Source organism: Portunus trituberculatus, chromosome 1 (genome assembly GCF_017591435.1).
Source record: "Portunus trituberculatus isolate SZX2019 chromosome 1, ASM1759143v1, whole genome shotgun sequence".
NCBI classification, from domain to species: Eukaryota; Metazoa; Arthropoda; class Malacostraca; order Decapoda; family Portunidae; genus Portunus; species Portunus trituberculatus.
The window spans coordinates 3,330,783-3,388,282 of record NC_059255.1 but is presented as its reverse complement, the minus strand read 5'-3'; the positions used below and the strand labels follow the sequence as shown (position 1 = coordinate 3,388,282).

General features: G+C 39.2%; 4 protein-coding genes and 2 long non-coding RNA genes across 7 annotated transcripts in view; 4 read left to right on the top strand and 2 right to left on the bottom strand.

Annotated features, from left to right (window-relative positions):
* The first annotated feature begins 13,807 nt into the window (after positions 1 to 13,807).
* Positions 13,808 to 16,198, top strand: LOC123501051. Its single transcript, XM_045249633.1, has 2 exons — positions 13,808 to 14,067; positions 14,211 to 16,198. Exons 1-2 carry the CDS (start codon positions 13,826 to 13,828, stop codon positions 15,034 to 15,036), a joined length of 1,068 nt encoding a protein of 355 aa, XP_045105568.1. The 5' UTR covers positions 13,808 to 13,825; the 3' UTR covers positions 15,037 to 16,198.
* Positions 14,340 to 16,556, bottom strand: LOC123501059. Its single transcript, XR_006673547.1, has 3 exons — positions 16,320 to 16,556; positions 15,679 to 15,802; positions 14,340 to 14,408 (listed from the first exon to the last, which is right to left on the bottom strand). It is a non-coding gene; the product is annotated as an uncharacterized LOC123501059 (long non-coding RNA).
* A 3,099-nt stretch (positions 16,557 to 19,655) lies between these two features.
* On the top strand, positions 19,656 to 22,933 carry LOC123507521 (protein max-like). 2 transcript variants are annotated; one of them, XM_045271982.1, is made up of 4 exons: positions 19,656 to 19,764; positions 20,811 to 20,969; positions 21,760 to 21,883; positions 22,463 to 22,933. In XM_045271982.1, exons 1-4 carry the CDS (start codon positions 19,726 to 19,728, stop codon positions 22,630 to 22,632), a joined length of 492 nt encoding a protein of 163 aa, XP_045127917.1. In that variant the 5' UTR covers positions 19,656 to 19,725; the 3' UTR covers positions 22,633 to 22,933. The 2 variants fall into 2 exon arrangements, with proteins under 2 accessions (XP_045127917.1, XP_045120252.1); XM_045264317.1 differs by having other exon boundaries at positions 20,811 to 20,975.
* Positions 22,934 to 25,661: 2,728 nt separating this feature from the next.
* LOC123497979 (protein catecholamines up-like) lies at positions 25,662 to 34,873 on the top strand. The gene is made up of 4 exons (XM_045252665.1): positions 25,662 to 26,559; positions 30,414 to 30,613; positions 30,947 to 31,022; positions 31,153 to 34,873. The coding sequence occupies exons 1-4, from the start codon at positions 25,827 to 25,829 to the stop codon at positions 31,347 to 31,349; spliced, it is 1,206 nt and encodes a 401-aa protein (XP_045108600.1). The 5' UTR covers positions 25,662 to 25,826; the 3' UTR covers positions 31,350 to 34,873.
* A 6,678-nt stretch (positions 34,874 to 41,551) lies between these two features.
* Positions 41,552 to 53,805, bottom strand: LOC123519192. Its single transcript, XM_045280705.1, is given in 11 exon segments — positions 41,552 to 42,027; positions 42,262 to 42,469; positions 43,575 to 43,726; positions 44,452 to 44,626; positions 45,103 to 45,207; positions 46,466 to 46,754; positions 46,757 to 46,810; positions 48,332 to 48,438; positions 48,576 to 48,700; positions 50,336 to 50,554; positions 53,671 to 53,805. Coding segments are annotated over 10 exon segments (1,653 nt in total). The 5' UTR covers positions 50,534 to 50,554; positions 53,671 to 53,805; the 3' UTR covers positions 41,552 to 41,787.
* Positions 53,806 to 56,825: 3,020 nt separating this feature from the next.
* Positions 56,826 to 57,500, top strand: part of LOC123504071 — a 4,287-nt gene continuing 3,612 nt past the window's right edge. Inside the window, exon 1 of the long non-coding RNA XR_006674700.1 lies at positions 56,826 to 57,039. This is a non-coding gene — a long non-coding RNA (uncharacterized LOC123504071). The remainder of the gene's footprint in view (positions 57,040 to 57,500) is intronic.

Sequence of the window (57,500 nt, the reverse complement as noted above, 5' to 3'; positions counted from 1 at the left end):
AGTTCTTTTATTGGCAGATGATCCTGAGTTTTCTTAATTGTAAATAGTCAAATTCATCTTCCTCTTCCCTGTCGGTGGATCACGATGAGTTTTCTTTGTTAATCCCCGCTTTGCATTTTGTCGAGTGAATTTTAGTTTCTTCTCTTTTTTTGTCAGTTCATGTTATCGCAAGTGGCAGGAAGACAGGCAACACGAGGCAGCAAAATTAAATTCCGTCGCACGCGTCACGGACTACACTCAGTTTGTTGCCATCTGTTGCCGGCTACAGGCGCAGTCATCGCAGTCTACATACGAACACTCTTAGCCTGAACAGTAAAGCAACACACTCGCTACTGAAAAGATACCTTGGTGGAATCACAATTTGAGATAGCCTTGTTCAAATCCCGGTTTGATCGAGACGGTTCTCTCACGGCATGTATGTCCAAGACCAGAGATGCCAAAGGGAAGCACTGCAACGAATATACTGACGGAAATTTTCAAAGCATGTCATTGCAATAATGCCAAAAGGCGCCACCAAACGATAAAATACATACAAAAAAGTTATATTCACTACTCACCAACTGTTGTATGTGATAATATTGCTCCCGTCATGCCAGCCTGCTAACCCACCTCTGGCCAGCGCTGTGTAATGTGTATCCCTGCAGTGGTTACCACAGCCACTACACCAGCTGTTAGGGATAAAAAATTTAGATCATTATCCAGCTGTTCTCTTGCACCACCATTACCACCTATCCGCTTCACACCACGCCAGCTGTCACCACACACCACACAAGCCACACCAGCTGTCCCACTCAAGCTAACACTAAAATATTCCTTCCCACACCATTTTTCAGGCAACACAGTCCCTCACTAACACTACAAAATCACGCAACGGAATAAGCAGCTCGGCAACAAAACGCGGCCATGTCACGATAAAAATGTCATCTTTGTCCTTCCTTACCCTCAAGTTTTTAGTTTCCTTGCTTATATCTTAGCCACGCCTGACACTACGCAGTCTTACGATAATTGGATTTTGGTACGAATTATCCTTGCTCTCTCTCTCTCTCTCTCTCTCTCTCTCTCTCTCTCTCATTCACATACGAAAATATTTTAAATACTATTACGATTTACGAACGCACTTGCAATGTGAGTATATGCAATGATTAGTTGGATGGCGGGAAATTATGAAAAGTAATAGACATGTAAGGGTGAATTTATTTCTCTCTCTCTCTCTCTCTCTCTCTCTCTCTCTCTCTCTCTCTCTCTCTCTCTCTCTCTCTCTCTCTCTCTCTCTCTCTCTTTCAAATGACCTTAAAACTTGTCTCTACGCAATTAAATCATGGTAAACCACATACAGTCCAAATTCTTCAACGGAAAAGAGAAGCAGAGTGCATTTCCAAATACCATTCCTCCTTCATTACCTCTTCCTTTCCTCTCTCAATCACATGTTACATTTTTATCTCCTTCAACTTATTCTATCTAATATTCCCCGCTAAATTCCATTCTTACATTCCAATCTTTCCTCACTCCTCCACCCTCTACAATTTCCTGTGCAACTTCCACCATCCACCGCCGTCTCTGACAACATAAACACGCCTCCCTTCAAGCCCTATGCGTTCCCCGCCCCCATTTCTCTTATTTTCAAGTACTACGCTATATATAGCAACAACCATCAGCGCTTGTACCACAAACACAGTGGAGTATGTGACGTTGACAAGACAGCTTTCTCCAGTATCAGCGATTCCTCCCTCACTGTTTTTTTTTTATTCGGCTTTGAGGTTGAGACAAGCGGATTTCATTCGGATACAAACACTTATACACCTCACACACACACACACACACACACACACACACACACATATATATATATATATATATATATATATATATATATATATATATATATATATATATATATATATATATATATATATATATATATATATATATATATATATATATATATATATATATATATATATATATATATATATATATATATATATATATATATATATATATATATATATATATATATATATATATATATATATATATATATATATATATATATATATATTTTTTTTTTTTATGTAGGAAAGAGGACCAGCCAAGGGCAAAATAATATAAATAAGAAAAGATTAAAAAAAAAAAAAAAAAAAAAAGGCCCACATGAGTGCTGGTTCTCCACAAGGGAGCCGCCGTGGTGCAGTGGAACTATGCCTGCTTTGGGGTCCGAGTGATCTCCAAGCGCACGGGTTCGAATCCTGACCAGGGTCTAAGTGTAGGTTGGGCTTCCTCACTCAGGGCAACAGTTTCCTAGCGGGTGGGCTTTGAGATAGGAGGTACCTTAAACAGTATCCCCTTTAAACCATAAATTCCCGTGAAAAGCCTTACATACATGGTATAAAAAAAAAAAAAAAAAAAAAAAAAAAAAGAAAAGCATCAGCCAAAATTAGGGAGCAAATGCCTCGATACCTCACTCTTAAAAGAAGAGAAGTCATAGGAAGTCGGAAATAAAGATGCAGGGAGGGAGTTCCAGAGTTTACCAGTGAAAGATATGAATGATTGAGAGTGGTTAACTCTTGTGTTAGAGAGTTGGACAGAATAGGAATGAGAGGAAGAAAGTTTTACGCAGCGAGACCGCACGAGAATGGGAGGCATGCAGTTAGCAAGATCAGTAGAACAGTTAGCATGAAAATAGCGATAGAATATAGCGAGATGCAACATTTCGGCGGTGAGAAAGAGGCTGAAGACAGTCAGAGGAGGGAGTTGATGAGACGAAAAACTTTTGATTCCACCCTTTCTAGTAAAACTGTGTGACTGGAACCCAAGCATGAGACGAGTACTCCATACAAGAACGGATAAGGCCCTTGTACAGAGTAAGCAGTTGGAGGGGAAAGAAAAACTGGCGGAAACGCCTCAGAACGCCTAATTTCATAGAAGTTGTTTTAGCAAGAGATGAGATGTGAAGTTTCCAGTTAAGATTATGAGTAAAGGACAGATCGAGGATATTCAGAGTTGAAGATGGAGACAGTTGAGTGTCATTGAAGAAGAGGGATAGTTGTCTGGAAGGTTGTGTCGAGTTGATAGATGGAGGAATTGAGTTTTTGAGGCATTGAAAACTACTAGATTTTCTCTGCCCCAATCGGAAATCTTAGAAAGATCGGAAGTCAGGCGTTCTATAGCGTCCCTGCGTGATCTGTTCACTTCCTGAAGGGTTGGTCGTCTCTGAAAGGACGTGGAAAGATGTAGGGTGGTATCATTAGCGTAGGAATGGATAGGGCAAGAAGTTTGGTTAAGAAGTCCATTAATGAATAATAAAAAGAGAGTGGGTGACAGGATAGAACCCTGAGGAACACCACTATTATACATTTAGAAGAACAGTGGCCGTCTACCACAGCAGCAATAGAACGGTCGGAAAGGAAACTTGAGATAAAGAGAGAAGGATAGAAACCATAGGAAAGCAGTTTTGAAATCAAAGCTTTATGCCAGACTCTATTAAAAGCTTTTGATATGTCTAACGCGATAGCAAAAGTTTCACCGAAATCTCTAGAAGAGGATGACCACGACTCAGTAAGGAAAGCCAGAAGACCACCAGTAGAGCGACCTTGACGGAAGCCATACTAGCGATCAGAGAGAAGATTGTGAAGTGACAGATGTTTGAGAATCTTCCTATTCAGGATATTCAAAAACTTTAGACAAGCAAGAGATTCAAGCTATAGGACGGTAGTTTGAGGGATTAGAACGGTCACCCTTTTAGGAACAGGCTGAATGTAGGCAAACTTCCAGCAGGAAGGAAAGGTAGTCGATAGACAAAGTTGGAAGAGTTTGGCCAGGCAAGGTGCAAGCACGGAAGCACAGTTTTTGAGAACAATAGGAGGGACCCCATCAGGTCCATAAGCCTTCCGAGGGTTTAGGCCAGTGAGGGCATGGAAAATATCATTACGACGAACTTTAATTGTAGACATGAAATAGTCAGAGGGAGAAGGAGAAGGAGGGACAAGCCCAGGATCATCTAAGGTGAAGTTATTAGCAAAGGTTTGAGAGAAGAGTTCAGCTTTGGAGACAGAAGAGATGGCAATGGTGCAACAGGATGAAATAAAGGAGGGAAAGATGAAGAAGCGAAGTTATTGGACATGTTTTTGGCTAGATGCCAAAAGTCTCGAGGGAGTTTGAGTTTGAAAGATTTTGACATTTTCTATACATGAAGGAGTGTTTGGCAACTTGAAGAAAAGACTTGGCATGATTCCGGGCAGAGATATAAAGTGCATGAGATTCAGGAGATGGAAGGCTCACGTACCTTTTGTGGACAACCTCTCTATTATATATAGCACGAGAACAGGCTGTGTTAGAAGGTTTAGGTTGAGAAAAAGTGAGGAATGTACGGCTCTATGCTAGACACTATCACCTCTGTTATGCGTTCAGCACAGAGAGATGAGGAAGGAGGAGGAGGAAGGAGCTTCATTATGCATATCTCGCATGAGTTTCATAAGAAGACTTATCATGGCTAGCTGGGTGAGATAGGAATAAACGTGTAAATGTATAGATGTGGACGACAGGTGGACAAAGGTAGGTATGTCACAAGAAGATCTGCTGGCTAATTATTTTATTTTTCTTTACTATATCTTTTTAAAATATTATTATTTACTTATTTACTTATTTATTATTATTGTTTTTATTTATCGTTTATATATTTTTTATTTATTTATTCTATCATTTTATTTATTTATTTATTCTATTTTATTTATTTATTTTTTTACAAATAAGATAGCACATATTGGTGAGCATCTTAAATATTGAAGTTTTACAATGTGACAAATGTTGGTTTCTACTGGCAAACCAAAGTCACAATGCCCTAGGAAGCCCATTGCCACCACAGACACGTTTATTAATCGTCACCATCACCGTTTTTGTTCTTGTACTTATAATGACATTTTTAGCGCCACCACAATCGCTACATTTGTCCTAACACTGACAGAACATGTATGAGCAAGACCCGAGTCAGCTGAAGTTCTGCAGCTACTTACAGGGGGATAATATAACAAACAATTATAGTAATGATCATGTGTATTGATATATGCATGTGGATACGTGCTAACAGCAACTATCACTTATAAACTTTTTTTTCTTACCTAATCATCTAATTTACTTGTACTTATAGACTGATTTATATCATAACGATATAAAGAATCTCTCTCTCTCTCTCTCTCTCTCTCTCTCTCTCTCTCTCTCTCTCTCTCTCTCTCTGTTGATCATCTAGTGAATTATAATGTACGAGTATGTTTAGAAGGTGGAGAAATATCGGGTGTAAGTAAGCTTCTAAATTACTGCTGACGTTCCTTGGATTTTTGGTGACCAATCAGAGGCCAGTGTTAAGTCCTGCAGTAGAGACAGGACACAACGATGGATTAGACTATTAAATGAGTCTATGGAGTGTGGACTGAGAGGAAGGTTGGAGTGACGTCCCAGCTATTGCCTCTGTAACCTGCTCCTCACGGCTGTGCTAAGCTGTTTGCTAAACACAGAGGCGTCACTGAAAGCTGACTTGGTAAGGGTCACCTTCGACCCACGAAAAAATTGAATGAGAGAGAGAGAGAGAGAGAGAGAGAGAGAGAGAGAGAGAGAGAGAGAGAGAGAGAGAGAGAGAGAGAGAGAGAGAGAGAGAGAGAGAGAGAGAGAATGATGATGAAAAAAGCTGTGTTTGTTTATGCAGTAATTCAAACAACGAAAAAGAACAATCGTCGTCAGCTTTGGACTCATCCTATAAACAACAGTAGATTAATTCATGCGGGGTGAATTTTACACCTTGTATGAAGACTTGAAAGCTGACAATGGCAAATTCTTCAACTATTTCAGGATGATATACCCAACCTTTCAGGAACTTTTGGCCAGAGTCACAGATGGTATTAAACAACAGGACACAAACATGAGGCCAGCCATTCCACCTGAAGAAGCAGTGGCTGTAATCATCAGTGCGCGTTCTAGAACGTTCGTGTGAAAACTCTCATTGCCACTAGTAGCCAGCAAGGACGCGTGCGTCAGGAAAAACGGATGCGTTCTTACTGGCTCTGCGTTTGTGCTGCGTTGCATGTCCGCAACTCCATTGAAAGTTAAAACAGGGCGCACCCGAACGCGCGTACAGAAACGCTCGTGTGAAAGCGGCCTAAGGTGCTTCCACCACCTGTACTGCTGTATCTTCACTTTACGGGGCGCTGCGCACAATAACATCCCTAAGCAGCTGCTAAAACACCAAAATTACGGGAGCAAATTTCCGTTATCCAGGAACTAACCGTAGCCTTGCGCTTTTACACCAACAAAATGTACTACGTGTTTCCAACATTCGAAAATTTCCCTTTTCTTTCTTGTTTTATTCTTTTTTCTTCCTCCTCACTTCTATTAATAGTGTTGGTGTTTTTACATTGTTTTTCTAAAAGAGCATCAATATTTCACACTTTTTATATTAGCCTGTTTTATTACTTTTATTCATTTATTTATCTATTCTTTAGTTAGCTGATCTCAATGGCAGATTCATATTATATTTTATTGTCTAACATTACCTGCTTAATGAACATGTCAAACTTTTTATCACAAAAGTTGATATTCTAAAAATGTTCTTTCTTCTTACTAGACATGTCTGTAGTTTTTTTTTTTTTTTTTCATTCTTAAGTATACCACGTTAAAAAGTTCGTAATTCATAACACAGGATATATGTAGTACAAATATGTTACAAGATGTCTATCTTTCAGGTTATCATGCCATGGGAGATATATTAAAGAATAATAATGGTTATCCTTATGAAATAACCTTTATCTTACATACGCTACACGGTATTATAGTAGTGTAAATAATGTGCTAACTCTTACGCGTTTAGTCTAGCAACCTAAATGGAAAACAAAAGATTGATTGTAGGAAAAATTCAAATAAATCAAACATGTTTTCTTTTCTTAAAAATTATTCTTCCACTGTACTTTCTCACTTCCCGCCTTCCTTCTTCCGTCTCCTAATCTTCCCTTTTCCCCTTTCCCTTCTTTCCATTCCTCTAGTGGTAATTAAAATTCATTCATGTTAATATGATTATTTCCTTATTTTGTCACCTAATCTTTCTTTTATTTCTACTGTGTGATTTTGCATTCCAAGTTCTCTACATCCCTGTCATAGTTTTCTTTACTCCTCCTTCACCCTTGTTCCATAATGCATTATGTCATTTTGTTCTAATTTTTTCCTTTATTTTTTCCTCCATCATTTTCCTTACAGATGTGCACAACATCCTCTCACTTAGTTCTCTCCTTCGTTCCTTTTAATAACTCTTTTATCATCCTCCTTTCATCTTTACACCGTCTTTCACTTACTCTATTTACAATCTTCTCCCTCTCTTCTTCCATTAGACTATATATAGCAACAACCACCAGCGCTCGCACCTCAGACACTGCGGAGTAGGTTAAACAGTACCTGCAATTCCTCTCTCCAGGTACTGTTGCCTTCGCTGTTTCTTTGTGGTTAACACTCGCGGCTTCTATTCGGATACAAAACATATTCACAAAAGACTAAGGTATTAATTTCACACACACACACACACACACACACACACACACACACACACTCAGGTACATATACTCACACCTAACACATATGTTCTGGCAGTATGGATCTTAATTTTGATGCCGATTTGTTTTCACACACACACACACACACACACACACACACACACACACACACACACACACACACACACACACACACACACACACACACACACACACTAAAATTTCAAAAACAGTTTAGAATAAACAATAAACAAAGAAAAGACATGAATACAATATCACTGCAGAAACGACAGAACTGCGGCACAAAAATGGTGGAAGCAGCAATGGTGAGGATTATTGTGATGATGATGGCGATAATGGGCGTGATAGAGAGCAACCCCATGCCCAATTCTATGGATCATGGTTTTCCAAACGCCCACACCAACACCACCACCACCACCACTCACGCACGCCACGGCCATCTCCTGCACGGGATGTTAGGCAATGTGGATTCATATGTGTTTGATGATGTGGTGGAGTTCTTGTTCCAGCAGCTGGGAGAGGAGCTGCCCCAAGCCAGGTGAGTGTGGGAGAGTTAGATGTGGAAGTAGTACTGGTGGTGAAGGTGGAAGTAAAAAAATAATAACTAAACTAGTAATATCACATTTTTAATCAGTAAAACACGGAACACAACATAACACTTCTTTCTCTCTCTCCTAAACAGAAGCCACTATGACGGTGAAGACTACTACCCCTGCCGTCAGAATACTCCATGCGCAGGGACACGGACGTCTTGTATAGCCATCACGAGATACATAGACAGCAGCATCATCTGCCTAAACATATTCACCGCTCTGTCCGCCGCTGGTCTGGCTCTCCTACTGCAGTTCCTCTTCTATGCGTGTGTGTCTAACCTCTGTCCAGAGGTTTTGAGTCAAATAACTATAAACAGTAATGGTGCGAGTGGTACAAGCGGCAGTGGTAATGTACCTAACATTAGTAATGTCATCACTATCGACTCTTCTAACACTGTTTCAGTGCAGCAGAATGACGATTTTGACATTTCTTTTCCTCCTGTTCGTTTTAGGAATAGGGATGATTTAGTGCGGGAAAATGGGGAAAGAAGTAACCTGGACGTGGATGTGAATCTGGATGAGGATGGCAACAGTAATGACGATCTTCGTGCTACAGAAGCTAGAAAGAATGAACAAAATAGAAAAGGCAACAGCAGATCTAAGGTGACTATAAAAGGTGAAGACCAAGAGGATGAGAATGGTGACGGAACATACACGTATGAACGAAGAGGAATACTCCGGAAACAAACGCAGGAACAGAATAAGGAAGAAACAAATACGGAAACACTAGACCAGGATGACATGCAGGAACCTAAGGACAAGGAAGGAGGAAGGAGCTTCACTATGCATATCTCTAATGACAGTTTCATAGGAAGACTCTTGTCATGGGGTAACTGGGGCCTCTCCTTGCCTTCCCTGCGATACAACACAAATATCTGTCCCATGCTGGGTCGCTATATCCAACGCTAAGACATCTCTATCTATGGAGCTTAAATACAAGAACATATATTTGAGAGCATATCATAAATAACTGTAGCTTTACGATGATAGACATTTATTGCTGCATGAGAATAAAGTTATTAGGAAGAGCAATATTAGTTACCATGAGCAGGTGCACTCATCATCACCATGTTTGTCCTTGTACATATAATAACATTTTTTTAGCGCCACCACAATAGCTGCAACACCATCACTTCATGTATATACAAGATCAGAGTCTATGGATGTGTACTTGCAATGGATAATAATATAATTCTACTAACAATCGTATATGCATATGTATGTGTACATGTCATTATTCAAAGGCTCTATCGACTTATTACTTTTCTTGTTTAATGTTTTAATTTATTTGTATCTATTGATACATATAAATCATATAAAAATAAAGAATATATTTTACCTACGTGTCGTTTTTTTCTCCAACCTCTCTCTCTCTCTCTCTCTCTCTCTCTCTCTATATATATATATATATATATATATATATATATATATATATATATATATATATATATATATATATATATATATATATATATATATATATATATATATATATATATATATATATATATATATATATATATATATATATATATATATATATATATATATATATATATATATATATATATATATATATATATATATATATATATATATATATATATATATATATATATATATATATATATATATATATATATATATATATATATATATATATATATATATATATATATATATATATATATATATATATATATATATATATATATATATGTATGTATGTATGTATATATAGCTAGCTAGATAGCTAGATAGATAGATAGAAAGAAAGATAGATAGATAGATCGATGGATATAGATAGATAGATTGATAGATAAAGAGGAAGAGGAAGAAAAGATAATATAAAGGAAAAGGAGGTGATGATGAAGATGAAGATGAAGATGAAGATGAAGATGATGATGATGATAATGATGGTAACGGAGAGGAGGAGGTCTAGTAGTATTACTTCTACATTACTACCTTCGTTTTTTAAACTATCACCACCACTGCCTCTACTATAACCACTAAACACAGCGCTATGTAGACAGTAACATAATCAAGGATGCTAAAACACCGAAGTTACACGAGATAATCTCTGTGATTCGGGAACTAGACGTGTGTCGTAAATCGCAACTATCTTGTTCCACCAACAGCTTTGGTCAGTGGTTCGCGCCTCCACTATTTGAAGTTTTTTTTTTTTTTTTTTCAGAAGGAGGAAGGTGATGTTTTGGGTTTCGAAATACTTTTTAAGAGATACCGGATATTCTACACTTTGACATATCATTGTTTTTAAGATTCTTCTTCTCATCTAAAGAAGAAATTCATGTATTCGTGATATATATATATATATATATATATATATATATATATATATATATATATATATATATATATATATATATATATATATATATATATATATATATATATATATATATATATATATATATATATATATATGTACTAAAACTGGTCCACAGTGTTTTGTTACGTTGCTTGTTACAAACTTCGCTGAACGTTATAATCACTGTGATACGCAAAGTTGTATTGTTTGAGTCCTACGTATCGTATATTATCTAAATATTGTGACAGTATACATTATTGAAGTATTGCTGTAACATTCTTGTTTCCACTATCAGTTACTTAGTACAAACTACGATACCCTTTACTTATTATTTGGGGTAAGTGCTAGTTAAAGTTAATGTCAAAAAAAAGTAGTGTAACTCAAACGGTCATGCTTCATTAAAAACCGCTAGTTGATCAGCTTACGATGCCGTGAATGACTTCAGATTTGTCGCATGATCGTAACTGTTACATGTCATCCCTGTGTACGTAAAAAAAATATTCATATTACAAAACAGAACCATAATACTATATAATACTTCTCTCTCTCTCTCTCTCTCTCTCTCTCTCTCTCTCTCTCTCTCTCTCTCTCTCTCTCTCTCTCTCTCTCTTCCCATCCCTTTTCTCCTAACAACCTTTCTTTCTTTTATCTATCATATTTCATCTTCCTCATTCCTCTTCAGCCTTTCCTTCCTTCCTCCTTACAGTTTTCTTCCTCCGCACGAAATTATTATACTATCTAGTAAACCCAAAATAGAACAAAAAGAAAAATAAAGAAAAACATCATAAAACACAAAAATGCTGGAATAAAAAATAGGCAACTTTTCGCATTTTCTTCCTTACCTAAATTCCTTTCCTACTTTTCCTCTTATTGCGGCGCCTAATCAATACATCCATCCATCCTACTTTTCCTCTTAATTCTCCGTTATTTTTTTTTTCTTACTTCATTTCCTTTTTACCTTTCTGCCTTTCATGTGGTAGTAACTGTGATATATTGCAGATTTTTTTTCCACTGTTCTTTTTTTCACTCTCTTACTCCTCCATAACACTTTCATCAATCGCAATCATTATTCTCATTGTTTATCTTTTACATCCTTCTTCCTCAATTCTTCTTTTCTTCTCTTTAGTCTGCTCTTTCATCTTCACTAATCTTCTCTTCTTCTTTGTTTTTCTCTTCTGTTTTTGCTCATCTTGTTTTTTGTTTGTTTTTTTCTTCTTTCTATTACTCTTTATCATTTGCACGACTAACTCTCCTCTATCTTCCACCTTCCTTCTACATCATTCTCTCTCTGTCCCTTACTTATTTTTCCTTTACTATCCTTCCTTCAATCTCTCTACCCACATCTACATGTCCATTTCCTTCCCTTTCTTCTCTCCATTTGTATGGACTTTGCTAAATTCCCGACACATTCAGACCCTTCCCCACTCCCTCCTCTCTCTCTCTCTCTCTCTCTCTCTCTCTCTCTCTCTCTCTCTCTCTCTCTCTCTCTAATTTCGTGCTGCCTCAACCATCCACCGTCAAACAATAAAACACAAGCACTGTTTCTGGTAACTCAGCCGTCATTCTCGCAAAAATTTGAGCACTCTACTATATATAGAGATCAACGAGAACATTCTCATCACAAACAACGCGGTGGAGGTGACGGTAGCAGCACAAGACGTTTACACACCTTCCTCTTGTCTACTCAAAGGTAACATTTGCAATTTTTGTTTGCAGCTAGGATTCGCAGTATCATTTTTTATATAGGCGTTCTCATCCTTAGCAAAGTATATATATATATATATATATATATATATATATATATATATATATATATATATATATATATATATATATATATATATATATATATGTGTGTGTGTGTGTGTGTGTGTGTGTGTGTGTGTGCATGTATGCATATATATATATATATATATATATATATATATATATATATATATATATATATATATATATATATATATATATATATATATATATATATATACACACACACACACACACACACACACACACACACACACACACACACACACACACACACACACACACACACACTCACACTCACACAAATAATGAGCTCTGAGCTCGTTCCGTAGGGTAACGTCTGGCTGTCTCGTCAGAGACTGCAGCAGATCAAACAGTGAACACACACACACACACACACACACACACACACACACACACACACACACACACACACACACACACACACACACACACACACACACACACACACACACACACACACACACACTCACAAACAGAATAATGCAAATTTATACACATACAATAATATTAATGCAAATAACAAAATATATATATATATATATATATATATATATATATATATATATATATATATATATATATATATATATATATATATATAGCGTATAATAGTTGTGGTAAATGTCATTGCTCTACCAAGTCTACTAACAACGGTGTGATTTTCGTAATCCAAATTCCAAATTCATAGTTGTACTCATTCCTAATATTATTATTATCATTCTGCAGTTTTCTGCCTCTTTTCTTGGATGTCCAACCTTTCATTAATTATATGTACAAGTCCCACATGGAAGCAACAAAACGTCTCACTTAATCTTTTTAAATTTTCTAATAGAGGAAGACCAATCTTAGTGTTGCTCGATACCTCAAGTTCCTAACTCCATCTATCAAATGAACACACATTTCCAAATAAAAATCCCTCTCTTCTTAAATAACATTCAGCTGTCCTCATCCTAAACTGAACATCCTCAGTCTGTTCTTTACCAAAAGTCTAAACTGAAAAATTTATATCTCGTCTCTTGCTACAGTTTCTATTAAGTTAGGCATTCTGAGCCATCTCTGCCTCAGAAATCCATTATCCAAACATGTAAGGAGTTATTCTCTCATCTTGTACGGCTCCTTTGAACAGTATGAAATCTGGACAATTTCTCCATATCAACTACTCGCTTCTAACTGTCTTTAGTTTCTCTTCACCGCAGTGTTGCCTCATTTACTAATTTCTATTGTTCATTCTATGCTAACTATATCCTATTTTTTTCTACACTTCACAAGACCTTTTACATTCTCCCATCCCTATTATGTCCAATCCCCTACCATAGAAATTAACCAGAACCATCAATCTATCATTCCTCTTACTTACAAAGTCTGAAAATATGTTCGCATTGTATCTGCCTTACCTAGGACATGAATTCTTGTGCGAATAGGTTTAAAAATATCTCACTTTACGATAATCTTTTCAGCTCTACTATTTCAGTGACCCTTTCCTTCTTTCTTTTCTAGCCCATGGCCAGAGCTCATCTTACATAAGATTTTCTTTCAAACAGCAACCACAAGGTATAAAAATAATCATGGCAGCAAGAAGAATAATGATGATTATGATGATGATAATAGCGATAATGGGTGTGATAGATAGCATCCCCATGCCCACATCTATGGATCACAGTTTCTCAAACGTCCACACCACCACCACCACCCACGCCCGCCACGGCCACCTCCTGCACGGGATGTTGGGTGACCTAGAGTCATATGTGTTTGATGATGTGGTAGAGTTCTTGTTCCAGCAGCTAGGAGAGGAGCTGCCCCAAGCCAGGTGAGTGTGGGAGAGTGTTAGAAGTGGAAGTAGTACTATTGGTGAAAGTGGATACACTAATGATAACGAGACCAGTACATTACCATTTTATGCAGTAACACACACCAAACACAGTATAACACCTTCCTCTCGCTTCCTATCAGGAGAAGCCACTACGACAGTGGAGACTACTACCCCCTGCCGTCAGAATATTCCAAGCGCAGGGACACGGACCAGTCTTGTATAGCCATCACGGGATATATAGACAGCAGCATCATCTGCCTAAACATATTCACCGCTCTGTCCGTCGCTGGTCTGGCTCTCCTAATGCAGTTCCTCTTCTATGCGTGTGTGTCTAACCTCTGTCCAGATGTTAAAAGTCAAATAACTATAAACAGTAATGGTACGAGTGGTACAAGCGGCGGTGGTAACGTACCTAACATCAGTAATGTCATCACTATCGACACTTCTAACACTGTTTCAGTGCAGCAGAATGACGATTTTGACATTTCTTTTCCTCCTATTCGTTTTAGGAACAGGGATGATTTAGTTCAGGAAAATGGGGAAAGGAGTAACCTGGACGTGGATGCAAATCTGGATGAGGATGGCAACAGTAATGACGATCTTCGTGCTACAGAAGCTAAGAAGAATGAACAAAGTAGAAAAGGAAACAGTAGATTTAAGCTGACTATAAATGGTGAAGACCAAGAGGATGAGAATGGTGACGGAATATACACGTATGAACGAAGAGAAGTACTGCGGAAACAAACGCAGGAACAGAATAAGAAAGAAACAAATACGGAAACACTAGACCAATATGACATGCAAAAGCCTAAAGACAAGGAAGGAGGAAGGAGCTTCACTATGCATATCTCGCATGACACTTTCATAGGAAGGCTCTTGTCATGGGGTAACTGGAGTCTCTCCTTGCCTTCCCTGCGATACAACACAAACCTCTGTCCAATGTTGGCTCGCTATGTCCAACGCTAAGAGGCTCCATGTAGTGAAAGACAATGCGCAATTGGTTTGCTCTAGAAATAATTAAAACCACTAATATACATAGCTTGTTACAGTCAAACTTCTCATAATATGTAGGTAGGAAAACCTATTTTCGTTAGTCTAAAAAATAATTGTATACGTGTCATGAAGTGTGTAGCATTAATTACAAGTAACTGACTGAAGCTCATATTTACTTATTTTGAAATACAGACAAAACCTGTTTTGTATTTCCACCAAAACTTTCATTGAATTTTAAGGTACCGAATTATTCAAATAAAATGCCTTATCTTATACTCAAATAATAGTTTACATATTAATGAAATATATTTCCTACATATTTCAAAACAAGACAAGAGAGAGCTTCAGTCAGTGGTGGTATTATCGTGCTTTGGTCTGCATTCTATACACTAGTTCCATCTTTTCTTCTTTTATTCTCTATCAGTCATATTCGTAAACTTCAAAATCATGGACGATGTGACTATCCAATATACAGCAAGAGAGAGAGAGAGAGAGAGAGAGAGAGAGATGGAAGGTAAGGGGGCACACCAGCAGCAGAAGTAGTATCATAATTATAACAAGATAATAATCTGGCAACAAGTAACAAGACAACAGAACAAGATAAAACTCACTCACGCACATATGTCTTGTCAGATCCTCCACCATCAGCAGTAATGAGGGACACAAACACGCAACACAGACACTGCTAGGTAACGCGTTCCACACGTGTATTCCATCCGCCGTAGTATGGTGTGGGAGTCTGTCAAGTACAATACCTGTTGTTAGCCTGAATGATAAGCTAGACAGAAGGAAGTGGACGACAAAATTATACAGATGAAAATATGTGCCGTGTTTTTTAGAAAAGTTAGAACAGTTGTTACGTTAGGTTAGGCTATGAAATGAGTGGTTAGGTAAAGTTTAAGCAAGGCTGAGTCGCTTTAGGTGTCGTAAAGTAAGATTATGTACTGACTTTAGTGAGGTTAGACTGGAATTAGTTAAGATAAAAATAAGACAAGAGGATGAATGTTTACATATGGTGGTTAAGCCAAAAAAAAAAAAAAAAAGAAATAACATCGTATATAAAGCTGTAAAAGAAGAATAGGTTACAAATACAATACAATTATGTTCTTCTATAAGTCAGTAGAGTATATTTGAAGGAAGCAGAAAGATGAAAATACATGCTGCAAAACACATTATTCGCTGGATAAACTTAAATATAATATTCAGAGCTTTCATAAGAATAAAAATATACAATACCTCATGAAACTTTTACTTACATCTTAAAGAATGAAAACGATCAAAGATGTCATTCCCAGAAGAAACTGCAACTTTGAACAACGGTCATCTCTTGTCACCATCCTTGTCAATAACTCCATATTGCGTCTCTACTTATAAATAAATAAATAAAAAAATAAATACAACAAATATTACACATCATCTATTAATTTGTAAAGTGTGTGTGTGTGTGTGTGTGTGTGTGTGTGTGTGTGTGTGTGTGTGTGTGTGTGTGTGTGTGTGTGTGTGTAAGAAGACTAGTCATGAACAGCAAAAAATATAACTCAAGCAAATGAATGGATGAAATCTCAATAAACTTGCCTTTCCCTAATAAAAAATTAAAAAATCATAATGAATACAGAGAAGTTGCCTATTCCTTCCCTCCCACACAACACTGGTGGCCTAATTCCCAGTTCGTATACAGTGGTACATTAGAATCACTCTTAAACCAACAATCATACATACCATCTAAAACAACACTACTAGCACAAGCTCATATTTTGTTAAATCATACCTAAAAGGTAAACTTGAAATTGTCCTTTTTTTTCATTAGTTCCCCCTTTTTACTTACTGCTTTCCTATTTAAATTGCGCGTGATTTCATTAACATATTGTATATTTCTTTATTAGAATCGTACGGATGAAAAGATTTTCGGGGTAACTATTGAAAAAGGTGGATAAAAACATAATAATGATGATAATAGTAATAATAATAATAATAATAATAATAATAATAATAATAATAATAATAATAATAATAATAATAATAATAATAATAATAATGACTCACCTGATCAAATTGAGATTCAACTTGACATGAACCAGTACTACTGTAGTATCCGCAGGACTTCGTTTCTGGGAAGAACAGAAGCAGAGGTCGCTGGCAAAACACTGAGTTCTTTTATTAGATGATCCTGAGTCTTGTACATAGTCAAAATCTTCATCTTCCTCTTCCCTTTCGCTGCGTCACGATGATTTCTTTTTCTTTTCTTTATTTTCTTTTCTTTTCTTTGTTAATCTCTGCTTTGCATTTTGTCTACTCTGTATTTTGTTTTACCCCGAAGTGTTTATCTCACAGAAGTAGGGGTGTGGAGTCAAGAGTCAAGGAGATAACTGATAGTTTTTTGTCGAATTCAAAATCAGCACAATTATTTGCAACTCCTTTACTGTTTAAGTACTTGTGAAAATTACTTTGCTGCACTGCTAACCTACAAGTCAAGGGAGACATTAACTTATCTCATTAATCGTGAAGGAAATTATTTGAAAAAAAAATTCAAACTTTTTTTTGTGTGGACTGATTTCAAGTGACTTTATTTTATTTTTTTCCTATTTTAGTTGAAATAGAGAGTAACAAGTTAGAGATGAATCATAACTTTGAATTTCCTAAAGTTGGAACCAAAATAGAATTTTTAAAACTGACTCCATATCTCAGCACACAAAACAAAACAAAACACGCATTTTATAATTGTCGTATAAATTATAGTTTCTTTTCTTCTCTATCAGTTCTTGTTATCGCGAGTGGCAGGAAGACAGGCAACACGAGTCAATAAGCTAGTTGCTACATTTCGCCGCACGCATCATGACTACGGTCAGGCTCAGCTTGTTGCCACCTGTTGTCTGCCGCTGTTAATCGAAGGCTCCTGAACAGTAAAGCAACACACTCGCTGCTGCTTGGTGGAATCAAAATTTGAGATAGCCTTATTCTAATCCCAGTTTGATCGACACGGTTCTCTCACGGTACATGTATCCCAGAGGCCAGAGCAGAAGTGCCCTCAACATACTGACGGAAATTCTCAAATCACGTCATCGCAATAATGCCAAAAGGGCAAAACGATAAAATACATAAAAAAGAAGTTATATTCAGTACTCACCAACTGCTGCATGTTACAGAGTTGTCCCCGTCATGCCAGCCTGCTAACCCACCTCTGGCCAGCAGTGTACTCATACCCCTGCAGTGGTTAGCTCCCCAACACCCACTCCTCAGTGATACGCTAGGCTGATGCACCTTCGCGAAAAATACAAGTCTTGCCATATCAGTTGTTCACCACACCACACCACAGCCACAATACCAACTGTTAGGGATAAAAATTTAGATCATTACCCAACTGTTCTCTTAAACCACCGTTACCGCCTATCTGCCACACAGCACACCAGCTGTCACCACACGCCACATAAGCCACACCAGCTGTCCCACTCAGCTAACACTAAAATATTCCTTCCCACACCATTTTTCCGGCAACACATTCCTTCACTAACACTAAAAGAATTACGCAACAGAATAAGCAGCTCGGCAACAAAACGCCGCCATGTCACGATAAAAATGTCATCTTTGTCCTTCCTTACCCTCAAGTTCTTAGTTTCCTTGCTTATATCTTAGCCACACCTGACCCTACGCAGTCTTATGATATCAGAGACGTCCCAAGACATTGCGAAGACCACATGAGGCTCAGTAAGTGGAGAATATCAAAATGGCGGTAAACTTTCCACGAAACAGTTCACATCACCCTTCGCTTACATAATTCCGGGTTTTTTTGTTTGTTTTTTTTACTTTACCACTTATTTGTTCGCCGTGCCCTTTGCTACAGTATCACGGTAACACAGCAAGTCTCAGAACGTTATAAACACTAAAGGGGAAAGCATACTTCACTCGCAAAATAAAAAAATAAAGGATGCTTACATTTCTCCCACGTTTACAGTCAGCCGGTCACTTGCCGCGCCGCCTAACAAGAATTCAAATTTTCATTTTTCAATCTCATCTGAAGGATCCTCTTATCTTATTAATTTATTTTATTTTTTTCACATGACTATTTATGTTCATTATGTTATTCCTTCAGTGGATGTTATTCAATTTCATCTACCTAAGTTAATTATTTATACCAATATTTCTGACATTTCTAATTGATTTAGTGTCTAAGTGACTTTATTATCTAATGTCACTTACGGCACTGTCTTTTATTTTATTTTTTTATTCGATTAATTATTTCAGTGGCTATTATCTGATTTAATTCATTTATGTGTATTTTTACATAGCTTATTCATTCTCATTGATTCAATAATGCCTCTTTATGTGTTTTTTTATTGTGATTTTATAATTTCACTCTTATGTGGATATTTTGAGAGAGAGAGAGAGAGAGAGAGAGAGACGCAATTCAAGCTCAAAACCTTCAGAATAAATAGTGAATACAAAAACTACCATTTCACTTGCATCTTACTTATGTTCTTTCCTTTTTCTTTTGAGAGAGAGAGAGAGAGAGAGAGAGAGAGAGAGAGAGAGAGCGCGTGGGAGTCATGTGGAGTGAGAGGGAGGCAGGGAGAGAAAGAGAGAGGGAGGGAGAGGGGGAGGGGGAGCCAAATCCGCCATATTGATTTCCTTAGACGTGCATTCGACTCTCGGGAATGAACACTGAAAATGAGCGATGAGGAACGGGATATCGACATTGAGAGCGACGTGAGTGTGAGGACATGACCTAATCTGTCCACCTGCGAGCCAAACACCGCCAAATTGTAGGAGAAAGTAGAGTTTTGAAGGGAAAATTGGGAAGCGTGTCAACCAACCCTGAATGTAAACAAACGAGGTGGTGGTGGTGGTGGTCTTGTGTTTCTTGTGTTTACTGTTGTATTCCTTGTGTTGTATTATTGTTTTTAGGGGTGAGGTGGTAGAAATGCGTCCTTAGCGTTCATATTGAGGCGTTTCTTTCCACTTATATCTGACATAAGCTAGGAAATAAACGGAGGTGGTGATGGTGGTGGTCATGTGTGTTTTTAATGTATACGTGTTGGCTCTCTCTCTCTCTCTCTCTCTCTCTCTCTCTCTCTCTCTCTTTACAATATTTAGTTACTTTACAATACAAACGCGTCTGTGGGTGGCTCCTACTTGTATTCTTAGTATTTGATAAGATTTGTGAAGATTTTGTCATGTTCGGAATATCTTTAGGCAAATTCGTGGTTATTCCTTTTTTTAATGGGTTGGTGTCAGAGGGAGAGGAATGTCTGTCTTTCTTCCTTGTGTTACTTCCTGGTAGTTAATTGGTAGGCGCTCCTGGGGGTAATGGTTAGGTTAGGTTAGCGTGATTGATGTATGTTACTCTGATTAGGTATTGCAGTAAAGTGTTAGGTTGGGTAAGGTGAGGTTAGGTTAGGTTAGGTAACGTTAGATATAGAGATGTGTATAATGTTAGGTTGGGTTGGGTAAGGTTAGATTTAGAGATGTATATAATGGTGTTAAGTTAGATTTGTGGGTTAAATCATGATGGTTAGGATAAGTTTAAGGCAATACATACAAACACATACCAATATATTCAATAAAAAGAACTAAAAGACATACACACTTATGGCAATACACCCCAAAAACACCTAAACACACAAAAAACACTAAAAATACCCATTAAAAGAACCAAGAAAAGCATACAAAAGACACATTTACACTCATAACACATTCCAAACACGCACCACCATCACCATCACACCGCCACTGACCCACACACCTCTCAACAGGATGATGAGTCTCTGGGAACAGCACGAGGAGACTTCCAGTTCGCGTCACAGGCTGAGAAGCGCGCCCACCACAATGCACTGGAGAGGAAGCGACGGGACCACATCAAAGATTCTTTCTGCTCCTTGCGGGATTCAGTTCCATCCTTGCAGGGGGAGAAAGTGAGTGTAAGAGGAGGAGGAGAGATGTTGGTCAATGTATGTAACCTAGTAATCTTAAGGATCAGGTGCAGAAGAGTTAAGAATGAAGTAGAAGAGGTGAATGAATGTAACCTTGTAATCTTAAGCCCATCACTACCAGGATGTGTTTTCATATTTATTCTGCTTACTGTTCAGTGATTTCAAACAGCCCCAGAAACTTGTGTGGGGAGAATAGTGAAGACTCTGGCCATTAATCTTCTGACCTCCATAGACCTTTCCTAATGTCAAAATCATCTAATCGTACCCAAAACCTGTAGTAAAAAATGCATCCCAGTACTGAAGGAGTTAAGGTTGAGTTACAGAGTAGTTAAGAGTGAAGGAGGAGGAGAAGTGATGGGTGAAAGAATGTGAGCTAGTTAATAGTGAATGGAGGAGAAAGAGAAGTTAAAGTGTAATGTACAAGCTGTTTATTTTTAACTATTAGAGATTTAGGTAGAGAAGAAGAATTAATGGTAAATGGAGGAGAGGAGTTAATGGGTGAATGCATGTAATCTCTTAATTTTAAGGTAATAGAGATTGAGATACAGAAGGTGGAGTTAGGAGGTTAAGGATGAAGGTATTAGAGAAATTAGATAAGATACAAGGACTGGACATCATTTGAACTTGAATTAACCTAACCTAACCTCACTCTCACAACTGCATGGATAAATAGAAAGAAATAGAATCGGTAAAGCAACAAATTGAACACACACACAAACTCACGAATGCAGACACTAACACGCATAGCCTCACTCATCTCTCCTCCACACAGGCAAGCCGAGCACAGATCCTGAAGAAGGCGGCAGACTATATTGAGTTTATGAGACGCAAGAACTCTGCACACCAGCAAGACATTGACGATCTTAAGAAGCAGAACAACCTCCTTGAAAACCAAAGTAAGAACAGTAGTAGTAGTAGTAGTAGTGGTATTAGTAGCAGTAGGGTTTTATTCTGGCCAAGGGTAAAAAAAAAATTATGTAAAAAAAGGCCCATTTAGATAAAGGTCCGACTGAGAGAGTTAGCCAAAAGAATGGTAGCAGTAGTTTTAGTAGTAAATGGTGGTGGTGGTGGTAGTGGTGTTTTTAAAGTTTCATATTAGCAATAGTTTTTCAGAGATAAGTTGAGGTGTTTTCTATAAGATTAGTAGTAGTTGCAGTAGTAGTAGTAGTAGTAGTAGTAGTAGTTGTAAGAATGTTTTACAAGTGCAATATGAGTAATAGTATTTAAAGTGTTTTTTTAAGTGTGTGAGAGAGAGAGAGAGAGAGAGAGAGAGAGAGAGAGAGAGAGAGAGAGAGAGAGAGAGAGGGAGGGAGGGAGGGGAAGGATAATTCATACCAAAATAAAATCACAATATCTCTCTCTCTCTCTCAAATTCTCTCTCTCTCTCTCTCTCTCTCTCTCTCTCACATACCTATCCACACCACTGACACAAACATTACACCCACCTCTAACATCATCTCCCTCTCTCTTTCTAGTTCGCTCACTGGAGAAGACCAAATACACAGGGAACTTTGCAGCCATGACTTCCAACAGTGCCCTCCTGACCTCCAAAGCTGGGTCACTGGGGGAGTTTGATGGGTCAGGCTCCGAGACCTCAGACTCCGAGGCGTCAAACAGTGTGTGCCGCAAGAAACTAAAGACCTAACCGAACTGGAGTCTTGTGTGTGGTGTGTGGTGTCACCTTGCCTGCCTGACCTCACTTGACAACCTCACCTCACTTGACCTGGCTTGTCTTGTTCTTGTTTGTTTTCTTGTTGAATTTCCTTCTTCTTTTTCTATTTTTCTTTCAATTTTCTCTTCTCTTACTTTTCCTAATGTAACTTCACCTATCCTAAACTTTCAACCTAACCTAATTAAACCAAACCAATTGAAACTCTCTCTCTCTCTCTCTCTCTCTCTCTCTCTCTCTCTCTCTCTCTCTCTCTCTCTCTCTCTCTCTCTCTCTCTCTCTCTCTCTGCCAGGAAAAACACAAGAGGACTTTTCAATACATGGGGGAAGCTTCACATTACAGGGACTCTCAAAGCATGGGAGAGTAATAGCATGGGAGGACCTGCTTAGCTTTCCCCAGTGTTGTGTGTGGGTGTTGGCAAAGGCAGGTGTTATTTTTTTTTTTTTTCATTGTGCGTTTGGGTTTTTATGTACAAATCACCTCTGCTGTTTGTTATGAATGCTGAGGGTTGAGTGAACGTGAGTAGTGGTGCCCTTCAGGGTATTTAGCCCTTGCTGTTTTTTTTTTTTTTTTTTTTTTTTGTCTTTTTCTTTCTTTCTTTTTATTTTATCTATTTTTTGGCTGCAGTTTTTATTTTTATTTTATTTATTTATTTTTTTTTTTTGTGTGTTTTTCTTGGGTTTTGTGGTCTCTCTCTCTCTCTCTCTCTCTCTCTCTCTCTCTCTCTCTCTCTCTCTCATATTTATTTTTTTCCATATTTATCATCTTTTTTCATTATTATTGTTATTACTTTATTTTTATTTTTTTTTATCCCTTTCTTCCTCCTTCCTTCCATTCCCTATCATAGAAAGTTGTAAATTAGTTCTTTGGGAAACACAATTTAAAATGCTGTAAAGCTCTCCATAGTGTTCATTGGTCCACGTTGAGCCAATCAGTAGAGGAAGGGAAGTCACCAATCACCATTCACCATTCATGTTTGCCTTCATCTGATTGGTTCCGGTCATGTCAATCAGATGTCGTACATTTTCCCTAATTATTGTATATACTTGATTTGTATTTTGGAAGTTTATTGCAATTTTTCGAAAGCCTGTATATTTTTTTTTTTTTTTTTTTTTTTTTTTTTTTGAAAACTTGTACTCTTAAAAGCAATTATTTTACATTTTTTTTCTTACTTGACATTTAAAATAAGGATGTGAAATAGTTACAGACAGTATGAAGCTGATAGAGTGTAAACATGTGTCTAATGGTGATGGTGATTGAGTAATGTAAACAACCATAAACAAAATAACAAAACAGGAAACAGTCGTGTGTGAACATTAATGAAGCAACAAACCTTGTCCCGTTTTCTTTAGTCCAACATTTCCTCATTATTCATTATTGTTTTATTTTTCCTCATTAATTTCACACACTTCCAGATAGATCTATATATTTCTGTACAGTATTAATGAACGCAAATAAATGATATTGATGTTTATGAAGTCTTACTTAGAAACCTTTTACTAATTGTTATAGTAGTAGTAGTGATTTCTGAAACTAAATTATGACGCGTGTTTTGAGGCACCAATGTGTAGCAGTAACGGGGATATAGATGCGCTATATCACTCGTACAAACTTATTGATGTGAATAAAAAGAAAAAAAAAAGTGTATAGGACCCAGGGAGAACTTAATTGGTCCTTAAAATGGTGAAGAACATGATTAGATGGAGGAGACTCATTAAAAACAGCGACCCAGCATAGAAACGGGATGAAAAACTTCAATATAGGACCCAATTAAACACTTTACTCTCTCAACCTACGACTATTTTCTAAGGCCACAGAGATGACTGGCCGGGTTCTAGAGGGGGTATTTCTTTTTAGTAACAAAGAATTCACCTTAATTTATTACTACAGCCATTAAAACACCCTGAAAAATTTCTTGTACCTTGAATGAGAGCCTTTACAAATAGTGGAAGTGCGTCGTGTGAGTGTTTTAGAATAGGAACACGTACCCATTAAGTACATGAGAAATATTACTCTCTTCACCAAACACACTTTAACTCATTATTTGTTTCGGAGTGCTTACAATTAACCAAAAGATTTAAAGGTACCAAGACCATAAAGTTTGTGAAGCAAGGAGGTGTGAACAAGAGAGGCCTCGCTAGTCAAAAGGACGGTACAATCTTACAGCTAGCATAACATAATCTAGAGAGAGAAAAATAAATAAATAAATAAAAAAAATATATATTACAGTAAAGTTTGTTTTGGTCCATAACACTTCCTACATTCAATTGTTTTTCATACTCTACCGTAGTTGGTTTCTGTTCACATTGTTAGTGAAAGCCTCGTTGTGCAAAAATTACTCGCAGTTCGGCTGCTCCTGAGAAGAACTGTGACCCGGGAGTGACTTGGCACGATACCAGCATGACCTGACCTCTTCCTTTGTTGCATGCATTATTTTACTACAATAATAAAGCACCATCCCCGTCTCTCTCTCTCTCTCTCTCTCTCTCTCTCTGGGTTTGAAAGGAGTCATCACGCACCTGGCAACATAACACGTCACACATTCACGTTTTGTCAGCTTTGATCATTCATCATCTCTAAATCCACAAAACACAATAAAGAATAATGGAATTGAAAAAACAATGCAATAATTAACTTACTTTGAAACCACAGACACGAGAAAATTAGAAGAAATAGAGATGATAATGATTACGTGTACTTTTAATTACTTTTTGTTTTATCGTTATTTCAACTTAACAAAAAAGAACACAGATGATTGAAAACAATATAACAGACTATAAAAATAAACTGAGTAAAAATCAATAAACAAGTTGTAGATAGAGGAATATAATAAACAAAGCGATATGAGATAAAGATAACGGGAAATAACAATGATGATAACTAAACAGAAAGCACATGGAATTCCAAATACAAAAATAATAACCACAAAAATATACTGAATAAAAAACAACAAAGAAACTCGAGAAGGAGAATCAAAATAAAAATCCTCCAATGAAATAGATTGTTTGGCGGTGCAGGAGTGAACGCTGAGTTTGGCGGGGGGGAGTGCCACGTCTGTCCACAGCTGTTTGACCCCCACGTGACCCCACCACACCCCCACCACACACCGGTACCACACCACCACACCTCCTCACCACCTGCCGCCACGACCTGACCCTGGGAAGCCGAGATGAGGCGTGTGGTAGCCAGAGTGGTCATTCCTGTGGTGCTTGTTGTGTGCATTCTGTTCTGTCTGCCGGGAGTATGTGGACACGGACACTCCCACGAGCACTCCCACGGGCACGGACACTCCCATGGACACGGACAGGAGGAACCACCGGCCTATAAATGGAGCAAGCAAGCCAACACACCGTACCAGGACAGTGAACAAGATGAAGTTACGGACACTCCTACCCCTATACCTTCTAAGGACAGTGTATGGGTGGAAGCGCTCGTGGCCACGCTAGGGATCAGCATAGCCCCGTATCTCATCCTCTTCTTCATCCCTGTCAGTAATGGAAAGGAACACGAGAAGAAGCTTAAAGTATTCCTGGCATTTACATCTGGTGGTTTACTGGGAGATGCATTCCTTCACCTCATTCCCCACGCTCTCATGGCTAAGGCTGATGGCTCGCACTCTCACTCACACTCTCACTCGCACTCTCACTCTGAAGGGGAAGGCCACGCTCACGATATGGGTATTGGTTTGTCTGTTCTCGGGGGAATAATTGCATTTTTAGTGGTTGAAAAGATTGTGAGGATTTTCAAGGTTGGGCATTCTCACTCCCACTCACACTCTCACTCTGATGCAAATGGTGAGGCGAGTAAGGATGATAAAGGGAAGAAGGGAGATAAGGATGGTGACAAGAAGAAGGGGGATAAGAAGAAAGGTGGTGGCAAGGCTGGGAACAAGAAGAGTGAGGGTAAGTGTTTTTTTTTTTTTTTCCTCTTTCTGTTCTATTATTTTTCATTTTGTTGCTTTCCTGTTTTCAGTTTTACAGTTTTTTGCGTGTTTTTGTTTCAGTTTTTCCTTTTTTTTAGTATTTCTGGCATATCTTTTTTTTTTTTTACGGTTGTCAGAATTATGTCACTGATAAATTTGCAGTTTCAACCAATACTACCCTCCCGGCCCCCCAAACCTATAAAACACCCCCATAAGGTAAACTAATCTAACAAACCGTGACTCCATAACCATTTGACATCACCCTTCTGGACCCTCGAGACCCTTCAACCAATACTTCCCCACACCAAAAAATAAATAAATGAATAAATAAAATTAAAAAAAGGAAAAGAAAAACATATTACACCCCCCACAAAAAAAGGAACTTCTAAACACTCCTATAGGGTAAACTAACCTAACCTAACCTAACACCACCCCCTTATTATTTGACATCCCCTCTTCTGGACCTTCACGTAATGCCCACCTCTAACCTACAGGACGCCACTATCGGATTTACTCGCCTAACCTAACCTAATCATGGCATCATTCCGAACCTTCCTTCACAAATTCTTAAAACCTTCCGCATTCCCCTCGTCAAAAAAAAAAAAAAACTTAAAATTTTCCCTCATACCCCATAGAAAAACCTTAAAATTTCCCCTCATACCACATAGCAGAACCTTTAAATTTCCCCATTCCCTATAGAAAAACCTAAAAATTTCCCCATTCCCCTCATCAAAAAGCCTGAAAGTTTTCCCTCATATCCCCATCAAACATCTTTAACATTTTCCCATCAACCCCATCAATAACTCGGAAAGTCTCCCCATTCCCTATTTCTTCAACAAACACCCTTAAACTTTCCCTATATCCCTATAAAAAAAACACAATTTCCCCATTCCCTATTCCTAACAAACACCCTTAAATATTCCCCATATGCACATCAAAACCCCTTAAAATCTTCCCATTCCTTATTCTCCCAATCAAAAAAGACTTAAAAATTCACCATAGTCCCATTAGAACCCCATTTTCTTTCCTCCCCAACAAACCTTTAAAAACTTCCCATATCTCCATCAAAACCCCTTAAAATCTTCCCATTCCCTATTCTCCCCATCAAAAAAGACTTAAAATTTCCCATAGCCCCATTAGAAGCCCATTTTTTCTTTCCTCCCCAACAAACCCTTAAAAACTTCCTATATCTCCATCAAAACCCCTTAAAATCTTCCCATTCCCTATTCTCCCCATCAAAATAAGACTTAAAATTTCCCATTAGCCCCATTGGAACCTTACAAAATCTCTCCATTCTCATTCCTTCCAATAAACCCCTTAGAATTCCCAATATTCCCACCAAAATCATTAAAACTTTCTTCTAAACCACCAACAAACTACCAAATTTTTCTCTTTATTCCAAAAACACATCAAATTTTTTTTAATGCCCTAAAAACACATCAGATTTCTCTTTAAACTTCAAAAACACATAAAATTTCTCTCGATACTCCAAAAACACATCAAATTTTTCTGAACCCTGAAAAACACGTCAAATTTCTCTTGATACTCCGAAAACACATTAAATTTATCTCGATATTCCAAAAACACATCAAATTTCTCTTGATACTCCAAAAACACATCAATTTCTCTCGATATTCCAAAAACACATCAAATTTCTCTCGATATTCCAAAAACACATAAAATTTCTCTCGATACTCCAAAAACACATAAAATTTCTCTCGATCCTCCAAAAACACATCAAATTTCTCTGAACCCTGAAAAACACGTCAAATTTCTCTCGATCCTCCAAAAACACATCAAATTTCTCTCGATACTCCGAAAACACATTAAATTTATCTCGATATTCCAAAAACACATCAAATTTCTCTTGATACTCCAAAAACACATCAAATTTCTCTGAACCCCGAAAAACACGTCAAATTTCTCTCGATACTCCCAAAACATATCAAATTTGGCTTTATATCCCCAGAAAACACATTATATTTCTCTTTATACCCCCCCCCAAAAAAAAAACATTAAATTTCTCTTTATACCCCCTAAAGAACACATCAAGTTTCTCTTTATACCCACTTCAAATTTCTCTTCAAACCCCAAAAAACACACCAAATTTCTTTCTACGTTCCAACAAACCCACAACACTAACCTCTATACCCCCAAAAACCCATCAAAACTGCCCTATTCCATCAAACACCCTTAAAAATTCCCTCCTTCCACCATAAACCTCACAAAAAGATGCATTCTTCTTCCACAATCCCCAACCAACACAAGCACAACTCACACTACTGCCTCTCCACACTTCCCTATTCCATCAAACTAGAGATGTACCGATGCATAGGTATCAGTATCGGAATCAGCGGTATCGGCCCATTTTTTGGGTATCGGTATCGGTATTGGCTTATTTTATGCCGATACTTCCGATACCTAAAAGGAATTTACTACTTAGTGATATATTCGATATAAGATATTGATGATACCAAATTAATATAATACGGCGTATTAAGTTTCCGTGGTGATTACCGTATGTCATAGAATACTGTTTTCTGTAGTAATAAGCCACAACCTCTAAATTGGACGTGTATGAAACGCATATAGGCTGAACTCCGGCATCCTGTCACACGGTCGGTCATGAGTCACCACGCATTCTCACTGTCTCAGTCAGACGCTGCTCCTCCACCCACACAAAGTTCACACAGGTGAAAAGCTTATGTTTTTAACTATAATCTAAGAATGTCAAACTTCAGATATTGAGAATCCAACAAAATGATTTGGTATATATATATATATATATATATATATATATATATATATATATATATATATATATATATATATATATATATATATATATATATATTAGGCATTTTGCATTATTGTAAATAACAAGATATTCTTATTTGATTTATAATTAACAGTGCTAGTGCTAGCCTTTTCCAAGATATCATACTGGAATAGGTGGAAGCTCGAATTATATATGTATATTAATTTTAATGCAAATTTAATTTTTGAGTTACCTGTGTTAACCTAAGGATGTAAAATTCCATAGCTAAGAAAGTAACGATTCTGTTTTGTAATCATGTGCATTGTGTATAATTTGTTGCATATTAATTATTTAAGATCATAGCAATACACTAGAAATTTAGAATAAACTAAACTTTTTCTATTTAATTGAAAAGATTAGGTGAAAGCTCATTTTTCTGAATTGGTCTACTAATGTGTAATGAATTAATATCAAAGGATGTCAGATTTAATTAAAGAGAAACATACACAACAAAATGAAATTCTTTTGCTAATATTTTGTGTCTGTTTTACAATTTTAATAATTTTGAAAATATTTTTGATCGCCAAAATATTGTCAATAAAATTAATAATGAAAATGCACAAGACCAAATGGTCGCTAAAGGAGCAAGAAGTAAGAATTTAAGATAACTGACAAGAATCAGAAGACTGAGAAGATATTCATTCCAATTTGCAAATGGCTTCAAAAAGCTTCTAGAATTGCTCCTATTTCCACAAACGTTCTCAGAAGGACTTACAGCATCCCCCAAAACAAAGCCTCCCATCTGAGAACGCTTGCCGTCCACCAACTCATCCTGGTGTCCAGTGCAGTGATCACTATAAGTAGTAGTATTGGTATCGGTGGTATCGGTATCGGCCCAATTAGGTGGTATCAGTATCGGTATCGGAATCAGCTAAAATTTTGGTATCGGTACATCTCTACATCAAACGCCCTTAAAAATGTCCTCCTTCCACCATAAACCTCACAAAAAGATGCATTCCTCTCCCACAATCCCCAACCAGCACAAGCACAACTCACACTGCTGCCTCCCCACACAGGGCAGATGAAAGTGGCAGGATACCTCAACTTAGCAGCCGACTTCACGCACAACTTGACAGACGGCTTGGCTATCGGCGCCTCCTTCCTGGCCGGCAAGAGTGTGGGAACTGTCACCACCCTCACCATCTTCTTGCACGAGATACCTCACGAGATTGGCGACTTTGCTATCTTGCTGCAGTCTGGGTGTAGTAGGAAGAAGGTGAGAGAGAGAGAGATAGGAGTGTGTGTGTGTTTGTTGAAAAGAGCAGAAAAATGAAAGAAAGATTAGTAAAAGGTGAATTATGAATATGTGAGAGAGAGAGAGAGAGAGTGTGTGTGTTTGTTGAATATTGTATTGTGAAAGAAGAGATTAGATTGCTTAAGAGAGAGCATTGAAAACTGAATAAGAAAATAAAATAAGCAAAAGATTAATTATGAATGTATAAGAGAGAGAGAGAGTGAGAGTGAGTGTTATTCATTACTTACCTCATTTATTCAGTCTTGTCTCTCCTTAAATGTTTCTCTTCCCTTCATCGCTCTCTTTTACACACAGGCGATGATGCTGCAACTGGTGACGGCTGTGGGTGCCTTCACTGGAACATGTATATCCCTGCTGGCTGAAGGAGCAGGTTAGTACACACACACACACACACACACACACACACACACACACACACACACACACATCCTTCACCTCTCCCACAAACACACATTTCACCTCACCAACCCTCTCACTCCCTCCCTCTCTCTCTCTCTCAGATGAATCAGCAGTGGCGTGGGTACTTCCCTTCACAGCTGGCGGGTTCATCTACATCGCCACTGTGTCTGTCATCCCTGAGCTGCTGGAGAACTCTGGGTTTTGGCAGTCGGTGGTGGAGGTGGTGGCCCTGCTAGCTGGTGTGATGCTCATGATGGCCATAGCTTACCTGGAGGAAACCACTGGCCATGAACACTGATTGGAGGTGCTGGGGTGTGTGTGAGGGTGTGTGGGTGATGTGAATGTATGAGTGGGTGACTGACTGGCTGGCTGACTAGCTGACTACATGATTGATTGAGTGACTGACTAGCTGACTGGGTTAATGATTAGGGGCTTGACTGAGTGACTGGTTGAATGATTGACTGGCTGACTGACTGAATGCCTTGATGGATACGTGTCTCTAGGTAACTTGTTGAATGATTTACTGACTGGCTGGCTGGCTAGTTGAGTGACTGGGTAACTGGGTATGTGGGTGACTAAATGACCCTTGTGACTGGTGGATGACTGGGTGACTGGTATGGTTTGTTAACTGAGTAATGGGGGAGTTAGACTGTAAAAGTGAAGGGTTGACTGACTGACTAATTAACTTGTATTGAGAGAGAGAGAGAGAGGCTGGTATTCTTAAACCCTTCTGCACTTCACCTTCACTATTTGAAAAGGCTTTATCTAAATTGACGGGAGTTTTTCAAGGTGTTTTTACAGTTTTAAAGGTAGAATGACAAAATTTCTACATTATTAACTGTAGAAACACTCTTGAAAACCCCGCTAATCATCTCTATGGCCTTGGAAAATAGTCGTGGTGTTAGAGCAAATAGTTTATGAATATGGACCAGAGAGAGAGAGAGAGAGAGAGAGAGTAAATTCATGATATTTTTTAGTTACATTTTTTTTTGTGTTGAGTTTATGAATTACCTTAAAACTAATTCACGTTTGTAATATTTTGTAGTTTTGCGTCATTTCAGGGTAGTAAAAATTATATCTATTGTTATTATTATTATTATTATTATTGTTATTATGTACATTTTCATTCATTTGTCTCTATTTTTCCATCTTCCATGTTTATATTTATCTTTTATCATCATATTACTATTATTCTTATTTTTATCATGTTTTTTTTTTTCATTCCTCAATTTATATTTTCTTATTTTCATCAATTTTTCCATCTAGTAACTTATATTTATCTCATTTTCTTGTTTTTTTTTGCTTTTATTTGCTTGGTTCACTTCACTTTTCACCAGTAGAAGGGTTAGACAGGGTTGTGTTCACCGTGTGTGTGTCTGTATGTCTGTGTGTGTGTGTGTGTCTGTGTGTGTGTGTGTGTGTGTGTGACTCAAGATCTGCAGTGGGAATTTTGGAATAGTGTCGCCCGTTTTTTGTTGCACACTCGCTTGTTTTCTTGATTCTGTTTTCTTTCACGTTCAGGCGAGAGAGAGAGAGAGAGAGAGAGAGTTGGTGAGGGGGTAATAGAAAGAATGGAGAGAAAATAGAAAGAATAAACAAAAGTAATAGAAGAAAAGGAGGAAAATAAAGGAGAGAGAGAAAAGAAGAAAAAGAGAGAAAAAAGAAAAAAAGGAAAAAACACTTCCTTCCTTTCCCTCTCCCTCTTTCTTTCTCTTTCTTTCCTTCTTTCTTTCTTTTGCTCAAATTACAAAACACTAATTGCAAGTTCACATAAACACATTTTTATGAGGAAGTGTGTGTGTGTGTGTGTGTGTGTGTGTGTGTGTGTGTGTGTGTGTCATTGTTATATGCACAGCACCTACTTAAAATGTGTGTGTGTGTGTGTGTGTGTGTGTGTGTGTGTGCTTTTCATGTACGTTTTTGGGAGGAAGGAGACTGGTGGAGAGAGAGAGAGAGAGAGAGAGAGAGAGAGAGAACATCCATTAGCTTTAAGAAAATCTACTTAGTTGGATGATAAATAGATAAAATTAAATATACAGATAAAGAGAGAGAGAGAGAGAGAGAGAGAGAGAGAGAGAGAGAGAGAGAGAGAGAGAGAATAACAAATGGAGAGAATAGATAGATAGATATGAAGATAATTATTTTTGTATTGTCTTTCTTTGTGTGTGTGTGTGTGTGTGTGTGTGTGTGTGTGTGTGTTCTGCCCTTCGTAAAACTAATATTAAAGAAAGAAAGAGAAATCAAAGGAAACAGATGAAGTTAACCAATTGAGAGAAGGAAAGAAAAGTAGAATGTGACTAAAATTATTAAACAAATTAAAAATAAAAATGAATATAATTAGATAAAAAAACTGAATTAATTTTAAGAAACTGATTTTTTTTAGTTTGAAAAAGTGTATTAATTTGTATTTAAGAATTAATGATTGAAAGAAATGTAAGAAAAATGGTGCTGAATGTGTGAGAGAGAGAGAGAGAGAGAATTTTCAAGCACAATACTCAAATGATAACAAACAAGTAAACAAAAACAACAGCCAAATAAATAATACAGGGACCAAACACAAATTAAAAGAAAAAAAACAAACAAAAAGAAAACAAAAAACTAAGAAATATTAAAAAAAACAAGTTTATCTTTTTATTTTCCTTGCTTTCCTGTTTTATTTATTTTTTTTTTTTTCCTTGTTTTGCATTACCTTGAAAAATAAAAAAAATTGAAGTGTTTTGTGGCAGATGTGTGAATGAGAGAGAGAGAGAGAGAGATGATAAACAATAGAGAAACAAAACATACGGCAAAACTTGGATATAAGGAACAATTTTGATCACTTGTATATTCAACAACTCTATCTCTGTCCATCATTGCAAGGTTTGTCCAATTAAAAAGCTCAATTATTCACTCAGACACACACAAGTTCACTCAGGTCTTTCATTAAACCCTTCAGTGTTATGACGCATTTTCATAATCATTCTAGTTACTATATTTGGTGACTATACAGCTCTAGAAACTTAACGTGGGGCTTAAAATAGTGAAGACCCTGGCCATTAATCTTTTGACGTCCATAGACCCTTCGGAATGTCAGTAAAATTGTCAAATCACACCCAATCCGAAGGTAAAAATGCATCCAAGTACTGAAGGAGTTAATCTGTTGCATTTAGGTTTCTGTTTGTCATCCTTTGTTCTCTCACCAATACTGTTTTCCAAGCCTACAGAGATGATCAGGCTGGTTATAAATGGCTGTTTTTTTCCCCTTGGTATTTAAGATTCTAGTTCAGGGATTCTCAACCTGGGGATCTGCAAACTCCCAGTGGTTCATAAGATTCCCCTGGGTACTTAGGTGGCTGATTTAATAATATTCTTTGTAGCACCATTGCATATTGAGTCAGTGTCGGTTACTAATTAACATTCTGCTCGATGTTAGATTATTGGGGGTTCAGGTAGATGGTCTTATAACTCAGGGTTCTTATAGAGAGAAAGGTTGAGAACACCTGATCTCGTTAGACTATTGCTGAAGTCATGAAAATGTCCTTAAAAATGCTAATGATTTCCACTGGAGCCTCTTAAATTATCACATGTATCTTGAAACCCAAAAACTTCTTGTACTGCCCATTAGACCATAGAATCATCAAAACACACTTTAAAAACCCCAATAACTTCCACTACTGCCCATTAAATCCTTACTGAAACTGAAAATATCCTCAAAAACCCAAATAACTTCCACTACAGCCGATTAAACTAAAGAATCCTAAAAACGCCCTTTAAAACCGACACAACTTCCACTACTGTTTATTAAATTATGACTGGAACCATGAAAACACCCTTAAAAACCCCCCAACAACTTCCACAATAGGCCATTAAACAATAGAACCATGAGAAAACACCCTTACAAAATAACTAAACAAAAATTAAAACAGATAAAAGAAAAAGCAAATAGAAAATAAAACTGCAATAGAAAAAGAGAGAGAGAGAGAAGAGAGGGCCATCACAAACACTATCTCTTGTTCCCTATATCCAAGACTTGCTGTTATGGTAAATTTGATGTAATTTTATGAAGTGTTAATTTAAATCATCCTGTACCCAGCCAAGGGGGTTAGTGGTAGTGGTGTATATAATTGTTAGCAAGTGTCAGGCGAGAACTAATGCGAAATCTGTATTTTTTGAAAGAAAGTTAGATATTAGTTGATATTTAGAGGTTTTAGTGTGTTGAGAAAGAAAGAGAGAGAATTATTGTGAGTGTGTGTGTGTGTGTTTTGATCAGGTACTCATTTTGTTATTGTCCATCTGTTTGTCTGTCTGTTTGTCTGTTTGTGTGGTTGAGGTTTTCATTTCTTTTATTTCCTTCCTTTTTTTTTTTAATTCTTGTATTTCATTATTTGGTTCTTCATAGCTTTGTATTTCTTTTTTTTTCTTTTTTTGTATTCTGTTACTCATTTTTTTTATTTATTTTCTTTCATTTCCATCTTCCAAACTCCATTTATTGCATTTTCTTCTCATTTTTCACCATTTTATTATTTTATTTAGCTATACTTTTTTCTCATTCTCTTTTCTCTCACTTATATTCCATCACATACCTCTTACCTCCTCAAATTATCATCTTTTTCTCTTTCCTTCATTCTGTCACTATTTTTCTTCTTTTCTAACTATATTTTTCTATCTTTCTCTCTTATTCCGTCATTCTCTCTTACCTCCTCAAATTATCATCTTTTTCTTTCTTTCCGTCATTCCATCATCATTTTTTTTCTAACTCTTTACTTCTTATTTCTCTTCCTCTCATTCTCCTTTTCTGTCTTATATTTCATCATTCCCTCATTTCTTTTCTTTCTACCTCTTCCAATTGTCTTCTTTCCTTCTCCTTTCCCTCATTCCATTACCTTCTTTTTTAACTCTACTTCTTGTTTATCTTGTTCTCTCATTCTCCTTTTCTTTCATATTCCATCATCATTCTTCTTTTCTAACTCTATACGTCTTATTTTCTTTCCTGTCTCATTCTTCTTTTCTCCCATATTCCTCTTACCTCCTCAAATCATCTCTTTTTCCTCCTTCCCCTTATTCTTCCTTTTTTTACTCTATTTTTTCCTCTCTCTCATTATTTTCTCTTATTTCGTAATTTCCTTATTTCTACACTCAATGCATCTCCTTTCATTCCTCTTACTTCCTCAAATCATCATCTTTTCCCCGTTTTCTTTCCTTCCTTCCATCACTTTCCTCCTCCTCAGTTTCCTCGGTTGATTTTTTACGATGTACTTTTTGTATTTTTTCCCCACTAACGGTGCACATTTGTTGCCGCACATGTTTTCTTTCCGGGTTGTAGTTGAGTTGGGTGTTGTAGTGGTGGTGTAGCTTTACTGTAACTTAAGATGGAGCGTTGTTTTGGATTAAATAATACAACTGTCTTCATCGATGTGTTATTTCTCGCCATTAGACTTAAAACTCATAATTGTTCTTTGTTTCTTGCTACTGGACTCAAAACTCTCTTAATTTCTTGCCCAATTCAAAATGACAACCTCTTCAGTACTGGGACACATTTTTATCTCAATGTCTTAATCCCTTCGTACTGGGACACGTTTTGCCTTGAAATTTGTGTACCATTAGACCATTTTATTGACATTAGGAAGGCTGTATGGAGGTCAGAAGATTAATGGCCAGTCTTCACTATTCTAATCCCACACATGAGTTTTGAAGCCTTACAAAATCACCAAATAGTCACCAAAATGAATATGGAAATGTGTCATGGTACTCAAGGGGTTAATTGTTGTCTTATTTCTTGTCTAATTCAAAACTGTCTTGATTGTCTTAATTATTGTCCTATTCAAAACAGCGGCTTGGAGGAACCTGGCTGGCTTGCTGCAGTGACGGTGAGTCTTCGTGCTGGCTTGACTGACTTGCTGACTGACTGACTGACTGACTGGGCTGGGCTGGGCTGGGTTGGAATGGACTGGTTGACTAGATAACCGGGTGACTGACTGACTGGTTGTTTGAGCTGGTGTGGTCTGGTCTGGCTGACTTGCTGACTGACTGAGTGACTGACTGGGTTGGGCTCGGCTGGACTGGTTGGCTGGTTGATTGACTGGCTGACTGACAAACTAAGCATTATATTAAGTTTTCATTATTTTCTTCCTATGTTGAAGAAGAGAAAGTGGAAGAGATCTTGATGCAGTATTCTCTCTCTCTCTCTCTCTGAATGAAACACAGGGGTCACTTTCTACACAATATATTTGAAGTGCTCACAAAACAACAAACACAAAGAAAAAGAACATATTGCAAGAGTGTTTACAACTCGACTCATCAGACTGTATGCAGTGTTAAGGCCTCACAATGCTCTCTCTCTCTCTCTCTCTCTCTCTCTCTCTCTCTCTCTCTCTCTCACACACACACACACACACACACACACACACACACAGCTGCCCCATTAGCCTAAACAGAGAAAAAAAGTCAGAGAGAGAGAGAGAGAGAGAGAGAGAGAGAGAGAGAGAGAGAGAGAGAGAGGGTGACAGGTTCTTCTCTTCCTCCCCTCTCTCTCTCTCTATGGCATCTAAAATGAGCACTTTTCATAATAACAGTCTGGTAAAGTATGTACAACACACACACACACACACACACACACACACACACACACACACACACACACACACACACACACACACACACACGTCTGGAATGCAAGAAACTGGAACAAAAAAAAGTGCCACATCTCTAAGACTACAAACATCAGATCAGTAGTAGTAGTAGTAGTAGTAGTAGTAGTAGTAGTAGTAGTAGTAGTAGTAGTAGTAGTAGTCATGGTAGTAGTAGTAGTAGTAAAGAATAAACATACAAAAATATGAAAAAAAAAATTCACTCCCAAAATAAAAAAGAAAAAAGGCTGAAAATGAGGGAAAAAAAAGAAACCAGCCTGAAAATAAGGAAAATGAAAAGAAAACAGCCTGAAAATGAGGAAAAAGAAAAGAAACCAGCCTGAAAATGAGAAAAAAGAAAAGAAAACAGGCTGAAAATGAGGAAAAAGAAAAGAAACCAGCCTGAAAATAAGGAAAATTAAAAGAAAACAGCCTGAAAATGAGAAAGGAACAAAACAGGCTGGGAATGAGAAAAAGAGAAAAAAATAGGCTGGGGATATGGGAAACAGAAAAGAAGGAAGAGAATAAGAGAAACAGGATGGGAATAAGAAAAACAGAAAAAAACAGGCTGGGAATAAGGGAAACAGAAAAGAAGGAAGAGAATAAGAGAAACAGGATGGGAATAAGAAAAACAGAAAAAAACAGGATGGGAATATGAGAAACCAAAAAAAGCAGCTGGGAATGAGAGAAACAGGGAAAAGAAGGAAAAGAATAAGAAAAACAGGAAATACAGGCTGAGAATGAGATAAATAGAGAAACAAGCTGGGAATGAGAGAAACAGGGAAGAAAGAGCTGGAAATGAGAAAAAACACAATGGTCTAATGGTGACAAAAAAACTCTATATAAAATCACTGTCTTGTAGTGGTGAAGGTGCTGGTTAATGCTTTGTCACTCTTGTTTGTCTGTCTGTTTGTCTGTTTGTCTTTAGTGGTAGCAGTGTTTGGTGGTTGGTCAGTCTCAGTCGGTCGGGATCTCTCTCTCTCTCTCTCTCTCTCTCTCTCTCTCTCTCTCTCTCTCTCTCTCTCTCTCTCTCTCTTATAACAATATCAATTTAACATACAATAAAAATTAACCTTCCAGTTTTCTTTTATTTACATTTTTTCCAGATTTTCTTTTTTTTTCTTCAATTTTTTTTTCTTTTCCTAACATTTATTTTCTTTGTTTTCCTTGAGGTCTTGTCAAATTTCAGTTTTATTTCTATACAGACATTATTATTATTCATTATTATTATTTACATTCGTCAATTTCTCTTTAACTTATCAATTTTCACTCATTTTACTCCAGACAATTTATTCATTATTATTATTATTATTATTATTCACATCCTTCTTCTAACACAAACTGTCGACATAGAAATCTGGAAGTCAATATTGCACGCACACACACACACACATACACACCATAAAATTAAGAGACAGAGACAGAAAGAGAGAGTGAGAAGGACAGACATACAGACAGAGGGACAGAAAAAACAAACACACCAATCCAAACAGCAGATTTTTCTTTTGACATCAAGAAAAAAAGAAAAACGCAAAAAATGAAGAAAAAAGATTTGTAGATTGAAAGTGTCTCTCGAAAACACACACACACACACACACACACACACACACACAAGCACCTGGAATGTTGAGGCACAGGGGGGAGGAGATGAGGGAGGAGGAGAGGCATACAGAAAAAACACACTGCGAAAGACCACTACGTTTTGTGGTTTGAATGCTGGGCGTGTTTGGTTCACTATTGCAAGAAGCGGTGTTTGGGAGAGGCTGTGTGTGTGTGTGTGTGTGTGTGTGTGTGTGTGTGTGTGTGTGTGTGTGGAAAGAGAAAGTACTGTGTGTGTGTGTGTGTGTGTGTGTGTGTGTGTGTGTGTGTGTGTGTGTGTGTGTGTGTGTGTGCACGTGTAAGTAAACAAAACACACAGGAAGAGGGCTCCATCCAAACGTACATACAAAATTGGTGTATTGCTTCTCTTGCTTTAACAATCAATTTCTCTCTCCCTTCACTCCAATTCCCACCATCCAAACACCATCCAAACGGGAACCTTCCACGACGGACGAACGGACAAAACGGAAGGCCGGAAACGAGTTGAGTGAGCGTTTTTTTATTTTTTTCGTTATTTGTGATTTTTTTTGACGCTTTTTTTTTTATTTTTATTTTTTCTACGTTCTGCCACAACCAGTGTTTGCCGTGAAGCTGCCGCCACATACCAAACGGGGAGGGAGAGGGGGGCCGGTTTATTTTGGTCTTTTTTTATGTTTGTTTCCCGTTTTCTATTGTCTTGCGTTTTCTTTGTTTTACGTTTTCTATTGTGGTGTTTTGCCTGCATTTTCTTTTTGTTTTGTTTGTTTTCAGGTTTTATTTGTTGTTTATTGGTTAACGAATAAATTGTTTTTGTTTTTCGTTTTTTTTTTGGGTTTCAATTTTCTTTTTTTCATTTATTTTTCTTAGTTTAGTCATTTTTCATTTTATTTTCACTCAAATTGTTTACTTTTCTGTTCTCTTGTTTTGTTTATTTTTTTTATCATTTTCTTTCTTGGTTCATTTTTATTTAATTTGTCAACTTTCATTTTTCTTCTTCCTATTTGCTATCTTCATTTTCCTCTTTCCCATTGTCACTATTTTTCACTTTCCTCTTCCACTATTTTTATTTTCCCAATTTATTTTCTCCATTTTCCTCTTTTCCAATTCATTATTTTTCATTTTCCTCTTTCCATTACTTTTTTCACTTTCTTCATTTTCCTCTTTTCCAATTCACTATCTTAATTTTCCTCCTTCCAATCCACTACTTTCTTTTTCCTTTTCCAATTCACTATCTTTCAATTTCTTTCTTTATTTTTTCTTGCTTTCATTCACTAAAATTTTGCTTTTGTTAATTCTTTCCTAATATTTGTAATTTTCACTGCATTTCTTTCCTTTATCATATTTCTTTTTTTTTTTTTTTTACTTTCAATATAAGTTTTTTTTATTCATTTTTTTCATGTTCATTTCATTCCTGATTATTTCTTTCCTTATATTTGTAACTTTGACTTCATTTTCATTATTGTATTTCCTCCATTTATTAAGTTTATTTATTTATTCACTTATTTATTCATTTTTCTAAACATACTTTGGTCCAGGACGTTTGTTTGTGTGTTTGTGTTTTTTTTTTCTTCTTTTATACACTGCTGGGATGGGAAGTGTCTGTCTGTCTGTCTGTCTCACCCCACACACACACACACACACACACACACACACACACACACAGGATACAAACGTAAATAAATACACAAATAGAAAGTGTGTATGTGTGAATTACAGACACGCACACACACACGCACACACACACCACAGGAATGTCAGAGGGAGGGGTTCGTGGGGGGGTGGGGGTGTTGCTGCCGCCGCCGCCACCACAAACACAAGCACTATTATTACAAGCTCAGGTTTTGTTTGTTTGTTTTGATTCTCAGAGCATTGTTTATCTGTTTGTCTGTTTCACCATCTGGATGTCGTGTCTGTCTTTACCTGACAAACACACAAACACACGCACATACCTTAAAAATACACACACACACGGAGATAAAAACGCACACAAACGCACACGAAATTCATTATACGAGTCACTTAGCGCACACGAATTTCCATTTCGCGCACATGGAATCGATAAGTACACACAGACGCACATGGGCATTACCTCTCGCTCTCTTTTTCTCCCCCTCTCCCTCTCTCCCCTCTCCCAAACGCTAGAGAGCAGATCAGGCATCATTGTCACAGGGTTCAAACGTGCACACACCCCATGGCACCAAACGCACACACACGCACACACGCTTAAGTCTCGTGTGTCTGTTTGTGTGTGGCGTGACTGTTTTTTCCTTTTTCTGGGTGTGTGCGTCTCAGGAAGGAAAGGAAGGGAGGGATGGAGGAAAAAGAGAGATAGAGAGAGAAGGTTTATTTCCCTCCTCCTTGTTTTCTTTTTTTTCCTTCTCTTCCTTTTCCTCCTCCCGTTTTATTCAGTCTTCCCTCCTTCCTTCCTTCTTTCTTCATCTTAAGCACAGCAAATTGCGCAAAGAACTCTTATTAAACCAAAAACAATAAAAAAAAACTATTAAAAAATGCCCGAGAAAAAAAAACACCTACAGCTTGCATTTTCATCTAACCTCAAGATGAATCCTCGCTTTTCGTGTCTTCGTCATTACTCTGGGCCCCTTCCTCCCCATTCTTGGCCTGGCGGGGGGGTGGGGAGGCATGGTGGGGGGCTGTGTGGCGAAGGGTGGTGCCTGGAGGGGGTGTGTTAGCGCCTCCTTCGTTCCCAAGCTCACCTCTCACCATCTTCTCCAAAACGATTCTTGAGGCTTTCTCCGAGACGTCAAGGGTTTTGAGGAAGAATTGGCGACATACCTGTGTAAATTTTGGTTAGGTTAGGTTGGGTTGAGGTGAGGTGAGGTGAGGTGAGGTAACAAGACACACACACAAACACACAAACACACACACACCAAGCTAAAATAAACACTCATACAAACACACACACACACACACACATAATTTAACCTCCCAAACACAACACACACAATTTAACCTCCCAAACCCAACACACACCACCAAAGACAACTTGCCAAACACACACGCACACACCTGCAGCTTAGGGTTGGACTGCTTGCTGGAGGTGAGGAAATAGAGAATGACAGTCCTTCGGAGACCACTAGGGCCCAGCTTCTCCTCTCTCTGCATGTGGGCGGCCAGGTACTCTCTCTGCAGGTTGTAGTCAGCGAGGCCCCAGTACTCCGCAAAGATCTTCAGGCGTTCCTCTTCGCTGATCCTCGCGTTGCATTTCAAGGGACACCTAATGGTAGAAAGTTTGTTTATGCTAATGTAACCTAATCTAACCTTAAACTAACCTAACATAACTTAGTGTAACTTTTACTTAACCTAAATTAACATTTTTACCATGAGATTTGTGTACCATTAGACCATTTTATTGACATTAGGAAGGGTGTATGGAGGGCAGAAGATTAATGGCCACAGTCTTCACTATTTTAACCCCTTCAGTACTGGGACACATTTTTACCTTGAGTTTTGGGTACGATTATACCACTTTATTTACATTAGCAAGAGTCTATGGAGGTCAGAAGATTAATGGCCACACTCTTCACCATTTTAATCCCCACATGAATTCCTGAAGCTGTATAAAATCACCAAATAGTCACCAGAATGAATATGGAAACATGTCCTAGTACTGAAGGGGTAAACCTAACCTAACCTGACCTAACAATGTAACTTAATCTGACAGTTTGGCATGGGAGAGGCGGAGACAGAGGCAGCAAGGGAGACAGGTAAACAAAACAGGAAAAAAAATGAGAGGTAGAGAAAGACAGGGAGATGAAGAAGGGAAATAGACAAGAAGGTATCAAAATAGACAGGAAAAAGGGAAAAAGACTGCTTTCCTTTGCTCTCTCATCATCACTGCTTTCCAAAGGGTCCAGTTGTCTCTACTTGTGTTTTTAGGAGTATTTTTATGGTTCTGGGGTTGGATTGGCAAGATTTCTCGTTCATTTAAAGGAGAAACTGTCTTCAAAACCTGACTAGTTGTCGCTGTGGCCTTGGAAAATTGTCATGGTGAGAGAGGAAGGCGATTCTGAATACACTCTCTCTCTCTCTCTCTCTCTCTCTCTTTCCTTTCCTTTATTTCCTGTCACTAACTCCTCCTCCTACTTATCAATCTCTCTCTCTCTCTCTCTCTCTCTCTCTCTCTAAATCGCTCAATCATTCTTCCTTTCATCCATTCAATCTTTCTCTCTCTGTCACTCTCAATTGTTCTCTCTCTCTCTCTCTCTCTCTCTCTCTCTCTCCTCTCTCACACACTCTCTCCCTCTCTCACACACTCTCTCCCCTTCTCTCACATACTCTCCCCCTCTCGCACACACTCCCTCCCTCTCTCTTCCTCTGACCTGCTACAATCCTGGGGCCAAACTCTCTTAGCGTCCACCAGTTTGCCTTTGGTGTTAATGTAGCTTTGGCCAGTGTTCTTGAGTTCCTGTCTCTTCTCCTTGGTGGACCCAGCTGCTACTGCTAACGTCTCACTTGTCACATCATCTGGGACCTGTAGAGAAAGACAAGGGGGTGATTGGGGGTATTCTAAGGGGTGAGAGAGGTGTGTGGGGCAGTTTTGTGGGTATTTTAGGCATCTATAGAGAGTGATGTGTGACTGGGGGTATTCTAGGGTATCTTTAGGGATCTGTAGGGTAGCAAGACCTATATAAACCTGGTGCTGATGTTTCTGTTTGGTGAAAGAAAAAGAAGGTATATAAAATCAATGAATAGGAGGATAAAACAAGACAAAATGAAAAAAAAGTTAATAAAAAATAAAACACACCACAACACCATCACAACACCTACATAAACTTGGTGCTGGTGTTGGTGCTTGGTGAAAGAGGGAGGAAGCAATAAAAAAGGAAAAAGATGAGAAAAAATGGAGAAGCAATGAAAAACAGAAGAATTGAGAAAAAAATGGATAAAAACACACCACAAAGAGAAAAAGCACATCACCACAACACCACACAACACCTACATAAACCTGGTGCTGCTGTTTGTGCTTGGTGAAAGAGAGAGGAAGTGAGAAAAAAAAAAAAAAAAAAAAGGAAAAAGAGAAAAAGGAAACAATGCAACACCACAATATCACACCACAACACCACACAACACCTACATAAACTTGGTGCTACTGTTTGTGCTTGGTGAAAGAGAGAGGAAGAGAGAAAAAAAAAAAAAGGAAAAAGAGAAAAGGAAACACACACACAATGCAACACCACAACACCACACAACACCTACATAAACTTGGTGCTGCTGTTTGTGTTTGGTGTTACTGCTTGGTTTCCTCTTCTGTGTGTTGTCCGGGGAACCAAACCAGAGAGAGGTGGCGAGGAATGACTGCAGCAGGGAGGTGGCCAGCGGAGACTGCATCAACATAGCTTCGGCAACCTGTGGCGGCACCCCTCGCTCACCTCTGGGGGGCGAATGGGGGGTGTTACAGTAGGTTAGGTTAGGTTAGTGTGAGGTGAAATTGGTTAGGTTAGGTTGGGTTAATGTAAGATAGGATAGGATAGGATAGGTTAGGTTAGGTTAGTTTTGGCTAATATAAGATAGGTTAGGTTAATTATATTGCTCCAAAACATACATTTTAACTAATTTATCTCTCTCTCTCTCTCTCACAATTCCTTCTTTCTTTACCTTTCCATCTCAATCCCTCTCCTCCCTCTCCCTCTCCCTTCCCTCAGAAAGATGGCAGCACAGTGGATAAGGTGGTGGTGGGATCAAGCAGACCTCTACACATAGGCTCAAATTCCACCATGTACAGCCTTATAAACTTTGTGGAGTGGTGTAAAGTTAGCTACATGTCACCAGGATACTCAGGCTCCAGGTGGTGACTCCAAAGATGCGCCTGGCTGGTGATATGGGCCCTAACATGTCACCAGGATACACAGGCTCCAGGTGGTGACTCCAAAGATGCGCCTGGCTGGTGATATGGGCCCTAACATGTCACCAGGATACACAGGCTCCAGGTGGTGACTCCAAAGATGTGCCTGGCTGGTGATATGGGCCCTAACATGTCACCAGGATACTCAGGCTCCAGGTGGTGACTCCAAAGATGCGCCTGGCTGGTGATATGAGCCCTAACATGTCACCAGGATACACAGGCTCCAGGTGGTGACTCCAAAGATGCACCTGGCTGGTGATATGGACCCTAATATGCCCTCCACTACTAACAACACTCCCTGCACCACTAATGGGTGGAAGGTAAACAGCGCTTCCCACATACACTCTTCAAGTAGGCCTACAGATGCTATAGGCCTTAACATAAATAAATAAATAAATAAATAAATAAAAATCTCACCTTGCGGATATTGCACCTGTCCATTTGCCTCCACCTTAATGGCAGGCTTCTCCTCTTGGGGGGGTGAGGCAGGGGGTGGGGCGGCCTTCCTAGATGGGGGGTGCTGGGGCCTCATACCTGGGGCTGGGGCGGCTCTGGGTTGCGGTGGTGGTGGTCTGTCGGGGCTGTGGGGGATTCTGTGGGAGAGAGAGAGAGTGAGAGAGAGAGAGAGAGAGAGAGAGAGAGAGAGAGAGAGAGAGAGAGAGAGAGAGAGAGAGAGAGAGAGAGAGAGAGAGAGAGAGAGAGAGAGAGAGAAACTAAAGAATGAGAAAAAATCATGACGAGAAATAATAAAAATAGTGAATACTTTATGAGAGAGAGAGAGAGAGAGAGAGAGAGAGAGAGAGAGAGAGAGAGAGAGAGAGAGAGAGAGAGAGAGAGAGAGAGAGAATCACTTACCTCTCTTAGTTGCCATATTGCTGTCCTCTTCCTCCTCTTCATCATCCTCTTCATCCTCCTCCTCCTCCTCTTCCTCCTCCTCGTTGCCATTCTCCTGCTCCTCTCTGTCGGTCTTCCCTTCTTCCTCCTCCTCCTCTTCCGATGCAGATGGCGACCCTGCCTCCTCCTCCTCCTCCTCCTCCTCTTCACTATCACTAGTTGAATCATCACTTGAGTTTTCATTATCCTGTGAGGCTGTCTGTACCTCTCTCCTCTCCTCCTCCTCCTCTTCTTCCTCTTCCTCCTCCTCCTCCTCCTCTTCCTCCTCCTGCTTCACCGTTCCTTCTTGCTCGCCTTCGCTTTGTTCCCCTTCCTCCTCCTCCTCTTCTGAACTGCTACGCCCTTCCTCCTCATCATCTTCTTCCTCCTCTTCCTCCTCCTCCTCTTCCTCCAGCTTCCTCTTCTCCACTCGGCCCGGTGTCCCCTCCGCCTCCCCCCCCACACATGTAGAATAAGCTAAATTGTTATTGTTACTAGTTGGTATCTCTCTTTCTCTTTCTCTTTCTCTCTCTCCTCTTCCCTCTCCCACATTTCCTCACCTCTTCCCCTCTCCACCCCTTCCTCTTGTCCTGGGGGGTGGTAGGGGTGTTTAAATTACCCCCTCCTCCTCCTCCTCCTCCTATTCCTACTTTTCTTCTCTTAAATTTATTCGTAATGTAGTTTGCAGGTGAGATATCTCTGTTGTTGTTGTTGTTATTGTTGTTGTTGTGTTTGTGGTGCCTGTTGTTGTTGTTGTTGTTGTTTTGGAGGTGGTAGAGCTTTTGCGGTTCTTGGGCAGTGATTCGTGGACGACGGTTATTGTTAGTTCATCGCTGACGTCTGTGGGGAAAATAGAGTTAGTTAGTTAGTTAGTTAGTTAGTGTGTGTGTGTGTGTGTGTGTGTGTGTGTGTGTGTGTGTGTGTGTGTGTGTGTGTGTGTGTGTGTGTGTGTGTGTGTGTGTGTGTGTGTGTTAGTGTGTGTGTGTGTGTGTGTGTGAGTGCGTGAGACACAGAAAAAGTGTATGAGTGTAAATAATGTAAAGCGTACAAAACTGAATATTAAGGCCGTCTCGCACTGGAGATAAGATGTCCGCTGCACGAGGCACGAAGCTGCGTTGCTTAAAATTGCCTCGGTGTATTTGCAATAGGGGTGTTCACACTGCATGCAAAGCTTCTGGCCAAAGCATCAATGACTGGTGCTTCTTGGGACTCCCACCTTTGTGCTTTCATCTCCTGAGGCTCACACCTTTTTTGACTGCAATGACCTGACTCATCAACTCTCCCTCACTCCCTCACTCCCCGTCCTTCACCGTGAACTGGTGGATGTCCTGTCATTAGTGCCTTGCTTCTTAATATCTTGTTCACTGAATGACTGAACTTTAGAGAACTGAGCTGGAGTCACTCTGAAATACTGTCCAAATTTCCCTCATCCATTTCCAGCTCTTGAATAAGATGATGATATTCACCACATTCCAGTCATTTCATATTTGCTTCATACACACAATTCTTTTTCCTCTTATTATTCAAGGCTAAATACAACATTAATAACGCCTCTTCCTCCACCTCCTCCTCCTCCACGTCAGGGAACCATAGAGTACTGTCTTCCTTCAAGTCAGCCAGCCTCCACTGCAGGGAATGCCTCGCCTAGCATTGCGCCCAGTGTGAACAGACCCATAGTGGCAAAAGTCTGCCTAACTCTCATGCGTCAAGTGTCTCACCTACAGTATGAAAACGGCCTTTAAACATTACACAACACAAAACACACACACAAATAAACAACTACAGTAGACAAACACACACACATACACACACGCTAAAGGCTATGGATCTACCAACCCTGGAACAGAGAAGAGAGAGAGGGGATCTGATACAAGTTTATATATTGATTAACGGAATGGACCAAGTGGATAATGAGAAACTGATCCTGAGAGAAGAATATAACATTAGGAGCACAAGATCGCATGGTAAGAAACTGAGGAAGGGAAGATGTCTGAGAGATGTTAAAAAATATAGTTTCCCGCAAAGATGTGTTGAGACTTGGAACAGTTTGAGTGAGGAAGTGGTGTCAGCAAAGAGTGTGCAGAGCTTTAGAGAAAAATTGGATAAGTGTAGATATAGAGACGGGTCCACACGAGTATAAAGCCCAGGCCCTGTAAAACTACAACTAGGTAAACACACACACACACACACACACTTGAAGGCACCACACATGGACTGATCCCCACCATGGTGTATGCGCTAAACCATTAATATAGACCATTGTTCTTAAACCTCCCTGCCATCCCATGTATATTTTTAATATGTACAAACTGCAACATGAAAAACCTGTATACCATTATTACTATTACTACACACACTTACTGAGAGTGGTGCCGTGGGTGAGCTCCCGGACATTGGAGAGGGAAGCAGCGATCAACTCACTCATTCGCTGCCTCTGTCCTAATAACTCTAGTTTGGTGTCCCGGTACCTGCAAAGAGTGGCAGATTAGAGCTCACATTTTCAAACACTTATATGCTTCACCTCTCACACACCTCTCAACCCATCCTAGCCTCTCCCATACATTCCAGCCCCTCCCACACACATCCCAGTCCCTCACAAACATACCTAGTGGTGACATATGTGTGTATTTCAGCAGCCCTGGCTTGGTAGGCGTCGAGGCGATCTAGCAGGACAAAACACTGCTGGCAGATCACCTCACTGACGGAGTAACAGGGGTCCTCGCCGACGACCTAAGGGGGTATTGGGTTAAGTTGGGTTAGGTTAGGTTGGGTTGGGTTAAGTTGGGTTGTGTGTGTGTGTGTGTTTCTTTCTGTTTGTCTGTCACTCTGTCTGTCTCTGTTTCTCTCTCTCTCTCTCTCTCTCTCTGTTTGTATTGTGTGTGTGTGTGTGTGTGTGTGTGTTTTATTGTTAGTTTTCTTTCTTATATATACATACATATACACACACACACATAATCTCCTCCTCCTCCTCCTCCTCTTCCTCTAGTTTCTCCACATTTCTTCCTACTCTTAATCCTCTCACTCTTGTCCACCCCTCCCCCTCTCCCCCAAAATCCTTCCTTAGCCCCCCAAGACAGCCCCCTCTCTTCCTTACCCCTCTAGACCCCCTTCACTTCTTTAGCCCCCACAGGCCCTTCTAGACCCCTTCACACCCTTCCATTCTCTCTCTCTCCACTCCACTTCTTCAGTCCCATCCACAGACCCTTTCCACACCCCCATTCATTCTCAGCCCCTTCAGCCCCCTAGACAAACCCTCCAGATACATCCCCCTCTTTCACTTCCTTCTCAGCCCCTTCAACAGACCCACAGCCCCTTCCAGCCCCCTCCAGACCATCAATAGCCCCACAGAATCCCTCACCCCCTTCTCAGCCCCTCCAGATCCCCTTTACCCATTTCAAATCCCCTCCAGCCCCTTCCCCAGAACTCCTCAGTCCCTTCCCAGCCCCTCCAGACCCCTCTTACCTACTTCAAGTCCCCTCTAGACACCACAACTACTTCTACAGCCCCCTCAGTCCCTTACTCCTTACTTCAAATTCCCTCCAGACCCCACAAAATTCTTCTCCAGCCCCTTAACTCTCTTCTCAGCCCCACCACACTCCCTCCAGACACTCCAATTTCTTCTTCTCTAGCCCTCCAACCCCTTCAAGCATTCCTACAGCCCCCAGCCCCTTACAGCCCTCTGACAACCCCCTCCAGGAATTCTAACAACACCCCAGCCCCTCCTCCAGGCCTTCTGACAGCCCACAGCACCCATCCAGACCTTCTAACAGCCCCACAGCCCCCCTCCAGGCCTTCTGACAGCCCCACAGCCCCCTCTAGGTCTTCTGACAGCCCCACAGCCCCCTCTAGGTCTTCTGACAGCCCCACAGCCCCCTCTAGGCCTTCTGACAGCCCCACACCCCTCCTAGGCCTTCTGACAGCCCCTCAGCCCCCTCTAGGCCTTCAAACAATCCCTCAGCCCCCTCCAGGCCTTCAAACAGTCCCTTAGCCCCTCTCCAGGCCTTCAAACAGTCCCTTAGCCCCTCTCCAGGCCTTCAAACAGTCCCTTAGCCCCCATCCAGGCCTTCTGACAGCCCCACAGCTCCCTCCAGATCTTCTAATAGCCCCACAGCTCCCCTCCAGGCCTTCTAAGACCCCCCACAGCCCCCTCCATGCCTTCTAAGACCCCCCCAGCCCCCTCCAGGCCTTCTAAGACCCCTGACAGCCCCCTCCAGACCTTCTAATAGCCCCACAGCTTTCCTCCAAGCCTTCTAATAGCCCCACAGCTCCTGTCCAGGCCTTCAAACAGTCCCTCAGCCCCCCTCCAGGCATTCTAATCACCCCCAGCCCCCTCCAGCCCCTCTAACCGCTCCCCTCAGCCCTCACCTTCACCAGGAAGTCAGCGAGTGGTGTTCCCGAGGCGGACACGAAGCTGTGGACGCTGGTGACAACGATGGTGTTGCCTCCGTGACGGCCACACACCAGGCAAGTGTTGGTTGGCAGCTTCTTCTCAATGGTGGTGGTGGTGGTGGTGGTGCTGGGCTGGCTGTGGTGGTGGTGGTGGTGGTGGTGTTGATGGTCCATGGCTGCTGCACCACCATCCCACTGTGCTGTCGGAAGTGGTGGTTGTAGTGGTGGTGGTGGTGTAGTGGTGGTAGTAGTAGTAGTAGTAGTAGTAGTAGTAGTAGTAGTAGTAGTAGTAGTAGTAGTAGTAGTGGTGGTGGTGGTGGTGGTGGTGGTGGTGGTGGTGGTGGTGGTGTAAGCTTATGTTATTTAGTGTAAGCTAACTTAATCAAACTTTAATCTAACTAATATAATGCTAATCTTTTCCTTAATCCCTTCACTACTAAGACACATTTTCATATTCATTCTGGTGACGATTTGGTGATTCTATACAGCTTCAGAAACTCATGTGGGGGATTGAAATAGTGAAGGCTGTGGCCATTAATCATGTGACCTCCATAGACCCTTCTTAATGTCAATAAAATGGTCTAATGGTACACAAATCTCAAGATAAAAATGTGTCCCAGTACTGAAGGGCTTAAAATAGTGAAGACTGTGGCCATTAATCATGTGACCTCCATAGACCCTTCCTAATGTCAATAAAATGGTGTAATGGTGCACAAATCTCAAGGTAAAAATGTGTCCCAGTACTGAAGGGATTAAAATAATGAAGACTGTGGCCATTAATCTTCTGACCTCCATAGACCCTTCCTAATGTCAATAAAATGGTCTAATGGTACACAAATCTCAAGGAAAAAATGTGTCCCAGTACTGAAGAGGTTAATATACAGCCAATCCTAACCTAATAGGACTTTATATGTAACTCAACCTAACCTAACCCAACCCAACCTTAAATTAACCTTATACTGTATATATCCTAATCTAATTTAACCTAACCTAACCCAACCTTTACCTAAATTTAACCTCACCTAATTGCATTTTATATATAACCTCACCTACCTTAACCCAACCTAACCTAACTGCACTTTGAAATATAAGCCAACCTTTACCCAACCTAACTTTTAACCTAACCTAACTGTACTTTATATATATACGGTCTAACCTAACCTAACCTAACCTTAAATAACTTAACCTAACCTCACCTAACTTAACCTTAATGTACAAGCTAACTACTTAATATCAACTTCTAAGGAGGTTTAAAGACATTTGTTCCTTTATTTCACTTCACCCTCTGACCTGCAAGGGGACTGGCAAATAAGTGGACCATTTTTTTTTTTTTTTCATTTTTTGTTGCCCTTGACCACTTTCCCCCCCTACATAAAAATAAAAATATATTATCTAATGTAATGGAACCTAAGCTAATCTTACTTCATATATCCCCTAAGTCATTTTAAACTAACCTAACCTATCCTCACTTCACTTCACCTCACCTAACCTTACTTTATACATTCCATAAGCAATTTTAACCTAACCTAACCTAACCTAACCTCACCTCACCTCACCTAACCTAACCTAATCTTACTTCATATATACAATAAGTAATTTTAATCTAACCTAACCTGACCTAACCTCACCTCACCTAAGCTAATCTTACTTAATACATAACCTAAGGGAATTCTAACCTCACTTCACCTTCCTTCATGTCTAACCTCATCTGACGCCTTGATATACAACTGAACAAAACCTCAACATGACATAACCAAGCCATTATAAAGCTAACCTAACCTAACCTAGTCTTTTTAAACCTAACCTAGCCTTTTTAAACCTAACCTAACCTAACCTTTTTTATATCAGAGGGGAAAACTGGGCAAGAGCAACATGAAAAAAAAAAAAAAAAAAAAAAAAGGCCCACAGTTGCCAGTTCCCTTGCATTTATCCTTTTATTTATAAGTGAATAAAAAGGGATAAATGTGTTGACACCTCCCTCTCAAATGAAGTGAAGTGGTAGGAAGGTGGAAACACAGAAGCAGGCAGGGAGTTCCAGAGTGTGCCGGAGAAAGGTGTGAAGGATTGAGAGTACTGGTGAACTCTTGCATTATGGAGGTGGACAGAATAGTGGTGAAAGAACGAAGAAAGTGTTATGCAGCAAGGGTGGGGGGAAAGATGGGAAGATGGGGGAGGAGAGGCAAGCAGTTAGCAAGATCAGAAGAGCAGTTGTCGTGAAAATAGCGATAGAAGACAGCAAGAGATGCAACATTCCGGCGTTGAGAGAGAGAGAGAGAGGCTGAAGACAGTCAGTCAGAGGAGGGGAGTTGATGAGACGAAAAGCTTTTGATTCCACCCTGTCTAATAAAACTGTGTGACTGGAACCCCCAAACATGCGAAGAGTACTCCATGCAAGGACGGATAAGGCCCTTGTACAGAGTTAGCAGTTGGAGGGGAGAGAAAACTGGCAGAGACGCCACAGAACGCCCAACTTCATAGAAGCTGTTTTAGCAAGAGATGAGATGTGAAGTTTGCAGTGAAGATTGTGAGTAAAGGACAGACCGAGGATATTCAGTGTGGAAGAGGGAGGCAGTTGAGTGTCACTGAGCCTAACCTTACCTTACTAAACAACCTAACTTAATCTAACTACACAAAATAACTCAATAAATCCTTCACTAACACACAAAACATGATAAAAAGCAAAAAACTAACAAAACAACACAAAACACTGTCCATTTCCAATCAACAATAACAACAACAACAACACACACACACACACACACACACACAGAATTAATGGAAAACAAACAAACAAACAGGGAATAAAGACAACAAACAAACAAACAAATATAAAGCACACAATAAAAAGGGAATAAACAAACAAAATAAAACAATAAAGAAGAATAAAGAGGAAACACACACACACACACACACACACACACACACACACACACACACACGGAATGCAATCAATGAATCGAAACAAACAAACACACACACAAACACAAGATGCAAAACAAACAAACAAAACAAAAACAAGAAAAAAAAAAAAAACATACCCTTCCAAAACAAACACACGAACACACACACACACACACACACACACACACACAAACACAAAAACAAAATCAAATAAACAAAAAAAGCAACAAAAATCAACAAAACGAAAAAAAAAACAAAAAAAAAGATGAGACAGGTAAGGAAGGAGAGACCGAGAGAGAGAGAGAGAGAAAGATAGAGTACTCCATATTTAACGCTCAATTTTCCCCATTTCTCCTTTATTTACCTGGCCAATTGACACCTGTGATTAAAGATGAGACCCTTATGCTCACCTGGCGGGGCTCGGCGGGCAGGTGAGGCGTTAATTAAGGCTAGGAGAGGTGAAAACAGTAAGGTATTGGCGGTGAACCTTCCTCCCCTGCTGGTGAATGTACACACGACCACAGCGAGGCGTCGTACATTTTGGGAGAGTGTCGTACTTCAGGGAGAGGGAGAGTGAGAGGGAGGGAGAGGGAGAAAATTTATTAGTATATTTTTGTTCATTGATTTCTGGTATAGAATGTATGTCAAAGTTTGGGTTAAGAAATTAAGGTTGTGAGAGGGAGAGTGAGAGGGAGATGGGAGAGTGAGAGGGAGGGAGGGAGAGGGAGAAAATTTATCGGTATATTTTTGTTCATTGATTGCTGGTATAAAATGTATGTCAAAGTTTGGGTTAAGAAATTAAAATTGTGAGAGGGAGAGGGAGAGGGAGAGTGAGAGGAAGGGAGAGGGAGAAAATTAATCGGTATATTTTTGTTCATTGATTGTTGGTATAAAATGTATGTCAAAGTTTGGGTTAAGAAATTAAGGTTGTGAGAGGGAGAGGGAGAGGGAGAGTGAGAGGAAGGGAGAGGGAGAAAATTCATTGGTATATTTTTGTTCATTGATTGCTGGTATAAAATGTATGTCAAAGTTTGGGTTAAGAAATTAAGGTTGTGAGAGTGAGAGGGAGAGGGAGAGGGAGAGTGAGAGGGAGGGAGAGGGAGAAAATTTATTGGTATATTTTTTTTATTTATTGTTAGTATATATAAAAGCTGAAAGTAGTGCTGGGAAATAAAGTATGATTATTGTGAGAGGGAAGGAGAGGGAGGGAGAGTGAGAGGGAGGGAGAGGGAGGGAAATTATTAGTATATTTCTGTTAATTAATTGTTAGTATAAAAAGTATATAAAAACTTATCCTAAGAAATCAAACTTCATTAATATACAGGAATGAGAGAGAGAGAGAGAGAGAGAGAGAGAGAGAGAGAGAGAGAGAGAGAGAGAGAGAGAGAGAGAGAAATTATTGGTGTATTTTTATTAATTAATTGGAAATGAGTGGAAATAAGGCGTGATTATTGTACGAGAGAGAGAGAGAGAGAGAGAGAGAGAGAGAGAGAGAGAGAGAGAGAGAGAGAGAGAGAGGTAAATTAGACCTATTCATTATATACAAACAAGTACGTACATTAAACAAAATTAAGAATATATATAATGAATGAAAAAAAAGGTAATTATCGTACTTGAATGAGAAGAAGTGGAGAGCACGAGAGATACAGATAATGAATGGAAGTAAAAATGTTTAAAGAAAAATTCCCAATCATTATCGTACGTGTGGGTGAGGGAGAGAGATAGGAAGAGGGAGAGAGAGGTAACGAGTCAATAAATGAATAAATTACTAAAATATGTGATTGTCGTACTTAAGCGTCATTATTATTGCTATTATCATTATTATTCTTTTATCCATTGACTTAGTAGTTTTTCTTATTTTTCTGTCTATTATTATTATTACTATTTTTCCTTAGTTACATTATTAAAAACATGAATACTAGCCACCAATCATGACATATATTTCTTCTGCCATGCCCGATCATTTAATTTCCCGGAGACAGACGCTTTGCCAAGACCAGGAAGAATTAATTAATTATTCGCGGCTCCCCGGGTCAGCCCTGAAAGTATGCCGCGGTGCTCGAGGCGGAGAGTAATCATCGCGCACCGCCACCCTCACCACAGCGGAATATACCTGTAAGGACCATTAATATAAAGAGATGCGAGTGTGTTCCTCCTTCACAAACACATATATTGAAAGATTTCACTATAAACTGCTCATTATATATACTTTCAAAAATATTTACCATCTTTTTATATCTGTAACCATAGAAATTATACTATATACAAAACCATTACTTTAACCCCTTCAGTACCATGACGCGTTTCCATCTTCATCCTTTTTACTATTTAGTGACTTCGTACAACTTCAGAAACTTATTTTTTGGATTAAAATAGTGAAGACTGAGGCCATTAATCTTCTGGCCTCCATAGACACTTCCTAATGTCAATAAAATGGTCTAATCACACCCCATATTAATTCTGGTTACTATTTGATGACTTTATACAGCTTCAGAAACTTAGGTGTGGGATTAAAATAGTGAAGACTGAGACCATTAATCTTGTGACCTCCATAGACCCTTCCTAATGTCAATAAAATGATCTAATCGTACACGAATCTCAAGGCAAAAATGTGTCCCAGTATACTGAAGAGGTTAAATACTAAATATATTGCTATAAGAACTATTGATATAAAAATAATCTAAGCACATTATTCTCTCACATTATTACGAAAACAAAATTCTAGGTATGGTGTAGATATAAAGGATATTTCAAACTTCATTTTCCATTTTAATACAGTTCTTTAACCCCTTCAGTACTAGGACGCATTTTTACCATGAATTTTTGGGGTGTGACTAGACGACTCTATTGGCAGTAAGAAGGGTCTATGGATTTCAGATTAATGGCCAGAATCTTCACTATTTAAATCCCCACGTAGGTTTCTGAAGCTGTGTAGAATCACCAAATAGTAAGCAGAGTGAATATGGCAAGGCGGTGTGGTGCTGAAGGGGTTAATTCACGAAAGGATGACTTACATATAAATAACATCCATCACACTGGCTTGACTGAATTTGATATAGCAAGAAAAATGGAGAGAGAGAGAGAGAGAGAGAGAGAGAGAGAGAGAGAGAGAGAGAGAGAGAGAGAGAGAGAGAGAGAGAGAGAGAGAGAGAGAGAGAGAGAGAGAGAGAGAGAGAGAGAGAGAGAGAGAGAGAGAGAGAGACTTAATTACTATTCCTTTTCTGGATTCTTTCATTTATCTCCTTTCCCTCTTCCACAATTCCCTCCTCCTCCTCCTCCTCCTCTCTCTCTCTCTCTCTCTCTCTCTCTCTCCACCGTTTAACAAGTATTTCTCCCATCACCTCGTCTCTGCATTGCTTATCTCTCTTCCCTGTATTGTTTTGTTATCGATATAAAGGTGGATACGTCAACATAACAATGAATTGTAATTATTAGGTTTGACATGTTTATGCCTTCCTTAATATATTTAATTTTGTTTAGTGTATTGAGTATCATGTTATTGAGTAGTGCATTGTGGGTTGTCCTGCCTCGGCCTGCTCGCGCAGCCCAGGAGGGAGAGAAAGAAGCCAGTAGCCTGGCGGCCAAGGCGCCAGTAGTATGAGAAGGAAGGACTGAGAGAGTGTCAGTGTCTGGAGGGCGGCCGTGTGCTGCTGGTGCTTTATTTAATATGGATATACGGTGACACGGGCCTGCCTGCCTGTGTGTGCTGGTGCAAGCTTGGTGCCTGGGTGGGAGGGCCAGGGGTTGCTGCTGGGACGGCCAACAACACTGTAATATTGGTAAGTGACCCAGCTAACACTTGCTCAGCTAGGGGGAGTTTACACAATGGCTTGTTGTAACAGACGGTGGCTTTGATAGTTTTGTTCCTTGTTGATAATACAGGACGGTCAAGAGACGCTAGTGTAGAGGTGGAGGCCGCTACCACCACCATTCTGCCTCACTTAAGCCTTCATCACACCAAAACCTGTCAATGACAGTCGTATCTGAACAGCTGATAGTCAAGCATAGTCATGTGGCTCCATTCAGTGACGGCCGTGACTGGAAAACAGTGCAAAGTATGCCAAATATTAGCTAAACACAGCCAGCCAGTAGGCGGTGGCTGAGCCAGCCCCGCCCACTTGATGACGTCACACCCCGGGCCAAGAGGGCGGGCTGGTGGCGGTTGAAAATTTACGTATATTCGTAACGGAACTCATTTCAAAATCGACTTATAGAAAAAATGAAGCCAGACCCGAATGTC

Bases quoted from the DNA above. Each gene is read 5' to 3' on its own strand.
- LOC123497979 (XM_045252665.1), top strand. From the start codon at position 25,827: ATGAGGCGTGTGGTAGCCAGAGTGGTCATTCCTGTGGTGCTTGTTGTG. The intron at 26,560-30,413 runs GTAAGTGTTTTT...CTCCCCACACAG, and splicing joins TGGGAACAAGAAGAGTGAGG to GGCAGATGAAAGTGGCAGGA. The intron at 30,614-30,946 runs GTGAGAGAGAGA...TTTTACACACAG, and splicing joins CTGGGTGTAGTAGGAAGAAG to GCGATGATGCTGCAACTGGT.
- LOC123501051 (XM_045249633.1), top strand. From the start codon at position 13,826: ATGGCAGCAAGAAGAATAATGATGATTATGATGATGATAATAGCGATA. The intron at 14,068-14,210 runs GTGAGTGTGGGA...GCTTCCTATCAG, and splicing joins GAGGAGCTGCCCCAAGCCAG to GAGAAGCCACTACGACAGTG.
- LOC123507521 (XM_045264317.1), top strand. From the start codon at position 19,726: ATGAGCGATGAGGAACGGGATATCGACATTGAGAGCGAC. The intron at 20,976-21,759 runs GTAAGAGGAGGA...TCCTCCACACAG, and splicing joins TGCAGGGGGAGAAAGTGAGT to GCAAGCCGAGCACAGATCCT. The intron at 21,884-22,462 runs GTAAGAACAGTA...CTCTCTTTCTAG, and splicing joins CAACCTCCTTGAAAACCAAA to TTCGCTCACTGGAGAAGACC.